At 41.5% G+C, this 50931-nt stretch overlaps 4 protein-coding genes across 4 annotated transcripts; 3 read left to right on the top strand and 1 right to left on the bottom strand.

Annotated features, from left to right (window-relative positions):
* The first annotated feature begins 1547 nt into the window (after window positions 1–1547).
* trim8b (tripartite motif containing 8b) lies at window positions 1548–13702 on the top strand. The gene is made up of 5 exons (XM_083903795.1): window positions 1548–4174; window positions 10724–10819; window positions 10936–11201; window positions 11340–11455; window positions 11553–13702. Exons 1-5 carry the CDS (start codon window positions 3569–3571, stop codon window positions 12254–12256), a joined length of 1788 nt encoding a protein of 595 aa, XP_083759921.1. The 5' UTR covers window positions 1548–3568; the 3' UTR covers window positions 12257–13702.
* Window positions 13703–21007: 7305 nt separating this feature from the next.
* arl3b (ADP ribosylation factor like GTPase 3b) lies at window positions 21008–23021 on the bottom strand (the record flags this gene model as incomplete). Its single annotated transcript, XM_083904031.1, has 6 exons — window positions 23000–23021; window positions 22321–22464; window positions 21842–21958; window positions 21714–21764; window positions 21157–21342; window positions 21008–21055 (listed from the first exon to the last, which is right to left on the bottom strand). The coding sequence occupies exons 1-6, from the start codon at window positions 23000–23002 to the stop codon at window positions 21008–21010; spliced, it is 549 nt and encodes a 182-aa protein (XP_083760157.1). The 5' UTR covers window positions 23003–23021.
* Window positions 23022–23851: 830 nt separating this feature from the next.
* On the top strand, window positions 23852–33906 carry sfxn2 (sideroflexin 2). Its single transcript, XM_083904316.1, has 13 exons — window positions 23852–23905; window positions 24438–24501; window positions 27420–27657; window positions 28829–28999; window positions 29094–29192; window positions 29779–29854; window positions 30069–30154; window positions 31020–31080; window positions 31175–31241; window positions 31442–31491; window positions 31586–31635; window positions 31746–31793; window positions 33341–33906. The coding sequence occupies exons 3-13, from the start codon at window positions 27503–27505 to the stop codon at window positions 33438–33440; spliced, it is 963 nt and encodes a 320-aa protein (XP_083760442.1). The 5' UTR covers window positions 23852–23905; window positions 24438–24501; window positions 27420–27502; the 3' UTR covers window positions 33441–33906.
* A 1203-nt stretch (window positions 33907–35109) lies between these two features.
* On the top strand, window positions 35110–50516 carry timp2a (TIMP metallopeptidase inhibitor 2a). Its single transcript, XM_083903908.1, has 5 exons — window positions 35110–35512; window positions 43084–43184; window positions 43285–43393; window positions 46505–46629; window positions 48522–50516. The coding sequence occupies exons 1-5, from the start codon at window positions 35383–35385 to the stop codon at window positions 48717–48719; spliced, it is 663 nt and encodes a 220-aa protein (XP_083760034.1). The 5' UTR covers window positions 35110–35382; the 3' UTR covers window positions 48720–50516.
* The last annotated feature ends 415 nt before the right edge of the window (window positions 50517–50931 follow it).

Below are 50931 nucleotides of genomic sequence, written 5' to 3'. Positions count from 1 at the left end.
TGAGGATAAAGCAGTAGAAGATGGATGAATGGTCACAAAAGGGTTTCTAATGTTAATCATTTGTTCGTTATCGTAACAGGGTCTGTTTTCTATTAAATTTACTTTAACCTAACCACTATTTCAAATGTTAGGCCTAAACTTAACCAGTTCTGCCTTATTAGGACCAGGTTTTTGTTTGGTTTGGACCAGCGGTCCTAACAAAGAGTGTTTATGCGTTGACACACACACACACACACACACACACACACACACACACACACACACACACACACACACACACACACACACACACACACACACACACACACACAGCACCATTATGTATTAAGTATGAATCCCTGCCCTTCCTCCCTGGTTCATCCCTCAGCTACTCCCGGTTAAAACGTGACACACATCAGTTGTGTGACAGGTCACGTGACGGCCGTTGATCCGGAAGGAGGGAGGGGGAGTGAGTGGAGAAGAAGGAGGAGGAGGAGGATGGTGGTGGTGGTGGTGGTGCTAGGGCACCGGGGGGAGGCTGATGTTGCTGAGAAACTAGAGTCAGGTTAGCGGGACACAGCTGCAGTCATGCAGGAAGCTGCGCGTGTGTGCTTCAAAATAAAGCTCAGAACAGTAAAGATGATCTAATGTTGATCGACATGTATTACCAGCTGGAAACGCAGCAGTAAAATATAAATAAGAATAGTAACAAAACATACAATGAGTAACATAAAAAAAAAAAACATTTATTTATCACAACAAAATGATGTTTGCAGCTTCAAAATTAAATTGCTGCTTGGATTTATTGTTGGTCTGTTTTTCTTAATCCTGAAAATAATCAATCACTGGCTGAAACTGCAAACACAATATGTTGAATCTTAAAACAGATGATGTATCTCATATGTTTTAAGAACAGTCACTTTATTAGGTACATATTAGTGGTCAGCGTGTGTGTGAAAGTCAAATATAAAAGTGTATTCAAATTGTAGTCAATTATGGTGATGATGATGAATCATTGCTCAAATTCATAAATTCCACACACCCTCATCTGCAGCTGCTTGGTGGGGCAGAGACATGTGAATTGCAAATAAATTAGTTATTTAGTTGATATAAAAAAAAAAATTTGCAGTTGGATATTCATCATTATTATAAGGACTGCATTTTTATTAGCGCCCGAGCACGAATGCTAGGGGCCGAAACGGCACCAAATTTCACAAAACGGTAGGAACTTTTAATTTATTTATTGTTATTCATTTGAACAGGTGCAGAAAATGACGTAACAGCAGGGTTAACTTTGTTTTTTCTTTTTCTTCAATAAAGCCATGATGTTAAAAATGGCAATTGATCTAATAATCTATTAAAAAAAAACTACTAAGTGAGTGTCAAGAGATTCAAAAATATTACAAAGGCACAAATAAAGTATATATATTTTCATTTTTAGGCTCAAGCCAAACGAGTGTTTTATTTTGAAAAGTGTAACCGGAAGTATGGCGTCGGGCAAGCTAGCTCGCCTCTGCTTTGGAGAGCCGTCCAGCTCGCCTGCATTCCTCCTCTCTCCAAAGCCTGACCGATAGGGACAGAGAAAGAAAGGAGGTGGGGGAGAGGGAGAGGAAGAGAGGAGACATATTATTATTCACAACCCTGGAGGATTTCTTTTTTTTATGAACCCGTGGAGTCGACTCTTATTGAACGCAGCGACCACATCGGGCCACGCTTAAAGATCTACGTCGAGAGTCTCGTGTTTTGGATCTACTACACCGAACTATAAAAGGCTTGTTTGTTCTTTTCTAAAGACCGGACTCTGTGTTTAACATTCACGCGTAGGTCAGCTATCGAAAAAAAGAGAAGCAGCTCTGGTGGAAAGGGCCTCTCCACCGTCGGATATCTCCCTTTAAAAAAAAAAAAAAAAAAATGAAAGAAAATGAGGATTTACAAGATGGCTGATGACAGCTGGCCCTAACAAGGGCAGCAAAAAAGCGACGTCCCCTTTAAGATTAGCAGGGTGTATTTTCGTGTTTGTATCAGTCGAATATATAAATATGGCTGCTTTAAAAAATCATGACCACAGCCTTCATTAGCGTCCTTGTCCGGGGAAACGGTGCCAGCGAGCGTGCTTGTGTTTATCTGAACCTGTGCTCTGGTAGAAAATGGTGAGGTGACGTCGGAGCTAATTTACGCGATTTAATCGAGATAAGGAAGTGGAATCAGAAAATAAAAAAAAATATGCTAGCTAAAGGCTGAGGCGACAATTATTGGCGAATTAGGTGGAGTCTAAAGTGGAAAATACATAACTGTAGTTGAGTTATTAAAAAAAAAATTGTAAAAAAAAAAAAATAAGGGAGAAGAAGTGAAGATATTTGATAGATGTGTCGGAGGGGGGAAGCCAGTCAGAAGGCTCTGCAACAGCAGCCAACATTCCTGCGGATCCTAAAAGCCTTTGTTTTGTGCGCAGGAGCTGGACTCGACTATTAAAACGATTAACTATGCAGTAAACAGCCTGGAAACGGTGGCCCGGGTGTGAGTTCTCTTGTTTGTGTGAGATTATAAGGCGGTTTTTTTGTGTTGTCGAGAGAAAACCGGTGGGAAGGAAACGTCGAGGCCTTGTGTACAGATATGCGCGCTGTGTCACATCGCAGGCGTCATTATTATTATTATCATCATCGTTATTATTGTTATTCATCCATGGAGCTTTCACGTCAGTTTGGAGCGTTGTGTGTGCCTGCGTCGCTCGTCTGACCTGTGAGACAGTGTTTCCTGCCTCGTATGTATTATTAAAATTGCTCCTCGGATACTTATTTATGATTCAGTGGACAAAAGCAGTGCGCTGCGTTGATTATTCAGAGGATCCAGGCGTCCCCCGGGTCCTGATAAAACAGATTCAGGTTTGAAACAGCAGCCGTGTGTTTGTGTGTGGATAGTAATCAGGGTGTTGTTCCGTTCTCATGCTTTTGTTTGTGGCTCTAAAACTGGTCCGCACTCGGTCTTAATCCGGTAGGCAGGAGTGAAGGAAGCTCTGAAGGTAAGGAAGCAGCAGCAGCAGAGGCAAAAAGGATCAAGTGTCTTTTCATGTAGAGAGATTTGATTCACCTCCCGATCATGTTCAGTAAATGTGTCGATATTTAGTTCTCTGTGCCTTGTTTGTGTGTTATGGTTTACCTGTAAGGTTGACAGGCGCCCAGCTTCCTGTAGGCCTGTGAAACAAACACGCACACACACACAGAAGCTGTAAAGGCAGGCCCCAGTCAGTGAGTGAGTGTGATTTAGAGGAAATTCTAGCACCGTTTACTGTAATCTGTGTAACGTCAGCCCCTGCTGTGTGTGTGTTGACATCACCAAGGTGTTGTCACCCTCTCTCCTGAAGCCTTCACTTCTCAGTTTTCTGGAATTTGCCTTCATGCTGCAGCAATAAGCAATACCCATCATCTGTCAGGGAGACTCATCTAATTTGGTCACAAGGGTTGATCTATATACTGATCTTTCAGGACGACATTGCGTCTGTTTCTATCTTTTTCTCAAGACTCTTTTTGAGAGTGGCAGCAGGGTATTTTTCTTTTTTTTGGGGGGGGGAGAAGTGGAAAACAGTTAGTGTATGCCTGCTTGCACCATGATGGCCTCTGACATGGTTGAGACATGGAGGAACTGTTTTGAGGAGGAGCTCATCTGCCCCATCTGCCTGCACGTGTTCTCAGATCCCATCCAGCTGCCCTGCAAGCACAACTTCTGCCGGGGCTGCATCAGCGAGGCCTGGGCCAAAGACTCCTCGCTGGCCCGCTGCCCCGAGTGCAATCATGCTTACACGCAGAAGCCCAGTCTGGAGAAGAACCACAAACTGTCCAATATAGTTGAGAAGTACAACGCTCTGAGCGTGGAGAAGGCCACCACGCCAGCGTTGCAGTGCATCCTGTGCCGCCGAGGCCCACCGCTCCCCGCGGTGAAAGTCTGCCTACGCTGCAACGCCCCGTGCTGCCAATCCCATGTCCAGACACACCTGCAGCAGCCGTGCTCAGCCCTGGGGCACCTGTTGGTGGAGGCGGAGGCGGTGAAGGCCTGGACCTGCCCTCAGCACGACGAGTACAGACTGTACCACTGCGAGGCCGAGCAGACGGCAGTGTGTCAGTACTGCTGTTTCGCCCGCTGCCACCCCAGCCACGGCCACGCTGTCACCGATGTGGAGCTGAGACGCAACGACATAAGGGTAAGAATGTTGAATAAATAAATAAATGGGTACACAAATCAAACTTCATGCACTTGCACCTGTGACACAGTGGTCACATTATAAAAGAGGAAAGGTTCTCTGGTTCCAGCTTTTTATTATCATTTCTTTATGATAATAATAAACCGACCATATCACAGTCATTATAATCCTGCTATTGTTGGTCAAACACAATGGGATATGTGAACTCGTCTCCAGGAAACGGTTTACCCTTATTTAATGGACTAAACCATCAGTTAATCAATGGAGAACACACTTTGCAGATTTGTCTCTCGTGAAAACAACACAGCCTCTCAGAAGCCTCTTTTATATTAATGCACAGTTATTGTTGGCAAGCCAACATCACCAGAACACCATGCTTTTCCAAATTGAAGACGTGAAGATAAGATTACTGGGTACAAAGCTCCCAGGATCCATTCTTGAGTCGTTCACTTGTTTACGGAACATCTTCAGTCAACCATGAACCAAATTCCCCATTTTAGGAAAACAATTACATGTTGAGTGTTTTTTAGTGCCTGTGTTAGTCTATCTTGTGCAGTTTTCAGTTGTGATCCACTTCAGCCCCCATTCTCATCTGTTGGAATGACAAACAATGCAGTGGAGGGTGGAACAATGAGGGGCCCTCAGAGGGCCTTATCTCCCCAGCACAGGTGCATCCTAGCTCAGGGATCGCCGGTTGCGAGGGGGTTGGGAGGGGAGTCGAGAGGAAGGGGGATTAAAGTGATTTGTCACTTGATTCTGCGGTCTACTTGGGTTTTTTTTTAATCAACCTCTTCTTCCTGGGGGTTTCGGTGCCTCTGTCATCAGTTCAAGCAGAAGTTGATGTCCACATCCTCCCTTTTTATTTTAACCATGAAGGCTTCATTGAAGACTCACTCATGTACTTCACCCAACACCGTGTCAAGGTGTCACCTGGCTCATAGAAGGGCGTGTTTCCTGTTGGTAAAGCTATGACTCAACTTTATGTATAGATAATTGGACACCTGGGGCATAGGAAGGGCCTTCAGGTGGGACCTGGCCTGAATATATGTAGGAAAAAAGAAAAAAAACATTTACAGCTTTAACCTTATCCATAAACGAGAACGGCGATTAATAGAGCCAGATTAAATCTGACAGTGTCCTACCCAGATTCCGCTCTTAGTAATGATATCTTTTGAGAAATCTGATGTAATATCACATTACATCATAAATAGTGACATAACTGGCATAAACACGTAAGAATCTGTGACCATATGTGTTGAGTGACATTTTGATGGCAACTGGAGTCAGAGCATTAAATCAGCAGGGTGGATATTGCCAGTGAGAATTGCCAATATCCACCCTGCTGTATAAACTTGTCCAATGGTGTTCTGTTCTCCCACTGACGCGAGCACAGTTTAAATCCATGATGATGGCGGCAGCAGGCGTGGATTTTTTTAAAACAACAATGCCAGTCTTAAGGTTTGACAGCAATTTCTTATTTAGTTTTTGTTATAGTCTTTTGACTAAAATACCACCTAGTTTTAGTCAACGGAAATGGGTTTCTTTGTATTATTTAAATGTTTCCCCATCATCCTATTAACATGTAATTGTTAAGATTTGAAGTTACAACACAGATATAACTCATTAGTATTAGTGTGTGCGCTTTACCGAACCTTCGCATGGATTTCTGGATGATTCGCCTCCAAATGTCACGTAAGGTTCAGGGTTGTTGTTTTTTGTCCTTTAAGTTTGGCTCTGCATGGTTAACGGTTTTTGTCCTCCGCTACTTCGTACATGGAATTCAGCCTCTTCTCTTTCTTCCGTGTCTTTCTTCATGTTGACATCCGAGTAAATCAACCTATGACCGCCGTACCTCACGAAGAGATTAGTGAAACAATACAAAATCGAGTAATGCTTCAACCGTATTAATCATTGAACAGTTATTTCGAGTAAGTTATGAATCGGGTGAAATGGTGGCATCATATCGTTCTATGCTGAGCTGTGAAAAAGACAAAAATTGTGAAATTACGCACTTGTATATTTTGGACCATAACCCTCTAGGAAAAGTATTTTCAACCATATTTTGAGTTGAACTCATTGAACGTTTTTGAAGTTTTACTACACATATAGTTTTAATAAGCCGGTATCTATCGGCAGTGCAGTTGTGGTTCTCTTCCTTCTTTGTTAAGATAAAAGCCAGGTCTTTGTTAGCCTCGCGTAACTGCCCAGGGGTGTAACCAAGATGGCTGCCAAGTGACAACTTTTTTTTATTAGCTCATCCCAGATTAAGGCTACACAGAAAATATATGCACCTCTATTATGTAGTCGCAAGTCTTTTAGAAAACTAATACAAAACATTCTAAATTGAATTTGTTGTTCCTCAATTGATCACAAAAGCTCCATCACTAATCCCAAACTACAGTTCATAAAATCTACATTTGTAATTGTACATATTTTTGCTTTTTCCTTTCTGTACATTGTGATGTCTTTTGCGTTGTGATTTAAATGTGAACCCTGTATGAAGCAGCACAAACATAAACACAAAGCATGCCATTACACCGTTTAATATAAGAAGCTGAATGCTCTCAGAAATCCTCATTAATGCTGACACTGTTTCCTCATTCTACATCTTGTGTGGTTACATATCAACTTAAAATCCATCCCGGGATTTATCAATCAGAAAGGTATTTGAGGCGCTGATGTGTGGCTCATAATGTAGTGATTATCATGGTCTGACCATAACGATAACTTTTTCCCAAAATAATGCCTTTGTGCCATTTTTTTGGGTGTCCATTGCATTTAAATGTGATTATTTAAAGATATTCACAGTATGATACGTGATACATGGTCTACAATACCAATAATATCACGATACAACAATTCTGTGATAACCAATATATTGCGAGACAATCATATAGCGATACATCACGATATCTGTCTAATAGAAGAAAACAAAACGTCCGTGAGAAGTTAAAAGTGCAGGATTTCTCAATGTATTCACAACATGGAGAACAAAGTGCATATTGACCTTGGATGGAGCATCTATTAACGTAACTTTCTCCACCATTATCCCGCTGTAGACTCCTTCTTCAGCCAGGTAACTTCCACCCAAGTTTCCCTCATTCATTTGAACAGCGCCACCATAAGGAGACATCAAGTACTGACGCCCAGCAAATGAAACTGGCAGGGACGTTAACTTAAGAGCGCCTTAATTTATTAATTAAAATAGATTAATCAATTATCGTATTTCACAAGGAAAGACGACAATATATATTGCCAAATTGATATTTTGAACCACTAAGTTTGAAATTAGCTTCTTTCAGATGCCTTTGTATATGTTGGCCTATAATTACGAACAAACTGAGATAAACATGACTTAGTAGGTTGTACAGTGTTAATTTTCAAAAAAAGTAAGGTCCAATTCAAGATTGTTCATAGATGTGTATATAATAATACTGTTAATAACAAAGTAATACGATTTTCAGTCACGTCAGCTCTAATCTGTTCGCGTTTGAGGTATTCCTCCTCATGATCGTTACTGCTAATAATCCATCCTTCATGTTGAATGTAACAAAGGAATTTAGAGTGGACCCACCTCTTTCCACACACACACACCACCCTACAGCCGCTTCTGTCACCCACCACCCTCCACTACCACCTCACTCGCTCACACCAGTCACCCCAGGCAAGGACCAACCTTCCCTCTGGCTCTGCTCTCCTGCTCTGGTGACTCTGACAGAGAAGACACTGTGGTGAAATGACAGCTAAAGTGCACCCTCCCCTCTGTGTACACCCTCTCTTCCACCCTCCCTCTCTTCCCCAAAGGTATCCCACACATTCACTTACCCCACTCACCCTACCCCACACCCACTCTCTGGGAAGCTTCAGCTCCTTCGACCCTGTCCCCCCACCCCCCGGCTTCTGCTCGGCGCCTAACTCAATCAATCAGCACAACCAGGTCACAGTCCTGGATTTAACCATGCCAACTGTGTGTGTGTGAGAGAGGGAGGTAGGGAGGGAGAGAGAGAGATATCTAGGGCATTGATTCCCAAATATGTGCCACTGAGGCCCAGGAGTACGCAGGTTTTCATTCCAATCTAGCTCTAACAGCAGCTGATCACACTGGGAACTAATGATAAAATCAGCTGCTGTTCGGTTGGAATGATTGGACTGTGATGATGATGATGGTGTATGATAAAACCCTCAGTCTGTGAAAAACAAATGATTATTGACATGTGGGATTAATGGCAGCCTTTTCTTTTTTTTTAAGCTACACATCGGCTGTTGGTTATGCTCAGTTAATGATGTTGGTCTTGTATAAAATATCCCCCTGTCATGAAATGTTGCTAGATTCGTGGTGTGTTTAGCTTTCGCAATACTGGAATAAACATGATTGATTATTTCATTGATGGCACTTTTCCACTGTACAGTTCTAACTCGGCTTGGCGTGGCTCGACTCCACTCATTGTTTTTTTTGCTTTTTCATTAGCAACAGTACCTGGTGCATTTTTTAGTAAGCGCTCTGGCGAGGTTCCAAGCGAACTGAGCCGATACTAAAATGTGAGGTCAACTGACTGCTGGTCACTGATTGGCAGAGTGTCGTTACTGAGTCATGAGTGCAACGTCCGATACAAGAATCAAACCAAACATTAAAGTATATGACACGATTGAAATATGACTGTATATTCTAATGCAAGGTTTGAATTGTTTCCTGTGTTACATGTGTAATTTGCATAGCACGTAGTACCATCAATATTATTATTATTAATGTTTATTTGATATGGACATAGCAATTACATTGGACAAACCAGATGAATGTTTTAGCACAGGTGCTAATTAGCAAATTAACTGTAGTCATTGCAATTTGCTAATTACATTGTTTTTCAATTGCATTTTGGTTTTAAAAACTTAAATTATTCAGTCTTGATAGCTAATTTAATATCTTTGGGTTCACTTGAAATCAGTCTGTTGGTCAAAACAAGCATTTTAAGGATATACTCTTGGCATCTTTTGACAGTGTTGTGGCAATAAGGTGCCGGATTAAGAAATAAAATTGAACCGAAGTTCATTGTTGAAGCTTGGCAAAGAGAGAGGCAAGGTGGACAACAGCTCAGAGGCAAGTCAAGGATGACTCTGAGGAGCATGAGAAAGTTAGCCTGGTTTATAGTTGGCGTTCGCACTCTAAGTGTTATCTGTGCAGCTGGTGACCTTGGTTCCGAGGATCCGACAGGTCTGTGAATCAGTTTTGTGTGGGTATAATTCAGCTTAGATCACAGGTGTAAATGTGTGGGGGGGTGAGAAGAGCTACAAGCATGGAGGTCAAAGGTGAATGCGTGGTATGAAGCTGCAGGAATGTGTATGTTGAGATACGTAAACGAATGTAAATGTTATTTTCCATGACACACAGTAAACAACAAAGACTTAGGAGGCATGAATTGGCCCAGTAATCAATGAATTAAATTGCTTACTTTACTTAATTTGAGATATCTCAAAAGGAGATATCTTGAACTTCAATGATCAAGTGTCAAGTTATGACATTATTGAAATGTCATGATGTTGTAGATATCTGAAACTGGAATTAGGCATATCTACAATTCATTTGCAACTAAAACCCCGCACACATGATTGGCAAATGTGACGTCAAAAAAAATATGTGATATCAAAAAACAAGTTTTGACTAGTAAGAATGACGGCGCAGATATCGTGAGTGAATATCCTGTCCATCGATTAAATGTTAAACCCAGCGTTTTGCTTCTTGGTGCTTATTAGCAAATGGTAGCATGCTAAATGGTAGCTGTGTAAAATGTGGAACATGCAAAACATTACACCTGCTTAGCATAAGCGTGTTAGCATTGTCATTGATAGCATGCTAACATTAGCATCTAGCTGGAAGGAACCTCAGTGTCTGACTGCACGCTCACTGAGCTGCCCACATGACTAGACATTCTTTTATTGTATTTAATATTATCATTAATATTTGCAGACTATTTCTACATCATTTTGCTCTGTACTATGTAATCTGCAAGTCCCTCCTTCATTAAATATTGAGCTAGCATTGTTCATAGCACACATTAAATATTAATGACATGAAGGATCAGTGAAGTCTGTTTGTCATAGTCAATGTAAGGAGCAGCAAAGGGATTGTTGATTTTTCTTTGAGCTAACCTTTATTTTGACTGCCAGCTTAAGTGGACGGGCGTTGCCGTTTAGCAACCTCTGCTCTGTGAATACATGTGCACATTACAGAGATGAAGTGCAGCACAGGGGAGAGGAGGTCCACCGAGGGGAGAGACGAGAGCTGCCTCTGTGAGCCCATTTATCTGTCTTCGCTCACTGCCCCAGCTCCCCCCACATTAGTCCTCAGTCACTAAAAACACAAAATAGCTGTTGGTTGCTATGACAGCATCCCCCTCTCAACTCCCCCGCAGGGACTGTGTGTTGTGTGTATGGAGACGAAATTAGTTGACTCCCGAATCCTCATATCTCAGGCGTGGTGAGGGGGGATGCTAATGGCTAACTGAGGTCACAGACTTACAGATTTCTTTTCTCTGTCCGTTTCTCACCTCACAGCAAAGCCTGTTAAGACAGCAGGAGCGCGTCGAGGAACGAGTGCAGGAGATCGAAGAACAGCTTTGCAAGCTCGACTCTGACAAGTGTGTGGTGGAGGTATGTTTTTGCAGACTGCTCCGTGGGAGCGCACACGGCAGATAACACAAATCTTCGAACGTAATCATGTTGCAAAATGCATTGATGTTTGTTTGTCCCTGTTTGTTGCCCTGCAGGACAGGGTGTGTGAGCTGAAAGAGGATGTGCGCCTGCAGTACCAGCGGTTGCACCAACTCCTAGAGGAGGATCTCGGACGCACACTGGAGGCTCTGGACAAGGCTCAGGCTCGGTTCTGCCAGGAGAACGCTGCCCAGGTTTTGGCTCTGGGAGAACAGCGTCACGAGGCCCAGAAGCTGCTGAGCTCCATTCACACGGCCTTTAGTAAGGCCGAGGAACTGAGCTTCATGAAAAACACTAAACCTGTAAAAATCCTCACAGACAGGTGAGCAAAAACTTACTGTACCTGGATTCTTTATGTGAAAGTTTGACTTTGTTGTCTGTGGTTCATTTGATATATAGGCCATGTTTCCAAGCAGACATATTCTTATCTACAATTTGTGTCTCTTGGCATTCGCTGCAGGTCTCAGGCATGTGTGGGCAGCAGTCTCCCTCCTTACAAAGTCGGGAATCTTAACTCTAAACTATTCCTTTCTGAAATCTCAAAAAGAGAGAAGAGTCTGAAGAAAACGCTGGAAGGTAGGATCTGAATGGATTTAATAAAGGGCGTTTCATGTCATGATGGTGCTTTTATTGACCACTGATTTCCTCTTATTTCACACCTTGTCTTTCTCAGCTCCCCTCACCCCTCCCTCGACCTTCCTGCAGTCTGTTCCTGCATATCCCAGTGGCCAGAGCTCTGGTTCTGGTGCAGAGAAACGGAAACATTCCACTGCCTTTCCAGAGGGAAATGGGAGCATTGGGAAAACCAATGCTCCAGGTTTCAAGGACTCCTCCTCCTCCTCTTCCTCCTCTTCTTCCTCATTGCTAGCCAAACAGCCCTACCTGGGCTCCAGCTCCGCCTCTGGAGAAGGCCAGTCTACCAATCAGCAGCCACTCGGCCCCTGCGGCCCCTCTCACATCAGCGAGAGCGGCGGCGCGGGCAGCGGGAGTGGCTCGTTGACCAACCATCATTCGGGTTCGGTGTTCAGCTCCTCGCACTTTGCTCCCGGAGGCAGCAGCTCCTCGCACTCCTCCCAGCAGGCCGTGCTGCCGCAGTACGGCGGCCGCAAGATCCTGGTGTGTACGATGGATAACTGCTACTGCTCCGGAGTGCCCTCCGTGTCAGGCCACCGCAGCCATCCCCCGTACCCACGCTCGGGCTCCTTCCCGTGGGTTAGCGCCCAAGACTACCCCCCTCCCCCCGGCCTGGCCTCTGGAGGTCCGTCCATGCAGGGCCTGGCAGTGAGGGACTGGATAGATGCTTCACAGACACACAGACATGCAGATTTTTATGGGCTGTATGGGCAGCCTTCTACAAAGCACTATGTCACCAGCTAACAGAGTAGACACACACACGCACACACACATACATGCTTGGACACACATATATATGTGTGGACAGGCCCCAAACAGCATACCATTACCGATTTACTAACTGGACAAAAATGCAATGCAGTTATATTATCCAAACATTAAAATAAATCTTTATATCCACACACACACACACACACACACACACACTTAGAGCATGTACACACATTCGGGGGCAGGGTTGATCTCTTTGTGATTTTATTTTCTTACTTTCCTTATTTTTTTGCTCAGTGTATTATACATAAAATGCATAAACAGCCAACCTCTGCTCAACTCTGGCACAACTCGGCATTTCACAGACAGAGAAACAAGAAGACGAGAGGGGGGGCCTAAGAGGAGAGGATGATGAGACGCGTCCTGTCTTTTTAATAGAGCGGGAGATGGATCGATTAGAAAATGAACTTTAAATAAGAAATCTTTTCATACCTTCATTGCTTCTCACTGAGGCTGAAGGGAAAAGGTAATGCCGCTGAGCTTTCCAATTTAGCGTCTAATGTTTCTATGATGTAATCACCCCTCCAGTTATACAGAGGTCAGTTGCCTTATGTTATTAGCATATTTTTCTCTGCCCAGCTGACTTTGTTTGATAGATCCTTTAAAGCGGGATAGCATTCCCTCCATGTCTCTTGATTTCTGACATCATGGCATTCTTCCTTTCTTTGCTGAGTTCAGGGATGGATCATACGGCTTGAACACAAAACGCTCTTCCATGGAACACCCACAATGCACTTGTGGACGCCTTGTTATGCCTGGACTAGAGAAGGTGACCTGCAGAGGGACACTAAACCTGCGTCTGAAGGGCCACTTTGTCCCCTCAGAGTTTCTGGGATTTTAGCTCTTATTCCTAGCACTCCCTCCCTTCCTGCTGCCAGGCTTTCGACACGACAGAATCTCTTCTGACAAAGACTGTTTCCATTTAGTAATTACTATGACTTTGTGTTATTTGGTACAACTGTAGGGGTCATGCTTGTCAAGAGAGACTCTGATTTTAGAGGAAAAAGACAAGAGTGGACAGACCAAACCAATCAAAGCATCTGGAGGATCTGATGATGCTGTAATTGTACTTCCTGCAGGGCAAAGATGTCACTTCCTCTCAATAAGCACACAAGCTCTTGGCTTCCTGTTTGCAGCTGTAAGCATGCAAGGAAGAGTTTTTTTTAAAAGCACTCAAAAAAAGAACAATGGTGGAGAAAACTGTGTGTGAAAGAGAAAAGGGGTGGGAGGAATTTTTTTTTTGTTTTTTCCATGAACTTTTTCTAGAAGAACGAGACTGGACTGTGAGATGTAAGCAATGGTTTGTCATCCTTAAAGGGAGCTGTTACAACAGTCAACACGAAGAGGACAAAAAAACAACATAAAGTATCTTTTTTGTAAATATTTTGTGAAATGGAAAAATTACAGACGTGATTTGGAGAAGGGTTCCAAATAAACAAACAAATTTAAACCAGTCTCTGCTGTCAACTCTTTATGTCTGATAACTATTTTCAGCAGCGCATGATCATATGTATATATATATATATATGGCTTGTTGGCTGTTCAACTCTGGTAGATTCACAGGTCTGAGTTCAGTGCTATGTGGTCTAAAATGTGGTTTTCCACTGGACTGAAATGTCTTATGATTGTGCACTGATGCTGTACTCGGGTAAAAAGTGTTCAACAGAATAAGACTTTTCAAAAGTTCTATACAGAAACCGAACATAAATAGATGCCTCGTGCCAACACAAGTCCATTTTAATGTAAGCTTCTAACTAAATGAGTTGGGATTAAGGATTCATTCCTTTAAAAAGACGAAAAACCCCATGTACACAACATACTACATATCCGTGTGTCCAACGAAGAAGTGCAAACGGGGCTTATGGGTTTGTGTGGGTGGAGGCCTGCAGAGAGAAAACAGGATGGAGAAGACGAATCTTGAAATGAGTAGACTTTGAATGTGCGTGTGTTCTCCCCTCTGCACGATTAAACTGTTGCATTACTGCTTTTCCCCGACCCAGCACTTTGAGGTATGATTGAGCTGAGCGAGTGAACGGGGAGATGTAAAATCAGTGGACAGACTGGAGCAGTTTGTTTCAGAGAGAGCATGTGATGTGACACTTGAAAAGAAAAGTTCGACATTTGGGCAACGACATGGTCGTACTGTAAATACGAGGAATATTTCAAACCCTGCAGCTGCTGAGGCAGATCATGGGATTTTAATGAAAGGTCCAACTGCTGTTTCCAGAGTAAACAACTTTTAATCGCATGTCTTTTTATGGTGTGTGGGATGCAGTCATTCACATGTGCTATTCAGTTTCTAAATGACACCTCTCACGTCACCCGGTGGTTAAAGCACACGCAAAACACTAAACATTATATTCATTTTGCCTCTTTTTTTTTCTTTTTTTTTGCTTCACCCTCGTCTTCCTCCCACCTTTTCCCCTTCTCGTGCTGGTGGAAGCAGAGGTCTGATCTGCTGCCTCTAATTCTCACGTCAGCAAACCTCAACAGAAATGCAGGCGGGCCAAAAAACCATAGGGTCGGAGGTGCGGCATAAATTACAGGGCTGCTTTTCTATCTTTCACTCTCTGACAAACATGCACGCATTAACACTCCCCCCCCCCCCCCCATCTGTCTCTCCTGACACAAAACTTCTCACACTTGTGCACACAGCTGCTGAACAGCTGTCTGATCCATGAGAAGAGAGATCGAGGCAGTAATCTGGTTGCCTACGCATCCGATATGTATCTCAAAAACACACACAGTCTGGCTCCTTTAAATTGCCCACACACACACACACACTGAGGGAGATAAAACAACCCTAGAACTTTAAGTTCTTTCGTTTCAAGGTTTCACGCATGAACATGAAACACAACAACATTTACCAGAAAGGAAAACAGACTCTTTAACGGCCTACTCTGTAGAGCAGCACCTCTTCTGTAAAACTAAGCAGCCATTTTGACAGGTCACAGTAAAAAAAAAAAGTAGAGGTGAAAATAATCAAATGATGTGATGAGTTTTAGCTTCTTTAGTTTGATGGTGCATGTTGGTTCATATTGTCACACGGTCCTTGATCAGTAATGGCTTTTCCTGCTAAAACGTGCAATGGCCGCTGTGCAGTGGTTGCCGAGGTAATCACATGAGAGACGGAAAACAGTATCCTTCAAACTAGCCAGGGGTTTATCACTCATAAAGTTAAAGAAATATTACACGCAGAAAACTATCTGTTCAGTCCAGTTCCTCCCTCAGTCGAATGGACACACACAATTAATGACTTTTAATTACGTTGAAAAACCAAGGAGAAAAAACGCGATGATTATCGAATAAGTAATTAAATCCCCAGTTGATGTCTATAAATGAAATAAAAGGCTGCATTCTTCATTTCCCAACAACAACAAAAATGTGTTTTTTTTGACGAAATAGTTACAGCATTAAAAATAATATTCGATTATCTCCCTGCAAAAGCACGCTCACCTCCATCCATCCATCCATTATATACCACTTTATCCTCCACCAGAGGGTGGCGGGGGCTGCTGTGCCTATCTCAGCTGACATTGGGCAATAGGCGAGGTACACCCTGGACAGTTCACACTCACCTTCTCTCCATTATTATTCCTGTTCTGCTGTTTAATAAAAACAGGCCCCCTTATCTTTTATTACAATTTATTCTGTTTTTGGGTCCAAATATAATGTCTTAAACCTACACGCCTATAGGAATATTTAAAGATTTGTGTATGTGTGTGTGCGCATGCATGCGCACACACACATACACAAATCAAGGAACAAATATTATAAGCTACAATATTTGTTCCTTGATTTGTTTCCTGTATGTTTTTGGTGTCAATGTTTTATGTACATATATGTATGTTTATTACTAATAATAATATAATTAGCAGTATTTTTCTTTGATATTATTTCATAGTGTGAATGTATATATTTTTATTTAATTTTGATACTTTTTTTTGTTCCTTCTTGGAAAAAAAGGAGTATTAATGTAGAATCAAAAAAGAATGGTTTCACCCTGTGTCTACATATAATACTCTGAAAAATATTCAGTAAAATACAATTCAAAACAAATAAACAATATAACATTTCATAGGTATTTGAGCTACTTAGCCTAGCTTAGCCTAGCATAAAGACTGGGAACCAGATGAAATAACTAGCATGCAGCCATCTAAACAATGACACCACTAATCACACTGAAGTAGACTCAAAAGTTCTACATATTTTCTTTGTGCTAAGCTAAGCAAAGCTAACTATCTGCAATGGACCACTACAAAGAAAAGACACTGCTAGTTTCATATTCAGAGGGACATGTGTTCAATCTTTCTAGAAACAAAGCAAGTTATCTGGGGGTGAAAACTAAATGGCAAGCTAGTTATTTTAATTACTTGGTTCCCAGTCTTTATGCTAGGCTAACTAGCTGCTATAACTGCTAGTTTCATATTCAGAGGGACATGAGCGTAGTATCAATCTTTCTTGTAACCAAGCAAGTTATCTGGGGGTGAAAACAAAATGGGAAGCTAGTTATTCAAATTACTTGGTTGCCCGTCTTTATGCTAGGCTAAGGTAAGCTAACTAGCGGCTATAACTGTTAGTTTCTCATTCAGAGGGCCATGAGTGTAGTATCAATCTTTACAGAAACCAAGCAAATTATCTGGGGGTGAAAACAAAATGGGAAGCTAGTTATTTAAATTACTTGATTCACAGTCTTTATACTAGGCTAAGCTAGGCTAACTAGCGGCTATAACTGCTAGTTCCATATGGAGAGAGGGAAATGAGCGTAGTATCAATCTTTCTTGAAACCAAGCAAGTTATCTGGGGGTGAAAACAAAATGGGAAGCAAGTTATTTAAATGACTTAATATTTCTAAATGCGACGGCTTGTCCATAGCAATTTAGCAAATTAATAGGACGTAAAGGGCCACAAAGGAGGAACAATGTGAGTACATTCTGCCTCCGAGGAGAGCAAGACCGCACAATAAGAAGCTTTGTGTGGAAAGAAGAAGAGTCTGTTTGCAAGTCTCACACACAACGTTACACAAAGTCAGACACACAACACAGCACTGTTTCTACGGCAGCAGCTCACTCTTAGACATGTGACACCTCCAAATAATTCTTATGGGCAAATTATTTATGATAGGATGTGGTGTGGCGTCCAGTTGTAGACCACATTTTTTCATCTTTTTGTTTTTACGGCTATTTCATTCCATTTTATGATTTAATTTTTTGCATGTTTATATTTTCAATATAAGTTTGAGTACAGTACTGATGTTTACCTATGACACATGACATACACACAACCCAATCTGTGTCATAATGTAAAGTAAATGAGAAGTCTGTGGCAGTTTTCTTTTATGATTCAGTTGTAAAGTGTGTACACATTACAGCATTGTATTGTGTTATTGTGGAAACAGCGATCATCACTTTCATTGGCCAATTCATGGCTGCACCTTTGATTCAGACCTCCTGTTTGGCACCTTACAGGTTGCTAAGATACAACATGCTGATTATCAAGTCGGTCAAGCCAAGAAAACAGAGGTTATGTGAGCGGAGTTGTGCGTCTGCTTTTTCACTCACTGCTTCCCTTTGAATGCAGCAACTTCTGGACATGTTTCAGCCAAATGAAGCATTTTGTTTTTGCTCTGCCTTGAATCTCTGGTTTGGTTGAAACCTGGTGTTAGTCACTTCCTCCTGACTGGAGGAGACTCATTAAAGCACATACTGTACGTGTCCTAATTTCCAGTGGTGGGAGGAGAATGCACACCCCAAACAATAACATCTAGTGTACTGTCAATACCAATGTGGAAATATTACATTACAAGTGGAAGTTAACATACAGAGGTCATGCATTTTCATTATTGATTCATTTGCCCTTCATTTTCTTGATTACTGGATGCTATATTTCATCTACCAAATGCAGAAAATTGTGTAAAATGAGATGGCAGAGAAATGGCAGAGAAAGAAAACAAAAAATATGATATATTGTGATAATAATTCAACGTTTTAGTATTAAAGGTGCATTATGTAATAAATCTAAAGCAACTGGCCATAAAATCCTCCTAATATGTCACAGAGACTCAGGAATAATGTTCATATAACAAACCGAACTCACCAACAACAACAGTACAGACAAAATATTTGCATTAAAAAAAATATTTTGCAGACTGCAAATCATGTTTATGTTTTGAAATCATGTTTTGGCATGTGCCGCCACCTACCGCCATCTACCAATCATTGCAGTCAGTAGAGTCTTAGCTGCCGAGCAACCACGGGTTGCCAGTTACGTCAGAAAACGAAACCTAAAATGAATTGAATTTGAATGTAGTAACCGTTTTTGGCCACATTCTTACATATGGCACCTTTAAACTAACATTGGATTTTGGAGGAGGTGGACACTCCTAAGAGAGAATAATGGATTTCTTTAGAATTAAATACATATACACACACACACACACACACACACACACACACACACACACACACACACACACACACACACACACACACACATATATACATACAAATATATATGTATATATTGAGTAATCTGAGTAAGTCTAATCAGCAGCCACATAACTGAACTTTAATCTATGCATAAACTATGCATCATAATTCACCATGTAAGCTGATCATACATTATGTTTTATCAAACAAATAGTTGTCAGATTAAATTAAATTAAGAAAAAGAAAAGTTTAATTTCACCAAGAAATGTAGCAAAATAGAAAATGAAACACAACTTGAGTGACTTACACTTCAGTACAGTTTTCAGACTCCTGTGAACATCCCCCCCCCCCCCCCCCCCCCCCCCCCCACAGTTAGATTTGGTACATTCCAGATATTTGTCAGTTGGTCTGGGGGGAGAGTTTGTGTTGCTCAGCCTCAGGCCATGACGCTCTCTTTCTCTCTCACCCAGGCAGGAGGATACAGCACCACCTGCCTGAAGCTGCTGCTGCCTGGACAAACCAAATGTCATTTAAAATTCATCACAGTATTTCTCACATTGTGCTGGGTGACAGCCCAGTCACCAAGATATCACCTTTTGGTCTTTACAACACTGCTAAACTTAATTATATTAATCTGTTAAAATGTTAAATTCCAATGCATAGCGTTTGATCAGAAACAACACAAGCCTGTTCTATTTAATCATCCAATGAAGCAATACATGTTTGGTTTAACTTGGATTACACATCATGTTTGACCCTTTTATTATAAAGGGATGTTTACATGTCAGAGCTGTGAGCAATTCAAAGAGGGTTAATCCCAAATAATTTGTTGTTTCCTGTAGATGTGTACTCCTTTATTCACAACCGGGATTAGAAGAAATAGTAATAAAAATAATATATATAGTATAAGTAATAAAATGTTTATATACTGTGTAAAAGTGTAGATTTATCATTTTAATATACTATATTAGTTTTTTTGTATAGATTAACCTTGATATTCATGTGATTTCTTTAAAATGGCAGCTGCAACACTGCCACAACTGCCCTTTTAAGATCAATTATCCACCTTTGCACCCAGCCATCTAAATCCCAGATACATTTAAATCCTGAACTCGATGCTCTCTGCTGTCTCACACAGCAGCCTCTCCACAGGCTCGCCTGCTGTCGCCAACAGCTGACTCCACCTGCTACGGGTGTGTGAGCATTAGCGTCTGGTCAGAGAGACAAATAAAAAAAAAAATCCCTGTGTGATCTGAGCAAATTGATGCTCATTAGTGCAGGAAGCAATTTAATAAACATTATCTCAGAATTTTTTCGAAACATTTTTATTCACATACAGTACCTTCAATTCTGGACACGTTACATTCAAGAATATCAAAAGGAAATGCCTAAATAGCGAAATCTCTTACGACCCCAAAAGCGCACAAAGAAATGCATTGGGACATACAGTGCAAACAGTACACTCTCTGTTCAAACTCTGCCAGCACATATTAGATATGCAGACATTATAGACTACAAAATACAGCAGGGTAACATATACTCTATAATATGTGCATAACATTAACATATGAACACAGGGCCAATCTATTTACAGATGATCCCGAATGTAATTTCCTCTAAACCATTTAATTTCATCTTTTTTATACATATTAACATGTAACCTAGTCGTATTCTGTAGTGGGGAGAGTCAGACCCTATTTCCAACATCCTTAAAAATCACACACACCACACCAGTTGTTTTAAAAGCACTCTACAATCTACTTCACCATAAATAAAACAATTACAAAAATATACCTCACTTCAAAAACAGAGCCATAGCAGGAAAAAGCGCTAACAGCCATTGTGGAATGATTTAAAAAACAAACAAAAAAAAAAAAACCTAGATGTAGGAAAGAGGTGGAGCAAAATATGCTTGTGAAAGAGTTTAACGAATAAAGTGGAATTCTAATGAAAGACAGCAGTTTAATGGGAATGTTTGAGGTTGAGTCAGGCTGTGGATGGTGGCTGAGAAACGGACGGTGACGTGGGTAGACCGAGGAGAAGAGGAGGCGGTTGATTTCCTGGCATGGCGCCCCTCCTCTTTGTAGAGGCCAGAGTAGGAAGATGTGATGACATTAGTAAATTGGCGAAACAGGAATGCAGGGGGTTAAAAACTCCAAGTCCATGTTGGATTAGTAGTGTGTTTACATTCACAGGTATATTCCATCGTACTAAGGCTCAGGAGGTTGCTTTGTGTCAGTGTATGTGAGTGTATGCTGCTGCTGTTCCTCCTAAGAGTAGAAGACTAAAAGCAAACCTATTTTTTCTTGGAGTTGACGCTCTTGCAGACCCAATTCATTCCCTCCTGGAAATGTATTTAAGAGAAACAGCAACACAATGAGAAAACAGTGACTCAAGAAACAGAAAGAATGTAATTCAAGAATTTTAAGACATAGGTCGACTCACCTGAATCCCCTCACCAGTGAGGGCGGAGCAGGACTGGATCTGCCACATGCGATCCCGGATGGTGTGTAGATTGAGACCCTCTGCGATCTCAGAGGCCGGGGCAGCTGTGAGCAGATCCTGTTTGTTTGCAAAGATAAGAACAGGGACGCCGCTCAACTTCTCTTCGTCCAATAATTCAGCCAGCTCCTGAAACACACACACACACACACAGTCAGTTATACATGAAAATACACTCTTACAGACAGAGAGGAGACAATAACAAAGTTAAGACTGTGTAACTGTGAGACTTTGTGGGATGGAGGCTCTTAATTTGAAATGTAGTGTCAGTGCTGCTACAAAATAGTGTCACTAGGAGCATATTTTACTGGAACATTTGCTCAGTCGTTAAAACTGCAGGCATGGACAGCGTGATAGGATATTTTCTGATGAGAAAACCAGATATAATTTGATATCTGTGGCCTAGAGTAAGACTTTAAACTAAAATGCTGCTGAACAGATTATGAAAATAAGCCCTACAGGCATAGAGGACACTGAAATAAAACCATATCCGTACATACCTGACCCGTTTCCTCAAACCTCTTTCGGTCAGCGCTGTCAATGACATAAATCTGAAACAGACAAAATGTCCCTGTTAGCATGTTCAGTAAATTAAAACTGCAGAAAAACACCTGTAAAATTCACTCACCAACACATCAGTGTTCTCAAAGTAGTTCCTCCAGTAAGGCCTGATCTTCCTTTGGCCCCCGATGTCCCACACATTCAGTTTAAAGCCCTGAGACTGGACGCTCTTAATGTTGAATCCCTGTAAAGAGGACAAAAGTGGATTAGAGAGAGAGAGAGAGGAAGCAGATGCAATTCCTGGTTCCACAGATTCATAAATAAGCTAAGAAGCAAACCCTGCATCCTAGTTTTATAGCGTTTACAAGCAGATTAAGGTACAGAGCAAACCTTTTAGGCAACAATTTTAATGTTCAGATTAATGTATTGTATTGACTCCTATTACAAAATTATCCCCAATGATTTTGGTGATAATGCTGATGCTCACTTTGCCCTTTCTGTCTAAAGCTGAAACTGGTGGTGGTCAATCCAAATGCACTTCATGAGAAGTTTCCTGGGAAAGTCAATGATTAATTGATGCTTTATTTGAGAGCCTTTCGTTCAGACCTGTGTGGGGGTGATGTGGCTGATGTCCTCGGAGGCTAACTGTTTGAGTAGAGTGGTCTTCCCGCCGTTGTCCAGACCCAGCAGCAGTATCCTGACCTCCTGGTCCGGTGTGCTCTTCAGCTTGCGCAGGATGGACAGCAAACCCTGCCACACACCGGTTATAAGAGTTGATGAAAATATCCCCTTTCACAGAGGAATCACACAGCTGCAGAAAAGCCCCATCCAGTGCACGCTCCTCCTCGCGAACAGGCCATGTAGAAACTGTTCGCGTCTTCAAAATACATTTTAATGATGAACAGTGTGTCTGTTTCCTAACGGTGCCAATGGCAACAACAGGTCCCGTGAGCAAACACACAACACACTTATATCTGTTTCATTGTTGTTGCAGCTACGCCTGTTTTTTGTGTGTGTTTTTTTAAAGCAGCATTGGTTATTTCAGTAAATGGCACACAAATGGAAGCTAAATACAGCTAACGTGCTAAGCTAATCTCCCCTGATGAGTGAACGCAGCAACAAGGCAGCTTTAGCACTTCCACGCATTTTTCGGCCAGTTGTGGATTAAAATATCGACATTCAAGCAGAGACGGGTGCGAGTGAGCGACGTTTAATGCGAAAACAGGCATTTTTTCACAACTGTGTTTGCAGTTATCAGCTTATTATGTGAATAATTTAGACTCACCATCTTGTTGCCTTCTCTCTTGGAGACACCGCTGAGGGTTACTAAGGAGGATGACGTCAGACGCACCGTTACGTACAGACCTCGTTCTCGTGCTGCGTTCACGGGATGTTGGGGGGACAGTCTAAGCGTGGAGAGCTCACGCATTATTCTGAAGCCACCCTGTGACCTCAAAAGAAAACACATAAATAAGCCGTTCATTTCGAAATACTCAGTCTTGTTTGTAATTTTCAAGCAAAACTTGTGGGAAAAGCATACGTAGGCTTGTCAAAAGAGAAACAGTGACGTTTGTCCCTGTGTATCATTGTTAGTGAATTTTGTCATAAAAGGTGTATACTGATAGAATGTTCTTATGTGTAAAATGCAATTACTCGTAAACAAGTGGTTAAATCAGTGTTGGTATTAGTCATTTAATACATTCTTTTTCCATTAAGTGATACTGAACGTTTATTTCTGTTGTCATTTGTGACATGGAGCCGGGTGTTTCTTACGTGAACTATTTTTTCCCCCACATTTATATTCTCTTATTTACGATTTAGACCACAGGACTTGAAGTATTCGTGCACGGTTAGCTGCGTGCTAACACTTTTAAATGTAGGCCAGCTCTGCTCCACCGGCTCCACGCTTCAGCCTGTGGACAGTGAAGTTCCAGTTCAAGCTACAATAAATCTGTTCCACTGATATATTTATTTGCAGCTAACCATTTCGGCGAACTTTGAGCTCACACACGAGCCAGCATGTTAGTTAAATCACCACAAGACCCGGCCGGTGGAGAGGCTAGTCGGGATCAACCCCAGTCTGTGATTGGAGGACGTTCTGCCACGTGCACATTTTTTTTACTACAGACTCAGATTCGACTGAGCAGGGTAGTCGCTGTGTGAGTGCAGCAGCAGAACCGTCTAAACTGAGGTAAGACTGGTGGTTTTGTTACAGTTGCACAGTCTCCGTGTGTCGGTGCTTTGGTTCCTGTTTGTTCCTATCTGCTGCTTTTGGCACATGTCGTTTCGTAAACTTCACTGGTGTGTTGCATCATTCCCTGCATGCCTTCACTGCAGTTACACACTGTCCCTCCATATGTCATGTTTCATGTTACATGAAACACACCACACATTTTTTACAAAACACACTGAAACTGTTGTCCACACGGTTGCAAGTTTTCCCCACATATAGGCAGATGTTCGCGGGTGAACTCTGGCCTGCAGATCCAGTTTGTCAAGCTGCTGTAAAATATTGTTGTTTTCTGCTGTAAAGTACTGTTGTTTTCTGCTGTAAAATACTGTTGTTTTCTGATGTAAAGAACTGTTGTTTTCTGCTGTAAAGTACTGTCGTTTTCTGCTGTAAAATACTGTCGTTTTCTGCTGTCAAGTACTGCTGTTATTGTTGTTCTTGTGCTGAACATGTACTCTGTTCTCTTCTTTTTCTTCTTTCTTTTCCACCACAGCTCACAGGGAAACAAATACTGTGCTTATTAATCCAGGACACTCACCTGTCAGTTGCTTTTTCAGGTAAACTGTACACAGTAAGATGAGACAATCATGAACATTTTAATATCTGCTTATTAAAGGTCTACTACTCGATATAAAAATCCACTTACTCCCTGGATTTTTGCAAAAAATCAATTAAAAATAATAATCAGAAGTTCATTTTTCAACTCTAGTCTTTGTCATTGTAATTATTTCCTTGTTTCAATTGTTTTTGCTCACCAAGTAGTTTTGGTATGAGGGTGTGGCAGGTTGAAGTAAGTGTCCTTAGATACCACTTTACCGAGTCCCATATCGATATCTCAAACTTGCGTCTGGCGACACTGATATCAGTCTGATACTGTCATTTTTGAAACCATGCACAAAACATTTGTGCCATTTCAAGCTATGTATCGGACTTTACATTTGCATCTCTCCCGTATATGATCCATTGATTTTGACCAGTATCGGTCTTCACCATAGGACCTATGACATAGGTCATCACCACATTGGGATAAAATGATTTTAAAAAAGAATTCATGATGAACTTTTTTTTTGTCCAAGCAAAAGTATCCTGATAAACAATCTACATTTACTGCAGGTCAAGTGGCCTGTGCCTTACACATGCATGTATATAAATGTATGAATTTGGCGCTTTAACTACCAACAATACTGGAGCTAACAGTGAGTCTAAGACGATTAAAGACTTGACTGAGGGGAACTCTTTTGTCTGAGTCATCATAGTGTCATTATTTTACTTAGAAAGTACTTGGAAAGATGAAACCTTTGCCAAGGCTCTGCAGTTTCCCACTGTGTCAATACACTATCTTGCAAGGTTAACAGCTGTTTGTTGTTGTTGTTGTTGTTGTTTAAATCCTACATCCATTTTACCACAAATTTTGGTACCATAACCCACATTCCAAGGCAATTTTATCATAATAATGTTTTATCTTTTTGGGTCATGCTGCTCACAAACAGACACCAGCAAAAACAGAATTCTGTTCTTTCAACTGTTGTTGTAGCATGAATCTACAAAGTGCACAATTTAAACCAACAGTTGTTGAAGTATATAAAGTATAGAGTATATAAAACTACATTGCTGGACTTCACCCAGGCATAATGTGTAGAAACTCGTTTATTACTCACCATAAATACTTTGGATGAATGAACTATATCTTTATAGATGCAACATACCACTACTTTTGGAAAAAAAAAATACCACGATATGTCAAATTGAGAAAACACCAAGTTCTGTTAAGTCTTTATAAAATCTGTTTCTATTATCCACATTCTTTAAATATGGTTTCCACGATGTAGTTCTCAATTGAAATATAAACGTCAACCTGTTTGATTTTTTAAATTCTGTTCTTTGCTGTGTTTTAAAATGTGTTGTATTCCAGTGCTGAAATAGATCAGGAACAAATCAACAGTTTTCCAAACCCCTTGGGTCTTCAAAGAAATTTAACAAGCAAAAATATCAATACATGTTAAGGCAAATGAGCTAAACAATCAAGTTTCAAAATTGTGGGTCAACTAACTGATCATGAAGATGATCATTAGAGATGCATGTTATTCTATGCTGCATTCCCTTTGTTACCTAAGGACCCAGTTTCTTCACACGGAGCTTCACTGTGTGCACACTGTCAATTCCAGTTTTCATGTACATATACATACATATTGGAACTTGCTCTGTGTTCCATGCAGGGTCCTGCAAGGCCTTTGCCCTACTTTCTAAACAAACTGCTCCAGAAACAATCCAGTTCAAACCAGGCTGAGCCTTCGCGCGGCAGCCCTGTATTTAAAGATGATTAGATTAGATTGTCATTGTAAGAAAATGCGTTATAGTGCGACTCCATCGTACACAGACATGCACCACCCATAAAAACATCATAAGACAACATGAAACCAGTATAAAAACAGGTAGTAACACATAGAGCTGCAACTAACGATTATTTTCGTAATCAATTAATCATGGTTTATTTTCTCGATTAATCGATGAATCGGTTGGTCCATAAAATGTTAAAAATGTTGATCAATGTTTGTCAAACCTGGAAATGACAATGTTCTTGAATGTCTTGTTTTGTCCACAAACCAAAATGATTCAGTTTTAATGATTTCTTTGTTATGTGGAGCAAAGAAACAAAGAAAATATTCACATTTAAGAAGCTGAAACAGTCAGAAATCTTGTTTTAATCAAGCTTCAAACTGATTATTGATTATCAAAATAGTTGCAGATTAATTTAGTAATCGATTAATAATCGATTCATCGATTCATCGTTTCAGCTCTAGTAACACATTTGCGTATAGCAAAGAAACACAAGAAGCTTCAGGCTGGAAACGGTCTGGTTTCTCTCTCTCTCTCTCTGAGTGATTTGTATTCACACATTTACTGCAGCACATAATTATTATTAGTAAAGGAACAATGAAGGTGTTTGAGCAGTCGTCAGCAGCTTTATACTTACCCTAGTTGGATAATATGAAACAAAATGCTGCAGCTGCAAAAACACAAAATGATAACCTGTGGAACCATTTGCCAGCAGGTGGTCAATGATTTCTAGTAGAAGTTTAGTCCTTGATGGATTTTTTTTATTTTTTTTACAAGAAATTAGAGATTATATTTGTCCAGGGATATATTTGGTTTGAACCCAAGGGCACAAGTTGGCAAACAGTTTACATTAACATGGGTCTACTGCAACTGTTTGCGATCAACATCACACGATCATTTACCTCATAGTTTCTTGGCTTATACATTTTTTGTTTATGAAATGGGAAACATTAAAGGTTAAATGTTGACTGAAAGTGACAACAAGTTAAAGGCATCTGACTGAATCTGGATTTAACAGGATGGCCATGAACTTAAACTATCCTTGTAATTCATTAATTAACTGTGACTTCACTTGCAACTGGGGCAGTTGGTCTCTTGTATCATCCGTGGCATTAAACGCTTCCATTTCTTCCTGCAGGTTTTTCGGCTGTAGCTGTTCGCTAACCTGCAGAGCGAGCTGAGGCCACTGTCCTGTTTGGACTCTCTTTTTAAACAACCAAAATGGCTTTGAGCTCATTCGACATCGACGCACCACGATGGGATCAGTCTACGTTTATGGGCCGACTGAAACACTTCTTCAACCTCACCGACTGGAGAACGGCGGTCTTACCTGACTCGCGCTTAGACGAGGCCAAAGCTTTAGTGGAAAGCTGCAGGTGAGGAATGTGTTAAAAACAGAACAAACAAAAAAAACGTAAAATACACTTCCACAAATGCCTAATTTGCATTTCTGGATTTGTTTTATTTTTCTGTTGAATGGCTATGTCCCCAGGTTACGTGCAGGTTACCAGGTCACTGGTTTGGGTTAAATTGGCTACAGTTGTGGTTCCAGCTAATCAAGAATGTGATATTGATGACACCTTCTTTAAACATTTGACAATGCTAGGGCAGCTAATGGCTGATAAATGATTCTGAGTTTGGCCCATATATTTAGTCGATTGTCTTTTATTTATTATAAACTATAATGGTTAAATGACAGATGATAATAAACTTACACTAATGATATGTCTCTCCAGCTATTCTATTTCTTCACTGCAGTACATTTATATACAGTATTTTCAATGAAAATAAAGTAAATCTCTAATATGTGAAACCGGTCATCGGAAACAAACAAAAAAACGTTTGGATGTCAAGTTTCTGGGAACAAGAATATGCATTTGTAATAACTGTAAATATCAGCCCAGTCTTCCTCTCGTCAAGAGGTAAAATACAAGAGTTTTTAACATTTAACAACAGAACTCCCAAGCATTTTATATTCGTGCCATTTTAGTTTGTCTCTCCGCAGCGACAGTGCCAAAGAGTCATGGGCGTTGTTATATTTAAATTTGGCTGCCATGTCAAAATTATGGAGAAAACACTATTTAAAAAAAAAAAAAAAAAAAAATTTAAAGTACACCTAGTGACCATAACACTGACCTGTCACTATTCTGGTATAGTCCTGAGTTTCTATAATTACATTTATAAGGGAATATGTCACAGAAACGCAATTCAGGAAGTGCATGCTGCTCCCTCTTGTTTCATTACTTCCTGCCATAGTTGATAATAAAAGCCTCCCCATTTTTTTTCATGAATGATTTTATTGTGGTCATTAAAACTAAAAATCCATTTGACACACCTGCTTTTAGCGCATCAATTATACTATAAGGAAGGATCTTAGTGCAGAGTTTGTAAACTGTGTTTTATGGTGGACTTTCCCATTGTAACATTTGTCCTCATATCCTGCAGTTTCAACATGATAAATGAGCCTTTGCTGATCGCATGAAAATGTCTGCTCACGTCTTAAGGTAGTGACAGAGTTCCACTGTGTGTGTGTGTGATGCTCTCTAGGGCAGGCTCCATCCCTCCAGGCACTACAGAGGAGCAGCTCCACTACGCGAAGAAGCTGTACGACTCGGCCTTCCACCCAGACACGGGAGATCGCCAGAACCTCTTTGGTCGCATGTCCTTCCAGGTTCCTGGAGGCATGGCCATCACCGGCTTCATGCTGCAGTTCTACAGGTAGCGAAGAGTAAACAGGATGAGCTGCAGTTTACCACATATTACAGTTTCACAGAGGAAGGTGTTTTTTTTTTTTTAAACCATGTGTTTCTAGGACAGTTCCTGCTGTGGTCTTCTGGCAGTGGGTGAATCAGTCCTTCAACGCTCTGGTGAACTACACAAACCGTAACGCTGCCTCTCCAATCACTCCCAAGTAAGATCTTGTAAGACTCTGTTAACATTTAGGTCAAGTGCCCTCAATCGAGCCCACCATCTGGAGTGGAGGACTAACGCCGTCTCATGCATGTCTCAGTCTCACTAGGGCTGTCACTTATTCTGAAAATCAAGTTAAAAGAAATAGTGAGCACAAGACATTTCTTCAAAGATATTGGCTATTCCCCCTCACCCACACACAAATGCAACATTATTTAATGTTACTATTAAGGTTGCAATGTTCGCCTCTCATCCGTCCTCTGCCGTCTCACTGGAGTGGAGCTAACGGCTAAGCTTTCAGGTGAGACGGCAGATTTGTCTGTTAGCTTACCGTCTATTGTGTAGAACTGAAAATACTTTCGCACAGCGCTTTTAAAATGCATAAGTGTCATGATTCTGCACTCGGGAACGGTTTAGCTTGCTTTTTTTTCAATCTCAATTTTCACAGCAAAACAATATATATATAATATATGATATTAATATATTATATATAATGTATTCAGCATAGATTTGTATATATCTAATCATTGTTGTATGCAACTGGCTCAGTGTTTACATCAATGATGTTTCGTGTCACTGTGTCTCAGGCAGATTGGTGTCGCCTACATCACAGCAACCAGCACAGCATTGGCAACAGCCGTCGGACTCAACCTCTACACAAAGGTACCAACATTGTACTGTTTCCTCTGATATATAGATGTTTTTCAATTTACTGATAATATTCCAACGAACATTTTAAGTGACCAAATGAAACTATTTGTTACTATGTTTATTGCCTGTGTTTTTCCTACTGTAACATCAAAAGTGGTTGACCAGGGATGATGTTTAACATCATCTGTATCTGTTGGTGTTTTTTGTTTTTTCTCGTCTCCTGCAGAAAGCGCCTCCTCTTGTGGCTCGCTGGGTTCCTTTTGCTGCGGTGGCTTCAGCTAACTGTGTTAATATTCCTATGATGAGGCAACAGTGAGTTCACCAGTCGTCCGTTTTTTTTTTGTTTTTTTTAAGTTACCTTTTCATATTCAGTGTCAGTTTGTGTATGTGTGGGATGTTAGGCGCTCAAGACCTGTAAATATGACACGAGATCCATATTTGAAGCAGCACTCGGCTAGTTTTGCTCGTCAAAGTGGTGTCTGCTATTGACGTAGATGGCTGCTGTATACCAGCAGGATAATTTGAAAACAGCAGCCATCTATGACAGAAATTAGAACAGCCAATTAGTGAAAAAGCAAGGTATGTTGACCTTTATTGTAGGAATGTGTTCCTCTCCCATCAGTTTGGAGATACAGGCAGCAAGTTCAACCAAATCCTCTGACGCTTTAAGGAGCACTGTATCAATTTGTATCATGCATATGTTGCTGGTAGTTTTTAAACACTTCTTGTGGCTGAATTTTGTGAGGGTGCTTGCAGTATTCTGTGTCCTTATCTGTTGTGTCCGGTCTTGTCTTTTTTAACCACAGCTGCAAACCAAATATCCCCCTTGAGGGACAATAAAGGTCTCAACTGAACTGATAACATCAGCTGACTTAAAAAAAAAAAAAAGTAAAAGTTGAGAAAAGTGGAAAGTGACTGATTCACTTAGTTAAATGTGTACACGTCAGCCTTTTCCTCCACTCCATGCTCAAAGTCTGGCTTGATAGAGACCAGTAAACCTCTCAACGACTATTAAGTATTGATCATAAAATTTTGTTCAGATATTCATGTTCCCCTCAGGAAACTTTTGTAATGACTTTGTTGGTCCTTTAGCACCATCATGTGGTCAAAAATATAAATACATCCAGTATGTTGACTCATGTCCTTCATCATTCCTGCTTTCTTTCTGTTTTACCAGGGAAATTCTGAACGGCATCGCTGTCACGGATGAAAATGGGAACAAACTGGGCCACTCTACGGTCAGCACACTTCAAAGCCCACTGTCTGAAATAAATTAAAATTCTTAAAAATGTAGAAATGATCTTTAAACCCCTTTTTTATGTCCTCCTAAAGAAAGCGGCAGCAAAAGGCATCACGCAGGTTGTCATCTCTCGGGTCACCATGGCTGCACCGGGCATGAGTACGTTTCATTATTTTGATGTTTTCAATTCAGTCCAACTTTATTTATATTTATAAAGCACTTTTGAAAACAGCAACAGCTGCTGTACATCAGAGATAAATAATATATAGAAACATAAGACCTAATAGACCTGAAAACAAACAATAAAATGCTGTATTGTTTGCGTCATCCTGATGTTTTTTTTGTCTGTCTTCTGCCAGTTGTCCTCCCCATCATCATGCAGAGGTTGGAAAAGTACAAGTTCATGCAGGTTAGATGTCCGTCTTCACGCCCGTCCGCCTGTTAATGTTTGCAACATGAATTGTGTGCATCTGGTATCAAGTCGTCCTCTTGCCTTTTCACAGAGAATCACATTTCTCCACGGGCCAATTCAAGTGATGATGGTGGGCGTGTTGTAAGTAGAGCGAGGTCACGGTGTTCACAGGAAGTTGAATGTCCTTGGAGTATTTGATTGTTGGAAAAACAAACAACCTGACTTTTGCTCTTTTCGTTTTGTCTTTCAAGTTTAGTCTTCATGGTGCCAGCTGCCTGCTCCCTGTTCCCTCAGAGATGGTAATGATGAAACTGTTGCTTACAAACATCATTGTGCATTTGAATCACTTTGAATGTGTTGCATGTTCTCCCCGTCTGCACGTGGGGTTTTCTCTGGGTTCTCCAGTGTCCTCCCACAGTCCAAAAACATGCAGATTTGGGGATTGGACAAATTGATGTGAATGGATGTTGCCTTTCACCCCACGTCAGCTGGGATTGGCACCAGGGGCCCTGCGACCCTCATGTGGAGGATAAAGCAGTAGAAGATGGATGAATGGATGATTTTAGTCCACTTTAGTTTGAGTGGCGCACTTCAAAATCAACCAAATAACACACAAATAGCGAAAATCCTCCCGACCGAGTTTATTCATGGATTTAGATGGGTTTTATTTAGTTGAATAATCTAGAAAATTAAGCAGGGGTGTCTTTAGTTCTTAATTTCTTCTCACTGATACGGCACTTAAAAACAATATTGACCTAAAGTTAATGTAACAACCTTAAAAAGACACATTTGTTGCTGTATTGTATTGAAAATTGACCTGCTCGAAAGAAGAATGCTTTTTCCTTCTCGGATTTGTGCCCACAGTGCCATGTTTTATCATCCATTTCCCTCTAAATGGGAACATAATGAACAAATTTGATATCAAGTTATATTGAAGAAGACCCGAAACTAGTGTCTGAGACCATTAACTCCTCAGAAAAGTGTTTTAAAACATTAGAAAGGCTTATTTTCTCATTGACTACTAGCAGAGTCGCCCTCTGGTGGTTATTCCTTACATTCTTTCATCTAAACCAAGCAAGACGATTAGACTGCTTCAGCCTCTTGTTATTTACAGTCTATATTTGTTGTGAGGCTCAAACACAAAACACAGAGCAGTGACACTTGCAAAAACAGATACTGTATATCCAGGCTCACATTTCTATTTAGTGAAGCGGAGGGATATATATCTCCACTTACCTTGTGATCCTCAAAAAAAAAAAGAGAGAGAAAACTTCAGCCTTGGTGGTCTAAACATCTGTGTATTGGAGTGCCAGAGGTCGCGACTTCCCGGGTTTATATTTCATCATCTCACTGTCAGTGGCGACTAAAAACAACACCCCCACACCGAGGCTGCATTTGGTTTCTTTCAAACACAGATCATTTCTGTGGGAATGCAGTGTCTTTGGAGAGAGCTGACACATTTTAAAACACACTGGCTGCTTTGTGTTTTCAGTGTAGACACAGGGGGAAAAAAACCCCGGATGTGAGTAAGCCTGACTGTGGGCTGTATCACCTCTTAACACACTGGCCAACCTTTTCTATACGTAATTGCTGTACTACAACACATACACGACTGTTAAATCAACTTTTTGCTGCTGTTTTAACTTCTAATTATAGCAAATCCTGGTGTTTATGTTGCATTTTAGACCTGAACTGAACAGAGGTTAAACCAAAGCCCTGCTCCAGTGCTGACCAGAAAGAAGTCATGAAAGTGTAGAAAATCAGCCGATGCAATGCATTCATTTTGGGGGGGACAAAAAGTAGTTGTTCTAACCTGTCCATGTCCATCTCGGTCTTTCTTTCACAGCTCCATGGCCGTGTCAAAGCTGGAGCCGGAGCTCAGAGACTCCATCAGGTCACAATATGGAGACAGCGTACAACAAGTCTACTTCAACAAAGGCCTGTGAGGCCGAACGTGCTGATAACTGTTACCTCTTTGACACACAACACCGGTTACACGCTGTACGTTTATGTTCTAATTATTATTCGATCATTTGATGGTGATTAGCTTTGACATCGAATGTATACTTTTCTGTGGGACTTTCTTTCTCTGTATCTGATTCTGCTCTTTTTTTCTCCTATGGGGTCTTAATTTCTGTAGCCTTGTCTCCTGTTGACAAACCAAATGATCTCTTCTCAGGAACAACACATTACTGAGTCACACTCGGATCAGTTTGTCTTTCACGGCGTGACTCGTCTGTTGAGAAATGCTTCGGCCTGACGAGTCTCTTAGAGTCTGTGCCTTCCACATAATGACCATAACGCTGCTGGAACTTTCTTTCTTTTATTATTTTAAGTGATGTTGGATCTAATAATGAGCCATAGAAATCCTTCTATGCAGAGGTGAAGCGGGGTAGAAGATACTGCCCTCTTCTGCCAGAACAAAGGTAGTTGTTCAGGCTGGTGTGCATGATAGTTTTTTTTGCATAAACTTTGAATAAGTTGGAATAAATTCACATAGATATTTGGAATATAGTGCTGTGAAGTGTTTTTATTCTGCTTGTTCTATAGTGCACTACAAATTGCAGAGTTGTCCAATTAACTGTTCACAAATGTGTTTCCCATTATAAAGTAGAAGAAGGTAACCCGGACTTTGCATGTTCTCCTCGTGTGTGTGTGCATGTGGTTTTCTCCATGTTGTCCAGTTTCCTCCCACAGTCCAAAAACATGCAGATTTGGGGATTAGGTGAATTGGATACTACAGATTGACTGTAGTTCTGAGACATGGATGTGGATGGTTGTTTGTCTCTATATGTGGCTCTGTGATGGACTGACAACCTGTCCAGAGTGTAGCCTGCCTTTTGCCCTATGTCAGCTGAGATCGGCACCAGTGGATGAAAGTGCTGTGCAAATTAACATAGTCAGTACTGACACCACATTCATGTACAGAAAAACATGTCACATTTGTTTGGGCATCATGTAACGTGAAATTAAACTACAACCACTTTGCAGTTAAAACAACGTACAACAACAAGTTAAACATGAGAAATGAACTCACTTCACCACCACTAATGTTGTTTTTTATTATTATTTTAATTTCTGATTTCTAATTTTCTGTCTGACTATGAATAATGTCTTTGATTCTATGATTAACTCACACGAGTTTGAGACTTCATTTGTTTTCTGTCATTTTAGTAAACTTATTCTTAATGTGTGTAACACGCTATCAAACATTTAAATGCAAAGAGGTTACCTTTAATTATAATAAATAAATGCTTTACATTTATTTATTTATGCATTTATTTATTTATGTATTCCTGTATTTATTGATATGTCAGGTCTATATACTATTTCACAATAATGGCATATATCAACAAAACACCTGTAGTAAGTAGCTGCCTACCATTGGTAACTACTACAGCAATCAGAATGGGAAAATGTATTTTTGTTGATTGAGAAAATGTCTTTCGAAAACGAATATCCAGCGAATATCAAACCTCCTGCTGATTTATGCACGCTAGACGAGCGACACAGCGCCCTCTACAGGCTCAGGCCGTCCACAGCGGGAGGAGGGGTCAACACGGGCTGCTTTATAAAACCGCCTCGACCTCAGTGAGGAAAACACTCCAGTGAAGACGCACATCAGCTGACTCTGGCTAGAGAAGGACCAAGACTCACCGAGCTCATCCGTGTCACTGTCACCTCAGACCCGGAGCTGAGCGCGCGGACACTCCGCTGTTGTTGACGTCGCGAGGAAAAAGAAGAAGGAGAAAAAAAAAAAAGAAAGCAGGAGGGGGAGACGCTGTTACTGCTGCTGCTGGATCACACACTGCAACGCATTTTGATCTGCGCAGCGACAAAAGAGGCAGAAGACAGACATCACCACACAAAACCAGTGTTTTACCCAAAATGCCGTTTTCAGTGAACGGCGTCCTGTGCACGCTGGCGCTGCTGCTCCTGTGGAGGGCGGAGGAGCTGGCGGAGGCTTGCAGCTGCGCTCCGGTACATCCGCAACAGGCGTTCTGCAACGCCGATGTAGGTGAGTACATCACCCAGGACTGACTGACTGTTGCTGCTATTGATGATGATGATGATGATGATGACGATGTTGTTCCTGTTCCTGTTCCTGTTGTTGTTGTTGTTGTTGATGATGACTTGGCCCGTGTTGTTGCGCCAGCCAGGCTCCAGCACTGATGACTGAGCCACAGTGGTGTGTGCGCTGCAGCTGAATGGGCAGAGAGAAGCTGCTGGAAAGGCTGTTGCTCCACAAGGCCATGGCTCATACACTTTACATATATAACATTTCAGTCTACACACATTATTATTATAATCATTATTATTATTTTCACTATTATTATTGTTGTTGTTATCCATGTTAGGGAACCGTTGGGTGAAAAATGGGAAACTTTGAATGGACAAACAGAAACAAACACATGGTCATTTTGTTCATTTGTGGACATTGCTGTAACATCACATGGTGTTAATATCACACATTTATTGTTATTATCTCCTCCCTATCTCTATGTAATATCACAGTTATGGCCCTTTTTTTGAAATCCACAGTAAGGAAACTATACTGTTGCATGTCATGCCAGGGTGAAGGAACGAAGGAATGAAGGAAGGAGTCTGCCACCATCATGGTCCATAACGCTTCGGCTCTTGAGCAGAGTGTGTGTTTACTAGGCTTCACCCTCCTCAGCAGCAGCAGCAGCAGCAGCAGCAGCAGCAGCAGTGTCTCCTGACTTTTGCAGGGCAACGTGGCACAAGACAGGAAAAGAGACAAGGAGGGAAAGAGCAGAGAGGAGGACAAGGGATGGAGAGAGTGAAGAGGTTTTTTTTTACTTAGGGGAGGGGAAGGGGATTTGAATCTCGACCACAGAATATGTCACATCTAGAGCTTTCCTTCTCCCTCGCTCGCTCTCTCTCTCTTTAAAAAAAAAAAAAAAAAACCAATTTCCATTCCTGCCCTGTTTCTTCCTGTGAGGGTGGTGCTGGGAGGAATTGCAGGAATGCTGCTGGGATTTTCCCAACTTTGCTCCGGTGTAACACAGGGACACACACTTTCACAGACAACATGCACGCCCCATTGCCATGCATGGTAGACTCTCTCTCTCTCTTTTTCTCTCTTTTTCTCCCTCTCTCTCTCTCACACACACACACACAGTGACATCTGGCTGTCAGTTCAGGGCGTTTCAGGGGAGAAGCCAATAAAAGTCACGGTCAAAGTTAAAATATGCATGGTATCCCTGAGAATGAGAACGCTGAAGACCACACTTCTTCTTCTTCTCTCTGCATCTGTTCTTCCTTCTCTCATGCCTCTGTGTGTGTGTGTGTGTGTGTGTGTGTGTGTGTGTGTGTGTGTGTGTGTGTGTGTGTGTGTGTGTGTGTGTGTGTGTGTGTGTGTTTTGTGGGCAGTGTGTAATGTATTGCAAAATGACAGGTCTATTTTTCAGGTGTGACTCAACCACTCGCTGAGGTGGCAGCTCTCGCAGACACTGTGTCTCTCGCAGTGGAGGTGTATGTTTTTGAGGCCCTTATCTACATGGAAACAGACATTTCCCACAGAGGAGTGGGAGTTTTGTTTGGAGTGGCTCTGTCTGTGCTTCCACACTTGCACTTGCCAACATGACCAACAGAGGCCGCCAGAGGCTTGTTGCATGAATGGGGTGACGTCTGCCATCTCTGATTGCGTGGTTTTGTTTTGTTTTTCCGTCCTTAAGACGTTTTCCGTTAACATTGTTTCAAGAAACTTCTCGAAACGCCTTCTCAAAAGGACTCTAAACAACTGTAGTACAAGCGCCAGACCTGCGCGTGGTGCTGTAATGCTACTAAGAAAACACACCGAAAGCGGATAAAACATGTGCGCACAGTGAACAAACCTTTTCTAAAAAAAATAAATAAAGCTTTATCCAAATAAGTATACATTATAATGGTTATAATCACAAAAACAAGTTGGGGGGGGGGGGGGGGACTAAAGGAGGGGAATAAATGTTGTTTTAAAGCTAATAGACCAAACGATCTCCAAACACAATGAAAGGAAGACGACATTGGTGAAGATAGCGGCGGTTAATGCCAGCGAGGTGAGGCTATGACATCATTGTTTTGTGTTTTTGTTGTACACATGAAAACACAAGGTGTTTTGAAATTTAAGTGCCTCCAACACGCCCGCTCCAGGTGGATACAAAGCCGATACGATAAAAACAACTTTAACAGATTCTCCCAAACTTGTTTTTGTGTATAAGTTTCTTCTTCTTCCAATAAGTTGCGACAGGCTTTACAGTCAGAGGTGCAATGCTGCCCTCCACAGTCTGAAGTTCCCACTCTTATTCTGAAGTCTGTAATCACAGTTTCCACTTCTTTCTTCTTAAGCGCACACCCAAGTTGACCTTCAATTATACTTCAACACATTTCTTCACCACATTTAAAAGTTCCTCCTCTTCTTCTTCCAGTCTTCCTCTACCTCAAAGCCCCCGCCCCGACAGAGAGACCTGCAGCCTGACCTGATTTTTATTGTGAGCTCATGTTGTTTTTTTAAAGGGTGCGCGATTCCAAAAAAAAAGGCTTTGTCAGCATTTCACGCAGAGGGGAGTGGGGGAGGTAGCGATGCACATCAAAGGCCGCGCAGACCAATAAAAGGCAACAGTGGCTGATGCCATTGTCCGGCGATGATTTCAGGGCGGATCTGAGGGTGAAAACCACAGCTTTGGTGGATCTGAGAAGCCCAATCTTCTCTGAGAAACACCCACTGCAGAGGAAGAGGTGAAGGCAGGGCTGTGGAGAGGACAGGCAGGGATCAAACGAGGTTTGCAGGCTTGAAAAGAGCAGTGTTGGCTGACTGGTTGGTCAGAATGTGCGTGTGGGCAACAACAAAGTGACCCCTGTGAGTGGCTCCATGTGGCCCGACTGTTTGTTTTGGTGAAAGAGGAGCCCACTCTTCATCCACACACACATACTGTACTGTACTGTACTGTACTGTACACACAGAAACCCAGCGGCATGAGTGTGTGTGTGTGTGTCACCTTCTGTTGTTCAGCCTAAATGATGCTCCAGGTCCAGACCACAGGCCATAAAAATTGGCAAACGTCATGCACCTACCGTACACACGCATGCTCGCACATGTAGAGAGACACAAACATCCTCTTTTTCGTATAAATCTGTTGCCCACAAAGGGGAACTTCCCCGCAGCCCTGCCCACTCTGACTCTCCTGAGACTGGTTGGTGTGGAAGACCGGTGTCACCGTGCCGTCTGCAGAAAAACAGCAGAGGACATGCAACAACACATGCACACGGACTCCACATGTCGCCATTTATGGGAAAATAGACATGTTTACGTCATGCATACATCACGAGAAACACACCAAAACCTCACATATATTAGCTGGGAGGAAAAAATCAGAAAAGGTCTGTTTTGGAGGGTGTTTGAAAAGAGCTCCACTTTCTGATATCAGTGTTTGAGAATAGAATCAGCTGAATAATTTTATTCCAGCCAGAATGTATGTATAGACGCTATGTACACGAATTTAGCGTCTCACAAGTTTGTTTTTAGTTCTTGAGCATTTGCTGAAGAGTTAGTTTCCCAAATGGGAACCAAAAAAGACTTTTAGCACTTTATCCTCCACATGAGGGTCACGGGCGGTGCTGGAGCCAAACTCAGCTTGACATAGAAGTGAAAGGTGGGGTACGCCCTGGACAGTTCACCAGTCCATCACAGGGACGCATATAGACAAACAACCATTCACACCTATTGTTAATTTGGAGTGTCCAATTTGTCTAATCATATATGCCATGTTTTTGGACTGTGGGAGGAAACTGGAGAACCCGGAGAGGAGAACATTTTAAACTCGAAAGAATGTGGTTTGGCAATTTGGGCATCCCATAAATTCACCGTGTCGCCATTGTCATGTTTGCTTAGTTACTTTAGCTCACGTTGATGACGTACAACGGTGGAACTGCTGTGAACACGTGGTCGCTTATGGTCGCTTTTCCACTACACAGTTCTAGCATGGCTCGTCTCAGCGCAGTTTTCTTGCTTTTCCATTAGGGATAGCTTTTTCCTACCTGCTCTGACGAGGTTCCATGCGAGCTGAACCGCAGGTGTACTGGGTCATGCAGGAAGTACACCGGAAGGATCTGCTTTGCTCATCACTAGTTTGTGTCGGCAGCTTCATGCTACCGTGCTAGGACGACCGCACCTACGTTGAGGAGGTACTATGGAGTAATGGAAAACGACGTGTCTGGTACCTAAAACCTGTATAGAACCGGATGTGAAAGTACTACCAGTGGCTGAGAATGGACACATTCTTCTTCATCGTGGCCTTCCATCATTCCAACGTCACTGAGAAAATAAGTGTAGCCCCCAGTGTCCGTGATCATCTTGAGCTTCCTTCTTCATGCAGAGGTCATGCAGCAGAGTTTGAGGAGGCGAATCTCCTCTGTCCAAATGACGGCTTAAGCAGAAGAAAGCCCACATGCGTCTGGAGCTGAGCAAACCACACCAGGAAAGTCGGGGATGATTTGGTGGTCATTGGAGTAAGAAAAGAAAAAAGAAATGAGTAGTCATGCGGTGGACTGCGTGGGGGTGGGGGTGGGGGGGGGGTATGTAGGATGTGGTGTGTGTGTGTGTGTGTGTTCATATGGGGGTTTGCATGGAAAACATTGCGTAGTGCAGCTGATGCGCATGTATAAGTCATTAAGCGGCGTCCTGGTCGGAATGTTGGTCACTCTTTGGTTTGTGGAGGGGGCTCCTGTCCTGACTGCTGATTGTCTGCTGGTGATCGTACGACTTGAGGATCACTCTGCAGTGAAACCTGGGCTGGGCTAGTCGTCGTCCTATTTAGCACCACACACACACACACACACACACACACACACACACACACGTTGTAGTTTGCAGCCTCCGCAACAAGCTGTTAAGACTGTGCAGGGGTCAGTCACAGCCAGCCTTTATTGCAGGGGTACTGAGAAGTAAACATGTCTACAACGGCAAACGTAGACAGATAATCTGGCGTAATAGCAATGCTTTGTGAATAACGGTCATTTCCCCCTTCACTATTGTGCCCTGCTGCTGATTCTTGGCTCATTAGTTTGTGGCTCAGAATGAGGCCAGGAAATGAGAGTGGAAAAACTGAGAGGAATGCAGGAGAGAGTGCCAGCCAGGTATACTGCTGTATGTGTGTGTGTGTGTGTGTGTTTGTGTGTGTGTGTGTGTACTCTGGCTTCTGCTGTGTATTTGCATAAGCATCTGAGTGGAACCTAAAATGCAGAGGTTTGCTTGTGTTTGAGCTGACGTTGGTTTCTCTGAAGCGACTGTGAATTGCTTTCTGAAGCCATTTATCAGTGCTGATCAGCTCCATCTGAATCAGAGTGTTTCTCTCTTAATTCAACAAGCGTCTTATCTTATCTTTATCTCATTCTGTAAATATATAATCTGTCTGTTTTGTGGCTCTTAAGGTGCAGATTCCCTTTATGGAAAATGTTTGATACCTCCAGAGAAATGAAGTCTCAAAGGCCTAAACATCAGTCTGTGAAAGTTCTTGGTCATCCAGATCACAGTTTTCTGCAGTAGTCAGCTGTCGGCAATTTGATTTTAAGAACCTCAGATGTAGCCAGTGAAAATAAATCAAACTGTTTTGTAGGGTGTTTTGAAGTAAAGAGTCTGACGCATGCTCTTTACTTTTTTTTTTTCTGATGATTTCAGTGTTTAAGAATAGAAACAGCTGGATGATGTTATCTCTGCCAGAGTGGATTTAAGAGGTGTGAGTTTTTCCTGTTGTTTCATAGCTGATGTTAGCATTATACCATGTTTGCAGATAAATCCTTTCAAGTTTACCTTCTGTTTTAAAAGTAGATCTTGAGTGAGAAGATTTAAGCACAGTCTCCTCCTCTCAGATTATGACCTCTGCCCATTCCCATAATAATAATCTGGCGCTTAAATTATTTACTGCTGGGGGAAAATCTGATGAACCAAACCCCAAGTCTATGTGCACCATGAACAGGTAATCAGTTACCGACATAAAATAAAACAAATATTTACTACTATAAATATATATGTTTAGATGCACACATTGTGTATCACAATCACGTTAAGGTAAAGCGAGACTAGAGATGTTATTAACTCTGAGAACCATGAACTCCCATATTTGTGTCTGCTCCAAGCCATAAACTCAGCCCAAGGGTGTAAGAGCAACAGCAGTGGAGTGTGTGTGTGTGTGTGTGTGTGTGTGTGTATCTGCGTAACCTCTGTTCCTGCTTATTTTATGTTTTTTTTTTTTTTCTCAATTGCTCATATTTTCCATTCTGAATAAATGACATAAGCATAGCTGAAGCTTGATGTAGTCAAACACACCACACACACACTGGTTTTGCATTCTTTGTGTGGACACTCATAGACATAATCCTAACCTTAACCATCACAACTAAATGCCTAACCCTAACCCTAAAACCAGATCTTAATCCTCAAAAAAGCCTGTTGAAGTTGTGTGGACCAGCCAAAATGTGCCACACAGCCTATTATGGACATACGTCCATATGTACACACACACACACAAACAGAGGTTTGTGCAGCTATTCTTCTTAGGACACTGCATTGATCCCATTCATTCGGACTTGAACCATAACTTTAACCCTACGCCACATGAGGCTCTACCTCATTAGGATCAGGTTTTGGCTCCCGTAAGAATCATGCTCCTGTAAGTGCTGCAGCTCACCAGCTTGGTGTCAGTGCTGTGTGTTTACGCGTTTGTGTGTGCACATGCTTTGGCTACTGTCTGATGTGATGACTCGGCGGTGGATAAGAATCTGAGGCCTGGTCGATGATTCACTACACTCTTAGAAATAGAAGTGCTAAGTAGAACCATATAAGGTTCTTCGGCTTGTCCTCATAGGAGAACCCTTTTTGACTCCAGGTAGAACCTTTTTATAAAGGTTCCACCATGAACCCCTTTAAAACCCTTTATTCAGGAAAGGGGTTTTAAAGGGTTCTCTGGATCAAAATGGTTCTTACTGGAACCATTAGTGTTACCAAGAATCCTTGGGTTTTTCAGAAGCAAATGGTTCCAGGTAGAACCTCAGCCCTTGTAGAAGGACCCTTTTGGAACCCTTATTTGTAAGAGTGTAGTGGAACCACGTTATGATGGTGTCACAGTTGATTTGGGTTGATTTCTCTGTAAGCAGCATAAATCTAAAAAGTAAAGGACATTTACTTGATTTTTGGGGGGTGTACTGTACTAATCGTGTAGTTTTCTTTTCCTAGACAACATCAGTAAACTGAAAAAATGGAAATCACACCATCCACCATGATCAATAGTCATGTTTTGTACAACCAAACGTCTAAAACATCTAATACCTAACTAAAAATAAGTAAATAAATTGAATACTTAATGAACACAGTCTTTGCTTTTGCAAAATCTGAAGAGTTCTTCCTTTTCTCAGTTTTGAATGTATTGTGAATTTAATCTTTAGTCTTTGATTGTTCATCTTAATAAAAACAAGACATGCTTGGGTGTGTGTAGTAAATTCCGCAATCTGCGGGAAATAATCTGCTGACTGGTTGATATTTGAGAGTTGTTGCAGCAGAGATGTGACGCTGTTGTTGCTCTGTTTCCGTGACAGTGATTCGAGCAAAGGTGGTGGGGGAGAGAGAAGTGGACACAGGGAATGATATCTATGGAAACCCCATCAAGAGGATCCAGTATGAGGTCAAACAGATTAAGGTGCGTATGATGATGGTGTGGTCTGAAGGGTTTTATGCTCAGCTCTAGCCTCCTTCTGATCTGATCTTCTGAAACTCTTCCTTACATTGTCTTATTCCAGATGTTCAAGGGTCCAGACCAGGACATCGAGACTGTCTTCACAGCTCCTGTGTCCGCGGTCTGTGGCGTCACTCTGGATGCCACTGGCAAGAAGGAGTACCTGATCTCAGGTCTGTATAACTGTCATTGTGCACCAAATTAGCAGGTGTGACGCTTACCTGTACCTTGCCTATTTTTATGCCTGGACAAGTAAAATAACACTGAAAATCCCGATTTCTGTCTGAGTCAACATACAAAAAGAAAAGATGGACACACTGATACGAAGTCAGACAGATAATCTCGTATCCGCCCGTGTATGTAAACATCCAGGCAGACAAACGTGAAGATGGATAGACATTTTATGTGTCGCAGGAGTTACTGTTTATGTTATTACGGGTAATAACACGCTCCCGACTGAACTGCGGAGACTGGGAGTGACCTTGTCTGTCGTCTCGGGCTCTCTGTAGATGTGAATGTGCACTCTGCTTGTTCTCCCAGCTCAAGGTCAGATGCCTGTGAAATGAAACTAAAATATTTCTCTCTCGACAACAGTCTGGAATGTAAGTCTCATGCGCAGGCTGCGTCCTTATTCCTGCAAAGCCAGAAACACCAGTGTTAGACAAATAAAGAAGCTATAATCAATTAATGCAACTCTGCATAAGTTATTCATAACTATAACTTAAATGCTAATAATTGCGTTAATGAGTCATTATAGTAGTTTTAAAGGTCCAGTGTGGAAGAATTAGTGACATCTAATAATGAGACTGTAAAGCTGCGTTTCGGTACGGGACATATTTTTGAAGCGTGACCGCTCCAACCGCTCCATTTTTGGTACACTTCCCTCGGGGTACCAGAGAGTAAGGGTACGGTGCGGCTGGAGCTAGACCCATGATAGTCAGTTGATTGGGTAACAACGCCCAAAGTCTATCCTGATTCAAAGCTTGAAGTCTTGTTGAGACAAAGAACCACAAACCAAGAAGAAAGAAACAAAACGAGCTGCTGGATGTCCTCCATTGCTGTCTGTTGTGTCATGTTCACTACATATCTCACTGACACGGACATCAGGCACAGCGGCTACCAAGTAAACGTACTGTTCCAAACCGTCCCGTACTGTACTGTACCAAACCGAACTGTACCATGATGGAAACATGGCTTAACAGACGGGGAACCATTAGTGTTACCAAGAACCCTTGAAAAACCCTGTCTTCGGGAAAGGGTTTTTCAGAAGCAAATGGTTCCAGGTAGAACCTTAGCCCTTATAGAAGGACCCTTTTGGAACCCTTATTTCTAACAGTGTAGTGGATGATGGAAACATGGCTTAACAGACGGGGAACTCTAACGAGTAAGTTACGGCTGGTTTTGGTTCTGGTCTGGCTGCAGTAGGAACACGACACTGAAAGATAGTGGCCTCCGTAAAGCAAGGCCCTTGCCAAAGTATATCTAAAAGGCTTATTCGAGGGCTATGAAAACCCAAGGATAGTGATCATACACTTTAAACACACACATATTGGCGGTACTAAACCTTTTTAAAGCTAACATTCAGAATTAGATATGAAGCTACGGCTAGCTTAGCTTAGCTTGGGTATGGATCACACTCATGAGATTCAAATGAATCGCGTGCCCTTTGTTGAACTTTCCATCAGAGAGTGAATGCGTTTATGAACTATTCCTTTTGTGTGTGTGTGTGTGTGTGTGTGTGTGTTTGCATGCTAAATCTGAGCGGTGTTGTGAGTGAAGTCAGCAGCAGCAGACACACAGACATAGTGCACGAAGAAGAGGAGACACAGAGGATCATGATGTCATGTGTGCTCTGGTTTCCCCCATCGCAGACAGAGATGCTCCCGCAAACACTCACCCCTAATTACATATAGTTGTAAGGAGAGGAACTGCTGAAGCCAGCATTTCCTTTCCTCTCTCTGACTCCGTGTTTTTATTTTCCCAAGAAGTAGGACTTGAGCAGGGGGAAAGGAAAGTTAAGTTTCTGCTGACTGGGGCTTCTGTTTTACAATGATTCACCCTTCCAGTTGGCTGAGTGGCTGAGTGAACTGTGTCACTCGGTGCCGTGTGTCTGCAACGACTTCGACAAGTTGAGAGTTGCCCTCGCGGACAGATTGTGCCGAAGCGAAGAGGACGCGGCAGTCAGCAGATCTGTAAACTCAACGTGAAATGTCTTGTTGTTTTGTCTGGTGCGGCTCGTGCGCGAGACACGCACGCCAGCATTTCACAAGGACATGCGTCTGTGGCAAGCCGTTTTAACATTTAATAGCTGGACTGGATATGTATTACAGATATCTGTAATTCAATTCTTCCTATCCACAATGATATTCTTCCTATCCACAATAGTAACAATTGGATTGAAGATATCTGAAATGGGAGTTTCTCCTGGTAAGAATTCTATTGCAGATATCCAGAATGTTTATTCTAGATATCCAGAATGTAATTGTGGATATCTGAAATTGAAAGCCCAATACACATGAATGGCAAAAGTGACGTCATTTGTCCTAGGAAGAAAGTCATTGTGGATATCTGAAGTGACAATTGTGGATAGGAAGAATGTCATTGTGGATATCTGAAGTGACAATTGTGGATAGGAAGAATGTCTTTGTGGATAGGAAGAAAGTCATTGTGGATATCTGAAATGACTATTGTGGATAGGAAGAATGTCATTGTGGATATCTGAAATGACAATTGTGGATAGGAAGAAAGTCATTCAAGATATCTGAAATGACAATTGTGGATAGGAAGAATGTCATTGTGGATATCTGAAATGACTATTGTGGATAGGAAGAATGTCATTGTGGATATCTGAAATGACAATTGTGGATAGGAAGAAAGTCATTCAAGATATCTGAAATGACAATTGTGGATAGGAAGAATGTCATTGTGGATATCTGAAATGACAATTGTGGATAGGAAGAATGTCATTGTGGATATCTGAAATGACAATTGTGGATAGGAAGAATGTCATTGTGGATATCTGAAATGACAATTGTGGATAGGAAGAATTGCATCACAGATATCTGTAATACATATCCAGTCAAGCTATTAAATGTTGCCATATGTGTCCTGTGTTGATGCCTGCAGCTCTGAAAAGTAACAATCAACCAGTTTTACCCATAAATCTGATGATTTGTGTCCTTTTTGAGCAATTCCAACATTCACATTGATGCATTTTTTAGCTGGTTGCTCTTCTGCATGTGCGATCCTTGATCTGTCGTCATCTCCGTGTTGTTTCTTTACAGGCAAGGCCGAGGCCAGCGGGAGCATGCATGTGACCCTGTGTGATTATATCATGCTCTGGGACTCCTTGAGCGCGACCCAGAAGAAGAGCCTCAGCCAGCGCTACCAGATGGGCTGCGAATGCAAGGTAAGGAAGGCAGCGGGAGGCAGCGGTGGTGGCGGTGGCGGCATGTGTGAGTGGTTTGACTTCCAGAGTTGCATAAAAAAACGAGAGGGAGAAGAAGAAAAAAAAGAAAGGGCTGCAGTTATTTCCCTCCTGCCGCTTGAAACCAGACATAACAGATTAAACAAGACGAGACATGAGCCAGAACAACAAACAATCTTTTTATATACGTACACCTCGTAAAGTGTTTCTCGTTGCAGTGCAGTCAGGAAGCCACTGAACCATCCAATAAAGAAAACATTGTTTTTATACTGTTGCTTTTGTACAGATTAGACAAATAGCATATGATGTATTGTTTGAAAGATAAAGTTCTTTGTCTCTAAACACTGTTTTAGGGCAGGGTGAAAACATTGTAATGATAAAATACCTTTGAGTCGATCTTGACAGATTATTAAAGATTAAGTTTTGATATTAAAAATCTATTATATCACGATACCGTGTATTGAACCCTATGTTCAACATACAGGAAATCCAGCGTTTCTTATCCACACAAATGTCGTGACAAACGCAACCAGACATTTTGTTCGGACTTAGCTGATAAAAACAAATAACTCGAGTTTCATTGAGCTTTTAAAATGCCAATAAGAGGATTTTTGTTACTTTTAGACACGGCCAGTTTAGCTCAGTGCTAGGCTAAACTATACTTTGTTACACAAATGTGAGCGTGGCACCAATCCTCTCATCTAACCTTTGGGCAAGAATGTGAATCTACAAATGGATCAAATGACTCATAATCTTGTCAGTTATATAGTTTGCTTATGATTCATACTATAGACGGCAACAAAAATGAAAAATGTGTTTCCTATGAAGTGTCTCTTCCTGTTTTTCCTCAAAAAATTGATTTCTTGTATTCAGCACTAAAAACTTAAGTTTTGTACTGACACATACACATAGCATATGATACAGTTTAGAGCAGGGGGCTGCAACCTTTAGGATGAAAAGAGCCATTTTTGTCCCCTCTCACCCAAATAAAATGAATCTGGAGCCGCAAAACTCAAATAAAATGAAGATATAAAAATGCATAAAGGTTTTTATACAGATATATTACAGAACAGTAGTAGTTGTTGCATTTATAAAATGTAAAAACAAAGCTGTTGACATTTCATTGCTGTTTATACCCAACCTCCTATAAAGTGGTGGAAAAAATAAAACTTAATTATATACTGTAGACCTAGTCCTTCCATTGTTTGTGGCAAATGAATGAAATGAAAAGTAACCCTATTTGAAATGAATAAAGACATATTTGTATAATTTTATGTAGTTCAGGCTTGAGGAAACCTGCCTGTGGGTTAGTATGCAGATCCAAAGATATACATGACCTCTTCATGAACACATTGCTGCATTTAAAGGTGCATTATGTAATAAATCTAAAGCAACTGGCCATAAAATCCTCCTAATGTGTCACAGAGACTCAGGAATAATATTCACAGTGAACAGTACAGCTAAAATATTCTCATTAAAAAAAATCTTTTGCAGACTGCAAATCATGTTAATGTTTTGAAATCACGTTTTGGCATGTGGCGCCAACTACCGCCGTCTACCAATCCTTGCAGTCAGTAGAGAGTTGCTGCCGAGCAACCACGGGTTGCCAGTTACGTCTGAGCTACAATGGCGGAGAAAACGAAAACCTAAAAGACCCTCAGTATTTTGAATTTGAGTGTAATCACCGTTTTTGGCCACATTCTTACGTATGGTGCCTTTAAGTGTCCCAAATGGCTTCCCATATGTCACACACAGCTCTTCCAAGACTTTTAAATATTGCACTTGATGTAGACATGAACCATGTGGTTTCGCGTTACATCCCTGATGAGGTTACACACAAGAGTATGGTTAGATTGATGTGTGTGTTTCTGCAGATTGTGCGCTGTCCCTCTCTGCCCTGTGAGATCTCAGCCCCCGAGGAGTGTCTGTGGACGGACCTGATGATCGAGAAGCAGGTGCACGGACGCCAGGCCAACCACTACGCCTGCGTCAAGAGGGCGGACGGCTCCTGCTCCTGGTACCGTGGCGTCGCGCTGCCTAAGAAGGAGTTCCTGGACAACGAGGACCCTTAAGCGGGCTCGGCGCGTCCGACTGCCCACTGCACAGCCTGACGAAAATAAATGTAAACAATTCCAATGAAATGAAAATGTAACAGCATCAGGCAAAAGTGAGTTTTTTTTTTGATATCGAAGGAAAGTTAATGTGACATAAATATCTGCTGCTCTGAGAACAGCCTTTAGCCTCTCGAGGTCCAGGTTGTTCTCAGACACAGCGACTATGTTGAAACAAATTTAAGACGAAAAAAAAAGAAGCATCATGAGACATAGACTGGTCAAGTGATGATGTAACTTCCTCCTGAGGCTGGCGTCAGGAGGATATAAATTCTCGTTGAGACAGAGCACTTCCTGCCCGGCAAAGCTCTTAAACAGCTCTGCTCTCAGACTCCAAAACCAATCCCTATATCTGCGGACGATCATCCGTGACCCATTGTGTTTCTACTTTTATTACCTCATTCTCCATTTTATTCCAAAGCCAAAATTCCAAGTTGCCTTTTTTTGACACGGTTGTCTCCCTTTCTCCGAAAAAACACTTTTAAGTTACTGCTTCTCTCATCTTTTTTTCTGCCGGGAACTGTTTGACGCCCCACAGCATGTTTGATTGATCCCCCCTTTTCTTTTCTTTTCTTTTTTTTCATCACAATACATCTTGCATGGCTGATTTTTCTTGTCATGCATTTTAACAGCAGCCTTCACTGGACCAGTCTATGCTGTGTGAAGATGAACACTCCAAATTTAAACCTGCCTGTGAGGTTCAAAAACAACAAAAACAGTTCAACCAGAAAACACCCAGATTCCTCTCTCCTCCTCCTTCTTTCTTCTTCCTCTCATCTACACCTCTCTCCCTTGTTGTCTACACTATGTAGCTGTACAGTACCTATGCATATACTTTTGTTGTCACTTGATAATTATTATTATTATTATTATTTACTGCGTTAGAACTAGATTTGCACTTTTTTTTTGAGGATGAGTTCCAGTTCAAGACAAGAGCCTAAACACTCTGATGTGACAGTATTATCTTTTGCCCAGACGGACAGACAGACTGACAGATCCACCTCAGGTGCAGATTTAGCCTATTTTTTTTAAAATGCTTTCAGTGATCCATATTCAGACTCACGTGATCTTATTCAAACGCAGGTGAAACAGTACTTGCAGTGAAATAATTGAAAAAATAAACCAGAAGAGTGGTGAACGAGAGGTGCGGATGTATAAGGGAAGTTATTTCAGTGTCTTTGTATTTTCTGTCGATCGCAGTCGCCCGATTTTGCCAAATATATTCCCCACAGACATTTCATCTCACGACTAGTAACGTCTTTACCCGCTTGCTGTTCGCTTTGACTCGTCTTTTCTGCTCCTCGCAGTTATTAATGAAAGCTTTACCGCCGTCCTAGAACAAGCAAGTTACTCAATCAAAGTTTACAGTGCAGTTTTATACACCTCAAGCTACATTAACAAAAAAAATAAAAGTCTATATATAATGGAGTATTAGAGGCATAATTTAAAAGTAAACTCCTACCATTTTCCATTACTTTTGTATTTTTTCAGTGTTATTATTATCGCTGTCATCATCTTTTTGCGTGTGTTTTTTGCTGTCTGTGTCTACGATGTCTGTAGCTGTAGTGTTGGGTTGAGAAGGTCCTCTTGCGCTGGGATAACGTGAGAGTGAGAGAGAGATGAGTCCTTTTTTGGAGAGAAATGAGACATGGGTACCTTGTGTGAATAGAGGACTGTGCATGTGTTTGATGCTTTGTGTAAGTCCGGGCGGAGGACGAAAAAAAAAAAAATTCAGTATTATCAAATAAAAACCACACATTTGAAAGAACAAACGATGTCTGTGTAAGTTCATTTTGACTGCTTTTTATTTGGAGTTTGGTGAAGTAATTTGGTTTTGGTCTTTTTCCCAAGTCAACAATGTTCTATGAACCTGACAAATGACAGTTTGTTAGAAATAAAAACCATTTTGGAGGGTTCCACCAAGAACGGGGAAAGGGGTTTTAAAGGGTTCTCTGGATCAAAATGGTTCTCACTGGAACCATAGTTACTTTCCTTTCTTCGGGGAAGGGTTTTTATAAGCAAATGGTTCCAGGTAGAACCTCAGTCCTTGTAGAAGGACCCTTTTGGAACCCTTATTTCTAAGAGTCTATGAAGAAGGTCAACTTTAGCTTTTTATGTTGTCCTATGGATGAATGGTACAAACCCTGATGATCCTGGCAAAAAGTACTCAGCT

This window comes from Microchirus variegatus, assembly GCF_963457635.1.
Source record: "Microchirus variegatus genome assembly, chromosome: 17".
In the NCBI taxonomy this organism is placed as follows: domain Eukaryota; kingdom Metazoa; phylum Chordata; class Actinopteri; order Pleuronectiformes; family Soleidae; genus Microchirus; species Microchirus variegatus.
This window is presented reverse-complemented; position numbering and strand designations above follow the sequence as displayed.

Bases quoted from the DNA above. Each gene is read 5' to 3' on its own strand.
- timp2a (XM_083903908.1), top strand. From the start codon at position 35,383: ATGCCGTTTTCAGTGAACGGCGTCCTGTGCACGCTGGCGCTGCTGCTC. The intron at 43,394-46,504 runs GTCTGTATAACT...GTTTCTTTACAG, and splicing joins GAAGGAGTACCTGATCTCAG to GCAAGGCCGAGGCCAGCGGG. The intron at 46,630-48,521 runs GTAAGGAAGGCA...GTGTTTCTGCAG, and splicing joins AGATGGGCTGCGAATGCAAG to ATTGTGCGCTGTCCCTCTCT.
- sfxn2 (XM_083904316.1), top strand. From the start codon at position 27,503: ATGGCTTTGAGCTCATTCGACATCGACGCACCACGATGGGATCAGTCT. The intron at 27,658-28,828 runs GTGAGGAATGTG...GATGCTCTCTAG, and splicing joins GCTTTAGTGGAAAGCTGCAG to GGCAGGCTCCATCCCTCCAG. The intron at 30,155-31,019 runs GTGAGTTCACCA...CTGTTTTACCAG, and splicing joins ATTCCTATGATGAGGCAACA to GGAAATTCTGAACGGCATCG.
- trim8b (XM_083903795.1), top strand. From the start codon at position 3,569: ATGCCTGCTTGCACCATGATGGCCTCTGACATGGTTGAGACATGGAGG. The intron at 10,820-10,935 runs GTATGTTTTTGC...GTTGCCCTGCAG, and splicing joins CTGACAAGTGTGTGGTGGAG to GACAGGGTGTGTGAGCTGAA. The intron at 11,456-11,552 runs GTAGGATCTGAA...TGTCTTTCTCAG, and splicing joins TCTGAAGAAAACGCTGGAAG to CTCCCCTCACCCCTCCCTCG.